Consider the following 72089-nt stretch of genomic DNA (forward strand, 5'->3'; position numbering starts at 1 on the left):
TGGGAGGTGTTTAAATAGAGTCCACCCATTTTCCCGATCTCCAGCGTCGCATGGCCTTCTGGGACATGTAGTGTTTCCGTAGTGGATGCGTAACACGGAGTCTCTTTCTCCCTGCTGCGACGACTTTGGTAATCGCTACAGTAACCCCTCTCGAGGTCGACCCGGTTTACCAGGGTTTTTCTCGTGGAATTGAGCCACCAAATCAGGACAATGAAGATTATCCGCCGGTTCCCAGGTCCGGTCCTCAGGTCCGTATCCTTTCCAATCAACCAGGTGTTGAATCCTGCCACGCACCATGCGAGAATCCAAGATAGACAAGACCTCATATTCCTCCTGCCCTTCAATCTCCATAGGTCGAGGGCGGTCCGGTAACCGAACGTCCGGAAGGCAAGGACGTAAGAGTGACACGTGAAACACAGCATGTATTGACCATGACACAGGTAGAGAGAGTTTCATGGCCACGGAATTTACCACCTCACATATACCATAGGGACCAACAAACTTAGGTTTCAATTTACTAATCCCTTTCAGATGTAGGTTACATGTGGAGAGCCAGACCTTATCCCCAACCTTATACTTAGGTTCTGGGGACCTTCTCCTGTCAGCAAACAGCTTTTGGGCTACTTGGGCTTTTTCCAAACAGTTCCGAGCATCTATCAGGATTGCCCTAAGATGAGCATGATGTTCATGAATGGTGGGGACCAAGGATTCAGCCGGCCACTCAAAGGGAAGCATGTTCGGGTGAAAACCATAAAGGCAAAAAAAAGGAGAACATCCCAAGGTGGCATGTACAGCATTGTTGTAAGCGAATTCCGCCAACCACAAAAGGGTGGTCCATTCCGTGGTGTTTTGCAATGAAAAACAGCGAAGATATTGTTCAAGCGTTTGATTCAAACGTTCCGTTTTACCATCCGTTTGCGGATGGTAGCCGGATGATAGGCGTGAGTCGATCTGTAGGATGGTACAGAGAGCTTTCCAAAAACGTGACTCGAATTGTGTCCCGCGATCCGTTATCAACACATTCGGTAATCCATGCGCTCGTACAATGTGTTGTAGAAAAACCCAAGCCAGCTCAAAAGAGGAAGGCAGACCAGGCAAAGATATAAAATGTCAAATTTTCGTAAGATGGTCAACTACCACTAGAACAACTGTTTGATTTTCGCAGGGGGGCATCTCCACAATAAAATCCATGGACAAGGTATGCCATGGTTTGGGTGGAATCGGTAACGGATGCAGCAGACCCGGTGGTTTAGCGTGACTGGATTTTCCTTGAGCACAAATCGCACAATTTTTTACGTATTCCTTCACGACAGCTCGGACACCAGGCCACCAAAACGACCTTTCCACGGTAGCGGTGGTCTTGTAAATGCCCATATGTCCACCCAATACAGAATCGTGGGCCCAGTCCAACACCTGGAGCTGTAACTCGGTCCGAGGTATGTACAATGCATGATAATGGTATGCTAGCTGGTCCATTTCGCATCGGTGTGCTGGCTCTTCTTGGACCCAGGACGGTATGTCCAGGTCGGATAGGGCAACTCTGACGTCCTCTAGGAAGTCTTCGGAAGTGATCAAGGCAATAGAGGTTTCCTTAAGAATTGAAGGGGGTTCAGAGGGAGCGATCACCTCTCCTTCCCCTAACCTGGAGAGTGCATCTGCTTTTCTGTTACGTGTTCCAGGTCTCTATTTGATCACGAAGTCGAAGTCGGAAAAGAAAAGTGTCCACCTCAGTTGACGGGGAGTCAATGCCTTTGCCGTTTTCAGAAACAACAAATTACGGTGATCCGTAATGATTTCCACTGTATGGAGTGCCCCTAGGAGATAATGTCTCCACTCCTCACACGCTCTTTTGATGGCAAGGAGTTCTTTGTCCGTGATGGTATAATTGACTTCACAGGGCGTGAGCTTCTTTGAATAATACGACACTGGATGGAGCTGCCCTGTGGAAGGGTGACGTTGTGACAATACTCCACCGAGGGCATACTGGGATGCGTCTGTTTCAAGAATGAATGGCAGCTGAGGGTCCGGGTGTCTCAGAATGGGTGCTTGGGTGAACCTCTCCTTAAGAAGTTGGAACGAACTCTCTGCCTCTCCTCCCCATGTAAAAGGAACGTTCTTTCGCAAGAGGGACGTGATAGGATGTATGATCTCGGAGAAATTTTGAACAAATCGCCGGTAATAATTGGCAAAGCCAAGAAAGCTTTGCACTGACTTGACATTCTGCGGCGTTTTCCAGGTTAGTATGGCGTCGACCTTCCTCATGTCCATCCTGAAACCTTGAGCGTCAATCACATAACCCAGAAAGGCTACCTCCTGAACATGAAAGAGACATTTCTCCAACTTGGCGTACAGTGAATTATGTTGTAGCCTTCCCAACACGGTCTTTACATGTGTGATGTGTTCCAAAAGAGATGCTGAATAAATCAGAATGTCATCAATGTACACCACACAAAAGGATTCCAAACACCCCCTTAACACCTCATCCATGAAAAACTGGAAGGCAGCCGGGGCGTTGCAGAGGCCAAAAGGCATCACCCGGTATTCGTAGAGGCCGAATTTGGTCCTGAATGCAGTTTTCCACTCGTCCCCCTTTTGTACACGAACAAGATGGTATACTCCACGGAGATCGAGTTTGGTGAAATATCGAGCTCCTTTCAATTGATCCATCAAAACGGGGATCAGGGGTAGAGGATACCGGTTCTTAATGGTCACTCTATTGATGGCTCTGTAGTCAATACAGGGTCTTAACTCTTCGCAGTATTTCTTTGGTATAAAGAACATGGGTGAAGAGGCAGGAGAGGTGGAATGTCTTATAAACCCAGTAGCCAAATTGTCCTCAATATAGGTCTTCAGATACAGGGTCTCTTTTTCCGTTAAAGCATAGACCATACTGCAAGGAATATCCGCACCCGGGACAAGATCTACACGGCAATCATATGCACGATGAGGAGGTAATTGGGTGGCCTTTTTCTTGTCGAACAAGGCATGAAACTCATGGTACTCAACCGGCAGGACCGTGGCACAGCAAAACAAGTTCACAGTACATGCACTAGCCAAATAAGTAGCGGGTGAGGGTTCAGGTATGGTGTTACAGTTCTCCTTGTTCTGACAATGCTCCTTACAATATTCGGAGGACATACTAACTGTTCGTGAGGACCAGCTCACGAAAGGATCATATAATGTGAGCCAGGGCATACCCAGGATAAGACGGAATTGCGGGGCGTCAATGAGATCGAACTGGATATATTCATGGTGATCCAACCCGAAGTCCATCAATAAAGAGAGGGTGTGGTACACTACAGGGCCCGACGAAAGGACTGTTCCGTCCACTGCCTTAACGGTCTCGGGCGTCCGCTTCTTTTCACAAGGGATACCCATCCTGAAAGCGTAGTCTTGGTCTATATAGTTCCCCGTGGCCCCTGAGTCCAACAGGGCATCGACTTGTAAAGGTTTATGGGCCGTTATCCATAGTGACACCCTCACGTTCATATGGGCGACCGCAGGATGAAGGGTGTTTGCAACAAAAGGGGAGACCATATTAGGTGGGTGTCTCGAATCAGAGGTCTCATTCTGATCCGAGACCTTCAGTTTCCCGACGGCTCACTCGAATTCATGGCAGCCTGTACTCGGGGATTTCTTCCTGGAACGTTATTCCTGGCTCTACACTCTTTGATAAAATGTCCCCCTTTGCCGCAATACAGACAAAGTTTGAGTCTCCGTCTCCTATCCTTTTCTTCCATGGTAAGAGGACCACGAATCCCTCCGATCTGCATGGGTTCAGGTCCTTCAGGAGCCTTGGTTTTATCCTCACCCCCCTGTCGGGGTCTGGCCATGGGGTAGAAAATCCGATTGTCTCCTCTGTTTCGGTCCCCTTTCCGTTCCAACAACCGGTGATCCAGTTGGTCAGTTAAGTCAATGAGTTCCTCACAGGTAGAAGGCAGTTGCACCACCTGTGCTAACACGTCCTTCAATTCCCCCCTCAGGCCCTGATAAAACAAGGAAATCCTTTTCTGAACAGGCCAGTCTGTTTCTACAATCAGGCGATTAAACGTGGTAATGTAGATCAATAAGTCTTGCGATCCTTGTCGCAGAGTCATTAACTCGCGGTCTAGAGTCATCATGTGTGATTTTCTGTCAAATAATTTCCTTAACTCACAACAGAACTCGGAAAAATTATGTAGCACAGGGTCATTCCTTTCCAATAAAGGGATGGTCCAACTGGAAGCATTCCCTCCCATATAGGACATGAGAAAGGCTGTTTTGGACGCCTCGTCCTGAAAGACCATAGGCTTACAGAGGAAGTGAAGACGGCATTGATTCAGGAATGTCTCAAATTTTTTAGGGTCTCCGTAAAACCTTTCGGGAGGGGCGAGAGGAATACCATGGTTTTGGATTATGTGTACTGTTGGATTAGCATCGGTAGAGGTGGATGGAGCCACAAATGACCCCCGTGGTTGGAAAGAAGGAGGTGGGGGCAAAGTGGCCGGTCTAATCAATGGTTTCACTACGGGATCCTTATGCGCAAGATCTGACATCTCTCTGCGCAAGTCGGATACCTCTTTATATAAGGCTTGATTCTCTGCGCGAGAGGTCTGGACTTCTTATTGCAATTCCGAAAAGCTCTCCAGTAAGGAGGTAAGAATGGTGTTAGTATCCATCGTCTAGGCTGGACGGTATTCTTGGGCTTGTCAATCTGTCGGGATTGGAAGCAGCACAAGAACACACATGCGCCACTAACCTGAATCCGATGCCCAGCAGAGACAATATGATGATAGTCCTCCCAACTCCCCTCGGCACAATACCCAATAATGGAGTTGTCAACAATATCGGAGTATGTACGGAAGGGCGCCGTGAGGTGTACTGGCACTGGGGTGTCTGATGCTCCCTTTGTACTCTGATCGGGATATACCCACGAAGGCACTGGTATCGATATACTGCAGGGGGAGGAGAAGACAGAGAGGAGAAAATAAGTACTCTAACCTGTGATTGCCTGAACTCCCTTCCCCTCTGTCGCTAGACTCACCGACTTCTCCACACCTGGTGCCGTGAATAAACAAAGATAATGTTTGTGACACGGTATGGGGAATCTTGCCAAAAGTACTGAGAAGTTAATCTCCACTTCTCTATCTTAGTACACCTCCGATGCAACTAGTAGGTTCTGTTGCACTCTTCGCACGAGACGTTAGATATACATGCCTCGTATAACCACAATGCTTCTTGTGGGGAGAATGGTTCCAGAGGATTAAGGGGTTTTATTCCGCTTCAGTTTGTTAGTAGATAGACCAAGTAACCTCAAAGTAAAACAAACAGAAAGATGTGCACTCTGCACTTGATAGACAAAAACGGTTTGACAGGGCAACAAAGGAAAACACTGGAGGCGAGCCCGCACTCCACTGGTATACTTGCAATGGTTGAGAACACTGAACAACAGCAGGATACGGCTTGTATATCACGAACCCACAGGAACTCTGACCTCGCAGGCTCTTCGTCGGCGGTGCGGGGACACAGGAACTCTGACCTCGCAGGCTCTTCGTCGGCGGTGCGGGACACAGGAACTCTGACCTCGCAGGCTCTTCGTCGGCGGTGCGGGACACAGGAACTCTGACCTTGCAGGCTCTTCGTCGGCGGTGCGGGACACAGGAACTCTGACCTCGCAGGCTCTTCGTCGGCGAATAACATTAATGCAACGAACTCCGGCGGGGACTCACCATCCAACACTATGGAGAACCAGGAAATGGATTGACAAGCACTGTACTGGTCATTGGGAGGTGTTTAAATAGAGTCCACCCATTTTCCCGATCTCCAGCGTCGCATGGCCTTCTGGGACATGTAGTGTTTCTGTAGTGGATGCGTAACACGGAGTCTCTTTCTCCCTGCTGCGACGACTTTGGTAATCGCTACAGAACGATGAGAGAAGATTTCTTTGTCCGTGATCAATGAATGAAATTTCGCGGCTTTATTTAATGCCTGTTTGATCGACGTAAATGGCAAGTTTTTATCCCAAAGCCCGGCTGTGCATGTTAACTCCAAAGCACTAAAGAGGAATTTGTTTGCCTCTGATTTTTTTTGCGTTTCTAGTTCCTGCCACAAAAATGTGTTCAGATTATTATCGATGGCTTTCTTCTTGATCTGATACCACACCTTGATACATGAGTAAAGTCGACCCAATGACTCGTTGTTTAAACCAAATTCAAGGCCCATTTGCGCAGGTGAAGCAGAGTTGGGGAGACGTAAGACCTTTTTGTAGATATTAGTGATTAAATTGTTTACAAGAACAGAATCCTTGCCATGCATAGCTACGCTGGCATAAGCTAAGGTGGGCAAGGCTTTGTTAGCAATCACAGGTAGTAATGGTTTTAACGATGGACCTTCCAATTTAGTTGCCAAGGTACAGAGTGCAAATATTAAGGCTCCTGCTCTGTGTGTCAAGTAATTTTTCTGATCTTTTAAAGAGAATTTATCATCGATATAATACCCCAGGTATTTATAATTTGCAACCCTTTCCAGCTGTTTTCCTTCTAGCTAGATATTGTAGTTTGGTGTGCGTCGATTGGTAATTAGCATTATTTTGGATTTGGATGAATTAAAAACCAGCTTGTTTTCTGACAGGAAAGCTGAAAGAACTGTTAGCAACCTAGATAAACCGACTTTTGTAAGACTCATAAGCACGATGTCATCGGCGTATGCCAAGTGTGTCAGTTGTAGGTTGCCTAATTTTGGACAATGAGAGTTACAGGAGTTTAGCTTGCCAGAAAGATCCGAAATGAATAAATTAAACAAATGAGGAGCCAGGACACAACCCTGTTTTAATCCAATTGTTGTGAACACTTTTCTTGATAAATGGGATCCAGCCCCTAGTTTAATTTGCGTCTAGGTATCTGAATAGAATAACAACAAGCCCCTTAATATACTCTCTGGTATCGCCCAAGCTCTTAATTTAGCCCACAATAAATTCCGGCCCACGCTGGCGAAGGCCGCTTGCAAGTCTATGAAACACAAGTTCAAGTCCTGTTTGGTACGCTTGCATTTATTGGCTATCAATGTGATGGCTAAGATCTTCGATGTTTTTCCGATCCCTTCTCTGAACCCAGTTTGATTGGTTGGGATCAGTTCTCTTTCTCCAGACCACTTAACAAGATCTTTTAAGAGCAGCGATGCAAAATATTTAGCTTCAACATCCTGAAGAGCTATTAATCGGTAATTAAGTGGGCTGGTTCTGTCTCCGCCTTTATATATAGGCATTATGATGGAGCCTTGCCAACTTTCCGGGACTCGGCTGTAGGTTTGCACGTCTGTGAAGAGTTTCTCGAGCAGTGTGCTCCAATATTCCGGTGCATATTTATAGGTAGCTTGCGGGATGCCATTTGGACCTGGAGCCCCATTACTTTTGCCCTTTTTGATTATTTTTATTATCTCCTCTGCGGAGTAAGAGCCGTAAGTTGCATCTGAAAGTGAGATTTTGCGCTGGCTGCTTGATGGTGTCTGACTGCAGCATTCTTCCTCGATAATCCTTTTATTTTGATGTTTCAAGATGAGTGGGTTCCCAGGGACTTTTTCTAAGCTTTCTTTAAATTTACACGAGAGAAAAGTGGCCCATTCGGATTCCTGCACATTCGAAGTTATAACATTTCGAGGTCTTATTAACTGATTTATAATCTTCCAGAATGAATTTGAATTTGGAAGTTTGGAGCTGAAGAGCAGTTTCATCCAAAAGCTCTCGTTTGTCCTCCTTTTAAACTCCCAGACCATTTTTTTGTATAAATTTCTTTTTGCGAGAAATGTATCCAGTTGACACACATCTTTGTCATTCGACTGCCACTTCTTATGTGTTCTACGCAGATCCTTCCTTAGGTCTAACAGTTCCTTTGGTAATTTGCTGTTTGGGCCAACTCTCTTGGCCATAGTAGCTTGTAATTGCATTTTTGACTTTAGTTTCTCGAGGAAGAGAGACCATGCTATTCATTGGCGCGTTACCTAAATTATGCAACGTATCATCTATTATTGTGACCCACTCCGTTTTATTAGAGTTAGACCAATTTATGCGCTTTTGATTAGTTGTGCAAGATTGTCCCTCCGGTATATGATATGTTTGGAATCTTTCCGTGCAAAAATTGAACTTAATATGTTGCATCGCATGATCGCTCAGGGGTGAGTATTCGATGTAATAACTTTTTATTAAGGGGATTAATGATAGGCTTACGATGGTGTAATCCAACGTTGATTGTGCATGCGGGCCGTAGCAAGTTTTCTTCGGTGGACGATCTCCATCTGTCCTGCCATTCAGGACGCGCATGCCTTTGTACTCTAGTTCTGTTACCAGAAGTGTGCCCAGTCGATCCTTTTGAGTCCTTACCCCTCCTTGTATCTCTTTCAGCACCTTTTTTGCTTTTTTCTGCAGATCTCTTGCCTATTTCTGCAACCCTCTTTTCTCTTTCTGCACCTCTCTTGCCTCTTTCTGCACCCCCTTTTTCTGTAACTTTCATGCTTGTTTCTGCACTTCTGTTGCTCTTTCTGCACCGTTCACACCTCTTTCAGCACCTCTGTTGGTTCTTTCTGCAATGCCCTTTCTTTTTTATGTACCCCTCCTGCCTCTTTCTGTACCTCTCTTACCCCTTTGCGCATCCCTCCTACCTTTTTCTGCAACCCTATTGCACCTCTGTTGGTTCTTTTTGCACTTCTCTTGCTTTTTTCTGCACCTCACTTGTCTCTGTACTTCTTTTGCTTCTTTCTACACCTTTGTTGCTAATTTCTGCACTTCTCTTGCATCTTTCTGCACTTCTGACATAGAGGTAGTTTTAATCCCCCTGCCCTATTATGGACTAGGGCCTTACAGGGGATGTCATGCCGATCACAGGGACACCCCAACCCATAGTGTATCCTAGTGTATGTAGGTATTTTCACTGTATTCTAAGTGTCTTTCAGGATAGCACTGGTTCCGGGCCTGGTTACTCAGAGTCAGTTACCACCAGTACCAGTCAGCAAAATGTGGGCACAGGACGACTTTGCAACAAGGCCTCTTTCTGCACCTCTGTTGGTTCTTTGTGCATATCATTTGCTTCTTTCTGCACCTTTCTTCGTCTTTCTGGACTTCTGTTGCGTATTTTCGCATTTCTTTTGCTTCTTTCTGCACCTTTCTTCCTCTTTCTGCACATGTCCTACCTCTGTAGGAATAGTTAGAAATTAGCATTTATAATACCTTTGAAATTCACTGAAAAAACCATAGGTTTCAGGGACGTTATAGTTAGTTGGACATTTCACTCGTACAAAACCAGAGAAATGTGTCCGTTATCATTAGTTGAGCTAACTATAACTCACGCCCCTGCAATGCACTGCTGATTACGTTTCATATTACATCATTAATGGCATGGTCAGTGACATCACTGATGATATCATGATGATATCTCAAATGGTATCACTTATGCCATCACTGATGACATCATCCAGTGACTGTGTGTTTCTGTAAAGTTTAAATATGTTTTATAAATATATAGGCCACGGTGTATTGAAGAATGGTTGGGTGTGTATATATAGTCAGTAGGTAGCCAGTAGGTAGTTATAATTAGGGCCAAGTTTCCATATGAAGAGCATTTTTTGTTTTGCTTATAACTTTGGCGTCGTTTGATGACTCTTCATGAAATTATCAAAACTCATTTTTTGTTCATATCAGCTCCTATGTTGAAAGTTTGGGGGTGATTGTTCAAGGGCGGCAGAGATAAAAGGGGGATCCCAAAACATGTGTTTTCCATGTTAATTTCCATAGGAAACTTTAGACAAGGCTACAGGTAGAACGGGTGAATGGAATTACCCCAAATTTGGCAGGGAGAAGGGTCGTCTAGGATATGATTAACACATGTATCCTTTAAGAAAAGAAAGAAAAAAAAGAAATTGCAAAATGTAATCATCAAACCTTTGGTACTTGTTAGAATTGGGGGTATCTAGTTGGCACAGGTAGGTACTTGTGACAAATAGGAACCCTCTCCTCTAGTCAGGATAAGGGGATTTCACTCCTAAAATAACCCCTGCTCACCCCCTTGGTAGCTTGGCACGAGCAGCAAGGCTTTATCTTAAAGGCATTGTAAGTTAAGCATTTGTGACCACATACAGTAACCCAGTGACAACACTACAAATGGACACCACACAAGGTTTTATGTCAAAAATAAGTATATTTAATATAGAGTTACCACAAGACCAATAAACAACAAAAAGAATCCACCAGAAGACACCAACTCCACCACCCTGATCGAGAACCTAGCCAACCTCGGACTCAGACAACTCGTCACAACACCCACCCCCTCCGCCGGTCACACGCTTGACCCCATCTTCTCCGCAAGCCCCCAAGTCTCCTTCAAACATACCACAGAACTCCACTGGACCGACCACCTCTGCATCCACTTCACCTTCAAGAAACCCACCATGCACCACCACACCGAACAGATGCCTCACCGATGCTGGAGCAAAGTCACCAAAGACCAGCTAACCACCACCCTCCCCCAGAGCCCACCCGCCGACCATACCGACCCTGACACCTCCGCCCGCAACCTCAGACAGTGGCTCAACGACTGCGCCAACACCCTCGCCCCAATCAAGAAACCCTCCAACAATCATACCAACAAGAAAGCCAGCTGGTTCACTGAAGACCTCCGGGCCTCCAAGCAAACCAGACGAAAGCTGGAGAAGATCTGGCTCTGTGAACGAACACCGGACAGCCACGCTGCCCACAAGAATGCCACCCGCAGACACCATCACCTCATCAGATCCGCCAAAAGGGCCTCCTTCAAAGACCGCCTAGACAATAACGCGCACAACAGCAAAGAGCTCTTCAACATCGTGAAGGAACTCTCCAACCCCAGCTCCAACACCAACGATGTTCAACCCTTGCAAGACCTGTGCGACTTGCTGGCCACCTTCTTCCACCGCAGGATCACAGACATCCACGACAGTTTCAATGCCATGACCGCCCCGACAACCACTGAGACCTCCGCCCCCACGACCACCATCAGCACCAACCGCCTGCTCTACTGGACCAACATCAATGACGATAACACCATCAAGATCATGAACACCATCCACTCCGGATCTCCGTCAGATCCATGCCCACACCACATCTTCAACAAAGCCAGCACATCCATCTCACCCCCATCTCCGGAAAGTCATCAACACCTCCTTCGAGACAGCAACCTTCCCTGAGAGCTGGAAGCATGCCGAGATCAACGCCTTACTCAAGAAACCCAAGGCGGACCCCAAGGACCTCAAGAACTTCCAGCCCATCTCCCTGCTCCCGTTCTCAGCAAAGGTCATCGAGAAGACCGTCAACAAACAACTGACCCGCTACCTCGAGGAGAACAACATCCTGGACCCTTCCCAGTCCGGGTTCCGCAGCAACCACAGCACCGAGACCGCCCTCATCGCCGCCACTGATGACATCAAGTCTCTGCTGGACAACGGAGAAACGGTGACCCTCATCCTTCAGGACCTGTCAGCCGCCTTCGACACGGTCTGTCACCACACACTACGAACACGCCTCCACAACGCTGGGATCCAAGAGAAGGCCCTGGACTGGACCACCCCCTTCCTCTCCGGCAGAACACAGAGCGTCCACCTTCCCCCCTTCCGCTCCAAAACCAACGAGATCATCTGCGGCATACCCCAGGGCTCATCCCTCAGCCCAACCCTGTTTAACATCTACATGGCACCGCTCGCCCACGTCACCCGTCGGCACAACCTCAACATCCTCTCCTACGCCGATGACACCCAGCTGATACTCTCCCTCACCCAGGACCCCACACCGGCAAAACCAACCTTCACGAAGGAATGAAGGCTGTTGCTGAATGGATGAGGAACAGCCGTCTGAAGCTGAACTCGGACAAGACGGAGGTTCTCCTCCTCGGATCCAACCCTTCGGCCTGGGACGACTCCTGGTGGCCGACCGCACTAGGAACCGCTCCAACACCCACCGACCACGCACGCAACATAGGGGTCATCCTCGACTCCACCCTCTCCATGACTAAACAGGTTAACGCCCTCTCCTCCTCCTGTTTCAACACCCTTTGCATGCTCCGTAGGATCTACAAGTGGATCCCCACTGAAACGAAAAGAACAGTCACCCAGGCCCTTGTCAGCAGCAGGTTGGACTATGGAAACGCCCTGTACGCAGGAGCCTCGGCCAAACTCCTGAGACAGCTCCAACGCATCCAGAACGCCTCTGCACGCCTGATCCTCGACATCCCTTGCCGCAGCCACATCACACCCCACCTGAGAGACTGGCACTGGCTCCCGGTCAACAAGAGGATAACCTTCAAGCTCCTCACTCACGCACACAAGGCACTCCACAACACCGGACCAATGTACCTCAACACACGACTCAGCTTCTACACCCCCACCCACCAGCTCTGCTCCACCGACCTTGCCCTCGCTACAGTCCCCCGCTTCCAAACAGCGACCTCAGGCGGCAGATCGTTCTCCCACCTCGCCGCCAAGACCTGGAACACCCTCCCCATCCACCTACGGCAGACCCAAGACCTGTTGACCTTCAGAAAACTCCTCAAGACCTGGCTTTTCGAGCAGTAGCAGCATTCCCCACCCCAGCGCCTTGAGACCCTCACGGGTGAGTAGTGCGCTTTACAAATGATATGATTGATTAATTGATTGATTACTATTAGATTTCAAGAGTTCTGGTTAAAAGGCTTAGTTCAAGGTCCTGTGTGAGTCAGTAACCCGGTCTGGCTACAGCGTTGTTGAAATAACACAAAGTCCAGCAAATCCAGCAGAACGCGTCGGTAAGGGCCCACTCAAATGTCGACAGACTCAGTCACAGTACCTTTTACTTGAGGCGAGCCGGTTCCTGTGTTTGTCGTGCAGAAAGGAAGCATTGCAGGATGCGTTGTCTCTCGATGCGGTGCAGGCAGCGGCCTGTTGACAGAGTCGGTGGATCCCAGGCGTGTGTTGCAAGGCGAGACGGTGTTTCGATGTGGTGCTTGCAGCTTGCGGTGCAGTGACAGAGCTGGAGTTCGGGAGCTGGTGTCGATCAGTCCGGACAGCGGTGCGAGTCGGGCGGTGCGTCGCAAAGCGTGCGAGGCGGTGCCCAACTCCGGTGCGTTCACAGGACTCGAAGTCAGCAGCAGTGAACACGTCGGTCAGATCAGTACGAGTCGGTGCAGCGAGGCATTGCACGTCGCAGTGTCCACCAGTCGTGGTGCAGGCAACGGCTCGGTGACGGTGTCAGGACAGAGTTGGTGAACTCAGAGCTTGCGTTGTTCGAGGCGGATGTTGCTTGATGCAGTGCCTACAGGACGCCGGGCCGGTCGTGAGTCGGTCAAAGCTCCCTGCCTCTGTAGCCACTGAAACAGCATTTCCAGCAGCAATTCACAAAGCCTGGTGAAGTCTACTGGTCCTGAGACTTCGGTCAGGGGGCAAGCTCCCTTCCGAGGAAATCTTTTCAAAGTTGAAAGTAAATTACACAAAGTTCTTTCTCCTCTCTTTGGCAGTCAGACAACCACTGCAGGCCAATTCCCCAATAGGCACTTCAGCTTGGGAATAGTCTCTCCTCGGTTTCTTCAGGTTCCACCCCTCAGCAGAGGTTTTGTCTTGTAAGTCCAGAAGTGATCTAATTTCTTAGGATCAGGGTCCCAATATTTATACCCAAACATCCTTTGTTCTCTGAGGGAAGAGGGGCTTGTGCCGAGTCCAAACCAGTTCTGAAGCACTCTGTTTACCACACTTCTCCTTTCCTTTCACAGTGCAGGGCAGGCACATCAGATGCCCCACAGGAGGTGGATCCAGCATTGGGGAAGGCAAGTACAGCCCTGGAGCACTTTGTTGACAGTCTTCCTTCTCTTCTTTCAGTGCGCAGGGTAGAGACATGAGATGCACCACAGGGGGTGGAGTCAGCACTGTGGGGGTGGGCAGAGTCCTATTCAGGTCCCAGGTGCAACTCCTCCCTCCCATCTAGATGCAGATCTCTTGATTCACCACTGGGCTGACTAATTCTGTCTCCTGGAATCCCCCAGCCCTGTCACTCAAACTCCAGACAAGGAATACACAACCTAGCAAAGGCAGGCTTAAATGGTTAGGCAAGCAAATACCTACTTTCTAAAAGTGGTATTTGCAAACACAGAATATTAAAATAATCTTCACTAAAAGATGCATTTTATTATTCTGAGTCCAGGCATACTAAACTCGAATTTCTACCATGTTCTCTAAGTCTGTTAGGATTATAAACTGTAATAATTCTAATAGCCCATTCTGGCCTATGGAGAACAGGTAGCCGTGCAATAGTGAAAAACACAAATGGCTGTAATTCACTAATAGGACATGCCACACACAATAAAGCTTGTCTTACCTCATACTAACAATGCACCCTGCCCTTTGGCCTACCATAGGAGTGACTAATATGAAGAAAGTGGGTGCACTTGCCCAGTCAGCATGACAGTACCAGACTGCACGCAGGCTCTGCAATGGCAGACCTTAGGCACGTTTTACAAGGCAGCTTCTGTGGGTGGCACAACCAGTTCTGCAAGCCCACTAGCAGCCTTTGGATTTCACACCCTGGGCACACTCAGTGCACTGTACTAGGGTCTGACAGGTAAACCAAATAGTCAATCATAGAATCACTAATTAATACATTCATTTTACAGTAGGGAGAGCATATCCACTTTAGCACTGATCAGCAGTGGTAAAATGCCCAGAGTCATAAAATAGCCAAGAACAGGTCAGCAAAAATATAGGAGGAAGGCAAAAAGCTCAGGGATGACACTGCAAAAAGGGCCAAGTCCAACAGTACTGCTTTTTTGTAACACAAAATTGACAGTTGAACAGTCAGCAATCTGTTGTACAGTAGATTCAATGTGGTGCGTGTCAGAATTGGTACTAGTTCTACGTACATTGGAACTTTGAGGAAGAATATAAATATTGTGCCTCTGAAAAGCACATTCGGTACCTTTCTAGTCAAACCATACATTATTGTCTTCAGCTGTTTCAAAAAACATTCTTTTGTATAGAGCTAAGGCATCGAGCTGAGACAAACTCCAACCGCTTCTGCTGTATTCAAACCAAAGCTCCTGCAGCAGTGAATTCTACATTACATGTTACCGTTCTATGTGACATAAACTATAGCTATTAGACATGAATGACTAAATTTTATAATGATAATAAAGGTAGGATATGATTACCACACTGTGCTAACCAGTTCCTAAACAAAGTTGTCTATATTCATTTTTCTCGTAGGTTGTGAGCAGAGGCTGAATATGAGTACGTTTGTGTGAAAGGGCTTTGTGGATAACAGGCAGGCAGAGAGACATGTGCATAAAGAATCGACGTGGTTTCTAAACTGGTGTCGGGTTTAGGCTAATTTAGCAAGTGAGTTGTGTATTTGCATGGGCCATACATCATCGATCTCTGGTTAGAGTGGAGAGGTAAGGGGCAATAATGAAGACAGAGTTCAAATGTCTGAGTATACTTAGAAAGTTATTATATCAAAGTAGTAGAATTTAAGTGTATTATAAAACATTTAAAGGAAAAAGTACAAAAAGATGGAAAAAAATCAATCCAAGAATAACTTGGGTTTCTTTTAAGTCTTGGAGATTGCAGGCCGGAAATTCTTCAGCGGCTTGAGATGCGTATTGTTCCAATAGGTCATTGTTGCCAGTGTGTGGAAAAGCGAAGGGACAGTAATGTTCCTCGAATATTGGAGTGGCAATTTGAATAGGCAGGCAATCTGCGATGATGTGAAAGGTCGCACGTTGGAGGAGATCTTTTGCGGCTGTGCAGAAGTCCCATTCTGCCACGATACCTTTTTGCATTGCATTCACCATTTCTCCACTGCCAGAACAATCACGTTCATAGTTTTCAAGATACTGCATTATCTGCTGGATATCGGGAGCGATTGTTGGGATGTTGGCAAGGCATTGATCTATTTTATGGTCGAATGGGCAAGTTTTGCAATCAAAAGATGGTTGTACCCAAATTGCATATGTGTAAATAAATGTTATGTTGTAGATGACTCCAAAAATAGATAGAGGCAGGTAGCCGAAAAGTTTTTCCATTTTTTTACAGTATTGATGTAGCTTGGCGTAGAGGCGTATTCTGTCGGACAGATTGTTACCACAGAGAGCGCAGCCATTTTTTACAAGCAAAAAAAGTAGTGGGATGGCCGCAAAGAGCGAGAATTATGGGCACTGTTCCTGTTATTCCATACATGATCGAATTAAGAAGTCTGGTATTATACCAAAAACTGTTTGAAAGAGTGTGAGAAGGCCGGAGGAGACCGTGTTAAAAAAATGTGCCAGACCTTGAGTGTTGAAAATTGTGTAACAATTCCCAAAGTGTAATGGGAGGTTCGTATTTAAAAGGGACTGTCTTTTACTTGAAGTTCATGTTATCTGCAGTACTTACCTGTCCCCAGTAGATACTGGATGTGATTTACAACTGTTATTCTTTTTGCTATACTTATTCTAAGTTATATAAGTGCTATTTCTATATCTACAAAGTGTTGATTCTGACAGTGGCCCATGTGGCCCTGTCCTGTACATAATCCCTTATGAATGTTGCCCGTGCCAGTTGGCACAATGTACATGTGTGATTTTTATCTGATGTGTTTTGACAATACAAAAGTTATTTTTAATATAACCTTGTGTGGAGTTCCTTTTGTGGTGTGCCTAGTATGTTGTTGCTGTTGTGTGCTGACGCAAATGCTTTACACATTGCCTCAGAGTTTAGCCTCACTGCTTGTGCCAAGCTACCAAGGGGGTGATCAGGGGTTATCTTGGCGTGTGACTTCCTTGCCCTGACTAGAATTGTGGTTTCTGCCTGGCTTTGGCGTCAGCCTTAGCCTACCAGAAATAGTCAGTTCTATTATGGGCACAATTCCTGTTATTCCATACATGATCGAATTAAGAAGTCTGGTATTATACCAAAAACTGTTTGAAAGAGTGTGAGAAGGCCGGAGGAGACCATGTTAAAAAAATGTGCCAGACCTTGAGTGTTGAAAATTGTGTAACAATTCCCAAAGTGTAATGGGAGGTTCGTATTTAAAAGGGACTGTCTTTTACTTGAAGTTCATGTTATCTGCAGTCGATAAATTTCTTTTGCAGAAGTGAGGGACACTTCTGTTCTGAACAAAAGCTGTTTCACTTTGGTTAGTTTAATGAAATCTGTTTTCAAAGTAAGTTTTGAAGGTCAAGTTGACGTTTGGGAGTTGTTTTGTGTGGGTAGGAATAGACATTACCGCAGGAAGTTACACAGTTTGAAACAGTAAGGCCAGACGGTATGCCAGCTCATATTCTGTAGGAGTGCATGTTTTTGAGAAGCAGATAAGTGCTGTTAGAAAGCTGTGTGAATGTTGAGCTGATTGTGGGAGCTGGCATTGTTTTAAGAAAGCACGCAAGATTGGGGGCTGTAAGCTTAGAAGCGTTGTGCAGTTGGACATTCTTGGATAGTAATGAATGAGTGCCATTGTGGTCGCGCTTTTCACCTGTGAGAAAAAAACTTCTGTATCCTCTTTAAGACAGCAATATGTAAATGGGAGAAACCACTGCTTGTGAATAAACGCTCTACCTTATATAATCACATGCAACATGAAAAACGACTTGTACACCTAGCAGACACAACAACACTACGTACTGGGGGAACCGTGGCTAGCCCTGTATACAAACCAAACATGGCATGGCACCTCTGTCACACAATGCAGAATGCGGGGAGAGATGGGAAAAAAGTATGTGCAAAGGAGAGAAGTGATTCTCTATTATAAAAGTGTACAATGCAAAGTGTTGAGGGGATTTTTCGGACAGACTTGAGTATGCCGAGCACAGACATGTACATGTAAACATACACTTATGGTCTATTGAGTGAAGTAGACAGTGGACCCATCCATGATAGTACAGTCAGTAGGGAAGATTACCAAAACATAGGGCGTACATGCCCCCTCTACCCCCCAAATCTTTAGCCTTGTGGGAGGGCTCGGCATACACAGGTCTAGGTGGTCTAGGTCTAGGTGGTACCCCCCAGCATTTGCATACACAATGCGGCAGGCACCGCACGGTGCCTGCCGCTTTGTGTATGCAAATGCATACATGCATTTTTAGCATTGTGGCGGGCGGTGCTGAGAGCACCGCCTGCCACAATTTTAAAAATGCAGGATGCGCCCGCCACTGTGGCGGGCGCATCCTAATACCCCCCACGGGACCCCTGCAAAGTCTGCTCACCATACTAATGGCCCCCTAAATATTTGAACAAACAACAAAAAATATATCCCATTATTATAACTACAATAGATAAATAAAATATAATATTTTACTTAACCAAAATAATATATTTAAAATATATAAAAAGAAAATTCCTCTAAATTTAGCAATAGACATATTTACCTCACACTTTTGTACAACACATATATTTACAAACAATATTATTTCTTTACTTAAAATAAATACGTATAATATTAAATAAAATGAGTTATCTCAAATAACAACATACAAAAACTTGAATTGGTGTTGTTCAATTAAGGACATAACTGAAAAAAATAAATGAAATGAAGACAATAATAATAAACTATACAATATAAACAATAAAATATCCTAACCAATGAAGCAAACAATATTAAAGCCACAACAATTTAAACAAAAATAGCTCAAAAACACCAAACATTTCGAAAGGAGGAAACTCTGCAAGAAGCCTGCATCATATATAAATGACACCCACTTTCCCAAGTACTTATAATTATATTTAAAATACAGGGAGAAAATATTACATTTAAAAACAATTCTTAATAAACAATTACTAACACAGTTTTAACATTTATCATTTTCTACAGATTTTTTAACCCTAAACTAAACTCCATCAGCAAGTACACATCACAAAACAATTAAGTATATTTAAAAAACTGCTTTAAATGTACTAAAACAGGAACAGTTAAAAGTCTGAATAACCTAAGTGTCATTAAATATCAAAAATATAATATATGCAGTACATAAAACCACCTTTTTTCTTCCAACAGAACAAACTCCAGTTTCAAGCGAAGTTTGCCAAAGAAAACATTTCCAGGAAGGCAAAACTTTTCTAATCAACATACAAGTAAGTTTTCAAAACATGTACGTGTATTTTTGACGGTATATTTTAATATACAACATTTATTAAAAAACAATTCCTCAATATTCAAAATTATCAATAATATGGGTTAAAAAATGATTTCAAAATATATAAGATACTATTTTTTTAATAAATACATTTACTCAAAAACCTATCAATATATTATTCGTTTTTTATATTTTTCCTATTTATAAAATAATGTATCAAAAAATTTGCAGACTTTCTTTTCTACCTAGATAGCATTTCTCAGATTTACTCTAATACTAATATAAATAATATTTACATTATTGCAACGTAACATTTAAAAACAATTTTCTCATAATTTTTTGAAAATGTTACATTTTTTAATGTTTTTTAAAAACAGATATTCAAAAATTCTCATTTCATATCACAACGCTATGTATTTGCATTTTTTTTATAATTAACAATAATTTATCAATGTTTTGAAAAAACATTTAATTGCCTTTTTTTAATGAATCTAAAAAAATAAAAAATGTAAATCCTAAAATAATTCATTGGATACTGCATCACTCCTTCCTGCAGTCGTGTAGAACAGAGAGCGGAGCGGCGAACGGAACGAGGCCGCAGAGGTCGTACTGCAGGGGCCACAGGAGCTGTGGCGAACGAGATCAGGCAGACAGGAAGTAACCAAACTAAACGGAATAGCGGAGCAACGGAGCGGCAGCGGTGCTGGGAAGATTGAGCACCGTGCCCCGCTGGGTCCCGCCAGGCGGAGAAGATTGGCAGCGTGTGCTGCGAGGCCGTAGCTGAGTGCAAGTGCCGCGGGTGAGCGCGGGCGGTAGTGGAGTGTGGTGAAGCCCGTGGGGGGAAGGCGTGGCGAAAATCTACCGCAGCCCGCAAACTGCAGGCCACCGTCAGCCGCCCGCGTTCAGACGGCCGCGAGGTTGCCCTCCGCCTTCTCCTCCACTTCTGACCTGCTAGCCCTCATTTTGGCTTCCCTAATGCCTGGTCTGCTCCAGCTTCCCCCCACCGCGAGCACCACAAGCTTATTGTTGCTCTGTCTGCGAGTCACTCCGTGTGGGTTGCTCCCTTTGCACGGCCAGCGTCCTTCCAACATCTTTCCAGCAGGAGCCACATCACTTTTCAAACAGACGGACCAGCAGAGCCACTGAGCCTCGGAAGCATTGGAGCCTGAAAAGAAAGCGGAGTGCTGTGTGATCTATCAGTTGCCCAACTGATCGAACAACTAGACCTGCAGCAGGGTAGGGTAGTTTGGCAGGGCAACAGGGACGGAGTAGGAGAGGAACAAAGGCGAGGATATCAGTGAGGTTATCGGCGGTGGCAGTGGTAGCAAGCTGGTTGTAGGCCAGTTTTTGAGCCTGGGCTTGGGTGGGCCGGTTTTCAAACTTTACAGCCCCAGCACCTCGGGGAGCTGGATACCTCCTAGCCCCCCAGCACCCTAGCCTCCCAGCCTCCTCTGCCTCCTCCTCCTCGCCTCTCCCCCCACACTCTCCCCTCCCCTGGTTCCCTGCTCCCAGCAATCACTCAACCTACCACACAGGTCACGGGTAACATGGGCTTTGGGCGTATTTTCTGGACATCTACGATCTTCCGGGAGGGCAAGCGCGGCTGCCTTTTAGTCGGCGGCCGCACCAAGTGAGAGCCCCTGGCTACATGCAGAGTCAGCCTGTTAGACCAGGTCTGACCAGAGTCTGCAGTAGCCTCGCGAGCCCTGCTTGCCAAAAAACTGATGGCCAAAACTTTATACGAGCACCTGCACTTGAAGTTGATTCAATAGCTCTCAACTACCTAAGCTACCCAAAAGTCTATACTGCTTGGAAGTCCTCAGTCTTCAGCTTTTAGCCTACAGCCCTACAGTTTACAGTTTCTCGCAATGGTTCTCAAAAACTGACAAGGTAAGGAGCAAGAACTAAGAATCACCATTAGAACTTTCCCACAACCTTGAGTCACTTCAGCTCACCGTTATACCCAGATTTGCCGCCTGCTGGCGTAGCCTTTGAGCCCCAGTCTAGCTCAGGAGCACCAACCATATCAGACAACAAGCAGGAAACAAGGGGCTAGCAAGGGATTTTCAAGAATACTGAGTGTACTCAGCCTATAACAACCGTAGTCACTTCAGTACCTGAGTCACATCAACCAACTTGCATCAAACAAAGCCTCAGACAATCACACTACAGAAGCCACTAGTTTTTGTTGTAGTTCTGTATCTAGGCAGGCCCCGTGGCTACATCAGTGAGAACCAGTGAGACCTCCCGGAACATCTAGTGCAGAGTATCATCTAACCAATTAAATAAGAAAACTTTTTAAGAAATTGTTGGTCGACGACACTCCCTCCCTTTCCCCACAGCAAGGGTTTCCTAAGCTTTTCAAACATGAGATCGGGGCGGGAGAGGAAAACACCATCAAAGTCCATAAAAAAGACCGCAAAGGTAAATGTCACCTCCAATAGTTCGGAAGCATCGACCGATCTACCGATCGACCAGGGCTTAATAGCTCCTATAAACTTACCGGTAAATCAACCATCAATAAGGGTTTACTTTAGGAACCTAGTGCCACTGGCTGCCCTGAAGAAAAACTCTAGTCCAAGGGCACTGACCCAGGCTTTTCCTTTAACAAAAGCAGTGGCAACCCCGAACCAAATCTTAATCCAGGCTTCGATCCATGCGGCAGTCAATAAAGGCAAAACTTGCCCGCAGCCATTCTCCTCATCAATTATGGAACTAAGTAATTTGAATACTTCAGCAATCCCAGTAGGCTGACGATCACCTCAAGTACCAGGACAGTCTCTTCCGGATCAACAGTTAGTTCAGACTGAGCATGCTTTAACTCAAGATCTTACCCTCAAAGATGCTAGCTTCTCAACAGCCCAGTCTGCACAGTTTTCAAGTCAGTCTTCTCCACCACCATCAAAACTCTCCATAGTATCCGACAAGCAAAAAATAAATACCAGTGTAATGACTCCTCAAGTTGTGTCCCATCACCATCCGCAACTTAAAAATCCAGAACCAAAAAGCCAATCAGAAATGACCAATCCAGCTGTTAACACGGGAAATCGAGAGGAGCTAGGAGACAATTTTATCCTTACTCCCCTAGACCTGTCGTTTTTTTCTAACGATCAACCAAAATCAGATGCCCATGAAACTTCACCAGATGTCGTTCAAATCAATCTCTGGATTCAGTTTCTACAGACATTTCAAACCTCTGCAGCCACTTTAACTTACCAATCTGATAAAATCGAAATGCAGGTGCACCTTTTGAACACGCTAGCGGTGTAAACCGCCGGTATAGATCAGAAACTAGAGGCACTAAATCTGCTCATCATAAAAGCTCAATCCCAAGCCAATTGGTTCAATCGGTATGCTGCTGCTCCCCCATTATCGATTCATTATCAACCCTTCCACAATTCCTTTCCTCTGTGATAACAGAAAACAAGAACCTACCATTGGCAGGGTCATCAGTCTCACCAACTCCGTTAAGCAACACAGTCGAGGGCCTAACTGTCACGGAAGACCAGTCCCTACCTATTCCCCCGCATTTTACGGAGTTAGAAGACAGCAAAGTAACTCCCATTACTCCAGTTGAAGAACTCAATAAACACAGGTTGTCTAAAAGGGAAAAATAAGACTACTGAAGAGGTGGAATAAACATACAATAGAAACTAAAACACAAAACTCCAGAGGCCCGGCTGATATTACTCTAGACCAAGCACAAGAGCAGCAGCTTCCTCCAGGTGCAAACTTGTACCTGAACCCTGCACCACAAGCCCTGACCCCCCAAAAAGATCCTAGGCAACAAAATACCTACCAAGAGGGAGGACCTCAAGGACAAAAACAATCACATTTGGGAAACCTAAGAAGTTGCGCGGAGGGTGGCACTTTAACAACGTAAAAATTGATTTAACACCTGACTATAAGTATCTGGGAATAGTTTTAGATTCCAGAAGCTCATTTGCTAGGCAAAAAGAAGTGCTGAGAACCAAAGCTCTGGCTTTAGAGGCTGCAGCAACAAAACTGTCAAAAAAACTATTAGGTCCCAGCTTTATCCCACTGCTAAAAGTGATAAAGGCAAAAACATCTAATTCCCTGACGTATGGCCAAGAGATCATGAAGGGAACTACAAACATTCTTCTAAATAAACTGACAACTAAAATCTTTAAACGTGCATTCCATCTTCTGAACTCAGCATCACCGGCACAAGTCCGCCTGGAATTTGGCTTACTTGATCACCATGGCGTAGAAGCTGGGGTGTTCATAAAGATTTGCAATAGACTGCGTCAAGCCCGGGAAGATTCACTGGAGGCCAGACTGTGGCAAGAAATCCAGAAAAGTAATGCCAGCCATAAATATCGGCCCCACTTGGAGCACAACTTACAATTACTTGGCATTAAGGATTTTTGGGGAACAAACCCCCGCCAGTCTGCATTAAAGCTAGCTATCAAGAAGAGTACTAGGTTGTGGTCCTTTCATTCAGACAAGGCAACGCTGTCAAAAAGGAAACACGCCTGGGCAGTAATCACTAACTTTAACCCAGGAGTAGAATCCCTTCATCTATCAAGTACCACGGCACTTTACCTGAACCGAAAGTTCCTGGCCCTGAGGTTGGGTGAATGGCCTTTTTTGAAAAATCTTCAAGAATGGCGCCGGAAAGACAGCCACACCCAATGCAGGATGTGTGGTTACCACACCAAGGGGTTGGAACACATAGTCTGCTTATGCCCAACAATGCTTACCTCTAGATGCTTATTATTGCGAGAAGAATGGATAAGACTTGGAATTCGATCTTGCCGCCAAGCCATAATAGCAGCCTTCAACCCGGATAACATAAAGCTGAATATTGGATTAACAAAATTTGTAACTAAAGCACTAAGCCAGTTGGAAGTTATCAGGGCCCCATCCCTGTCCTGTTAGAGCCAAGGGAAACTTCATTATTGGACACACCAATGCCTTGTTGGCTATTAACAAATTGTTGATTCGCACCTGGTCCGCGACACTTACAACACCGCTAAGTAGAGTTTTAAACAAAATGTTACTCCAACAATTTAAAATCAACTTATTATTTTATGAACACGATGCATGTTTTTATATTGTAAGGATTTTAATTTACCAACAATAACGTTTTGTTACACCTTCATTCAAATTACTTTAATTATTAAGAGAAATATATCCACACCCTTATCCAATATTAATCCAACATCGAAATACAAAAACTTCTCTATGTAATTTATTATATTTAATAAATACATATCTACATATAAATACAAATTTTTTTAAATAATCCCCACCCTTTCCTCTACAAACCCAACATCCCTCTAACAAAATGTATATTTTTTCAAAATGTTTTTCAAATGAGCATTAAAAAATGCACAATAATATGTTATCTTCTCACCCTCATCCCCTATAAACTCAACATCCCACTCCTATTCTTTTCTTAAAAAAACTTTAAAGTAACAATTAAAATATATACATTAATACATTATTTTTTAAATTCTTTCCATCCTTTTAACCTATAAATCCACGATCCCACTCCTAAAAATATAACAATACTAAATTTAAAAAAATTATAACAAATTAAATTACAAAAAAATTCTTGTACAAAAAAATTATAAACATATACAATAAAAAATACAATACATTACACACTGTGTATCACTAAAACAATACTACAAACATTGATATTAACCACATGAATATTGAGCACATCAATATGTAATGCAACACCAAAAACAATATTTTTGACAAAGAGCTAAAAAAAACAATATTTATACGTCATGATGTTCTTGACACAATATGTATGCTGCATGATATTTTGAATGCAATATTTAACCAAATGCCACATTGAGGGCACAGCCATAGTTGAAGTAAACCACATCCAAATTATGTTTCATTTATGCAGAGAAGAAGTCAGAGAAATCTCCACCTCTTCTTTTTCCACTATGCTGAAGAGGAATTTGTTCTTATAATGGTAGCTGAAATCAGCTCCAGGGGCTCTTAGGATCTTGAGGTTGTGCAGGAAGGAGAAGAACTGGATTAGTCTTGTCTTAAAATGAGAATGTGAGGTTTGGAAATACTTTGCCATCCCATTAGGAGGAAAAAAGTGACAACGCAATTTGTACAGTGCAACATCTGCGGTAAACAGCTCTCTTAAAACACAATCAAAAAATACTGCGATGGAACCAGTTTCATGTGGAAGCATTTAAAAATAATCCATGAGAGAACATACAGCACGATGGTTCGTGAGAAGAATCTTGGTGCTGGAGCATCTATATCATCTGCACCTTTGCCTCTGCCCTCTGCCTCAGACACTATTGCAGTTTCAGCTGTCTGTGAAAATTTGGCACATATGGTAACCCACTGCTTGAAGTCCCACATGCCAGTGTGTATGATCACTACTTTGGTGGCTCAATACTTCAATGCAATTGAAAGCCATCAGAGTTAATATATTAATTTTTTTCATCCAAATTTATGATTCATGTTTTGCACTCTTGAAGGATCGTGGTTTTAAGTAGTCACCTTGTTCTACTATTTTGTACCTTGTTATGAAAAAAAAAACATTCCAAAAAAGGCATAAAACTGGTTCAAAAACTATGAAAATAACTTTTTCTTTTAGAACCACTCCATCTACTCAAGAAAAGAGCTAAGGGACCGATTACGATTTTGGAGCGGTTTTGCCGGCTCTCTGCTGGTACAGCTGCGCCAAAGCCAGGCAAGAAACGCGTGCCTTATTACGAGTTGAACTTGTGTAGGGAGGGCGGACCTTTGCCTTTCCCATGGCGGTGCCACTGCAATAAGAATGGCAAAAATGTTTCAGCACAACATGGATGGTGATGTCAATGCCATGCTGGAACTTTGGGGGAATACAGACAGGTAGGCACATGGCAGGGGGCCCTTTGTTCCTGCACTGCCGGCCTTTTCATGGTTAGACTCCTGCCATGATATGGTGCACCGTGCAGGAACTTGTCATATGCTCAGCAGGACTAGCGCAGTCCCACTGAGCATTTTACATTGGGGCCCGGGCTGCTTGACAATGTCAGGGCGGGTGGGGGGCCGGGCTGCTGCACAATGTGTGGTGAAATGAGGAGCGCGGGGGAGGAGCGGCGGCTGAGGTAAGGCTCCGGGCAGGCGGGGGTCGGGGCAGGCGGGGGACGGGGCGGGCGGGGGCCTGGGCTGCTTGACAATGTCCGGGCGGGGGGCCGGGCTGCTGCACGATGTCGGGGCAGGCGGGGGTCGGGGAAGCCTGATTGCTCCCGGACAAGGTCGGGACGGGCTGCCAGTATTTATATATATATATATATATATATATATATATATATATATATATATATATATATATATATATATATATATATATATATATATATATATGAGAATATATGATCTTCTTATATGTATATAATATGTATATTATATGTAAGGGTCCCTGTTTTCCGTTGTTACAGCTAAATACAGACAGAAAACCATTTATTTTCCAGTCGTTATTTATTTTTAAATGTGGATAAAAACGGAAATTGGGTTGTTTTTTAGTGATTCTATATGCTGCCATCATGAATGTGTGGATTTACAGGCAAGGGGATTGAAAAAATATAGGGATTTTAGTAAAGAGCCTTAAACAGCAGTAGATTTGCACAACCTTGATACTAAAATTTACATATTCTCTTACAAGTTCATATTTTACCATTTGAGTGTGTGTATATCATTGAAGCCTGTCAGGCATTCAGGCACAAGTGCACATTAACTGGTTAAATAAATGCAGAAATATACACATTTCAGCTTAATTTTTTAACAAAACCTAAAATAAATGACAAAAATATAAATACCATAAAACCGGGAGCCCTAATTATATGTACATTGGTGTTTGAGAGGCAGTATCAGTGTTTGGCTGATGGTGGTATTGTGTCTATCAATATGTTATTGAGAATGTCAGTGAGTATGTCATTGTGTGTTTGGGTGTGTTAGTTGCTGTACTATGGTTTGCCTGGACATCGATGTGTGCCTGGGTCTGCCAGTGTATGCATTAATATGTGTCTGGGCTTCTTGTTGGATGCATTTGTGTTTGGCTGGGTGTGTCAGTGTCTGCATTCAATCAATTAATCATAGCATTTGTAAAGTGCACTACATACCCGTGAGGGTCTCAAGGCACTGGGGGGGGGGTACAGCTACTGTTCGGAGAGCCAGGTCTTGAGGAGTCTTCTGAAAGTAAGGATGTCATCGGTCTGCCGTAGGTGGATGGGGAGGGTGTTCCACGTCTTGGCGGCGAGGTGGGAGAATGATATGCCGCAGGCGGTCACTCTTTGGATGCGGGGGACCGTGGCGAGGGCGCGGTCTGTGAAGCAGAGCTAGCGGGCGGGGGTGTAGAGGCTGAGTCGAATGTTGAGGTACACTGGTCTGGTGTCATGGAGTGCCTTGTGTGCGTGGGTGAGGAGCTTGAAGGTTATCCTCTTGTTGATGGGGAGCCAGTGTAGGAATCTCAGGTCGGGTGTGATGTGGCTGTGGCGGGGGATGTCGAGGATCAGGCGTGCAGAGGCGTTCTGGATGCGTTGGAGCCATTTCAGGAGGTTAGCCGGAGCTCCTGCATAGAGTGCGTTGCCGTAGTTCAGTCTACTTCTGACAAGGGCCTGGGTGACCGTCCTTCTAGTTTCGGTGGGGACCCACTTGAAGATCCTGCGAAGCATGCGGAGGATGTTGAAGCATGAGGAGGTGACCTGCTTAGTCATGGAGATTGTGGAGTCGAGGATGACCCCTAGGTTTTTTGCGTGGTCGGTGGGTGTGAGGGGTGCTCCTAGTGTTGTCGGCCACCAGGAGTCGTCCCAGGCCGAGGGGGTGGAACCGAGGATAAGGACCTCTGTCTTGTCCGAGTTCTGCTTCAGTCGGTTGTTCCTTATCCAGTCGGCGACTGCCTTCATTCCTTCCTGCAGGTTTGTTTTGGTGGTGTGGGTGTCCATGGTGAGTGAGAGTATCAGCTGGGTGTCGTCAGCATAGGAGATGATGTTAAGGTCGTGCCGTCGGGCGATGTGGGCGAGCGGTGCCATGTAGACATTGAACAGCGCTGAGCTGAGGGATGAGCCTTGGGGTACGCCGCAGAAGATCTCGGTGGGTTCGGAGCAGAAGGGGGGAGGCGGACACTCTGGGTTCTCCCGGACAAGGAGGAGATGGGCCAGTCCAGGGCCTTCTCTTGGATTCCGGCGTCATGGGGGCGTGATCTTATTGTGCGGTGGCAGACTGTGTCGAAGGCAGCTGACAGGTCCAGGAGAATGAGGGCCGCGGTTTCTCCGTTGTCGAGCATGATCCTGATGTCGTCGGTGGCGGCGATGAGGGCTGTTTCGGTGCTGTGGTTGCTGCGGAACCCGGACTGGGATGGGTCCAAGATGTTGTTCTCTTCGAGGAAGCTAGTCAAATGTTTGTTGACGGCCTTTTCAATTATTGCGTTGGTGTATGCCTGGCTTTGTCTGTGTCTGAACTGGTATATCCCTCAGGATGACGCTGTATGCATCTGTGTATGTCCGGGAGTGATAGTGTGTGTGTTAGTGTGTGCCTCAGTATCTTATTGGATGCATTAGAGTTTGGCTGGGTGTGTCATTGTCTGCATTGCTGCATCTTTGAGTGTGTCAGTGTATGCATTGGTGTATGCCCTGATATGTCAGTGTATACATCAGCATGTGCCTAAGTATCTTATTGGATGCATTAGTGTTTGGCTGGGTGTATCAGTTTGTACATTGCTGTATGCTTGGGTGCATCAGTGTCTGCATTGGTTTGTCCTTGGGTCTGTCAGTGTATGCATTGGTATGTGTCTGGGTGTATCAATGTATGCATCAGTGTGTGCCTGGGTATCTTTTTTAATGCATTAGTGTTTGGCTGGGTATGTTATTTTCTGAATTGCTGTGTCACTGTCTGCATTGTTGTATGTGACTGGGTGTGTCATTGTATGTGTCAGAGTGTGCCTTGGTGTGTCTGAGTGGGTTATGAGTGGGTGCATGAGTGTCAATGTGGGTTCATGAGTGGGTGTATGAGTGTCTGAGTGGGTGTGTGAGTGGGTGCATAAGAGTCTGAGTGGGTCTGTGAGTGGGTGTATGACAGTCTGAATGGGTCTGTAAGCAGGTGTGTCTGTGTGCTAGTGGATCTGTGAGTGGGTGCATGTGTGATTGTGTGGGTCCATGAGTGGGGGTGTAAGAGTGAGAGTGGGCCCGAGAGTGGATGTGTGAGTACATGTGTGAGTGGGTGTGTGAGTGTTTGTTTGAGTCGGTGAGTCCCTGTGTCAGAGTGTGAGTGGGTCTGTGAGTGTCTGTGAGTGGATGTGGAAATGTCTAAGTGGGTCTGTGAGTGTGTGTCACAGAATGTAAGTGGGTCTGTGAGTGGGTATGTGAGTATGTGAATGGGACTCTGAGTGGGTGCCTGAGCATCTGGCTGGGTCTGTGGATGGTTGTGTGAGTGCCTGACTGGGTCTGCGAGTGGGTGTACCAGAGTGTAAGTAGGTCTATGTCTGGGTGTTTGAGTGTCGGAGTGGGTCTCTGAGTGGGTGCGTGTACATATGCCTGGGTCTGTGGATGGTTGTGTGAGTGCCTGACTGGTTCTACAAGTGGGTGTGCCAGAGTGTAAGTAGGTCTGTGTCTGGGTGTTTGAGTGTGGGAGTGGGTCTGTGAGTGACTGTGAGATAATCTGTGTGGGTCTCTGAGTAGCTGTCTGAGTGACTGTGAGTGGGTGCTTGTGTATCTCAGTGCCTCAGTGAGTGGCTGTATTATTTTTAAGTTACTATCGAATTCATGGATGCACCGTGCAGTTTACACGTGAGACCATGCTGAGCATCATGGTGGATCTGCGGATTCACACACGTGTGGGAAATATACATATATGGCAACTTTTTCCAACCATGAGTCCCACATATACCCCTATATTGCACACATGGGGTCAGGGTACCTGTACCCTAACCCCTTCTATTCCATTTTTTTATGAATGCTCACCACCAGCGACTGTTGCCTTGTATCTAAAATGGCATCTGCAACTTTCCTTTCCGTCTGCAGCCAGGCAATCACGGCATTGCTGCTGGCGCATACATCTGTGGAATCCCCGCGAGGGATCCACAGAGGATTTGCATCCCTAGATATCTATATATCTATATTCCTTTTTGCTTTAATAACTCCAAAACTACTGAACAGGTTTATACGTCAAATCACAAAAAGCACATTTTCTGGACCAACATCTAGCTTTCTGCCAAGTTTGGTATAATTTCATTCAGTGGTCTGGGCTGTAGTCGCATCTAAAAACCCTACCAGAAAGTGCATGAGGAAAATGCATTTTTGGCCCCCCTTTTTTGCGGTGCCCGCGTGAAAAATCACTCCAAAGCTAGCTTCCAATTCAGCTGCTGAACGGAGTGGCAAACTAGTTTTGAACATTTTGTGAGGAATCATCAAACGGTGCCAAATTTAATGGCAGAACAAAAATAGCTTTTACTATGGAAACTAGGTTCTAACCATAACTACTTACTGGCAAGGAGAGTTTTTTAGGGCAGAGTGTAGAATTAAAGGTACAAACTCTTTACCCTCTACCAATCTGTTCAATTCAGAAACTCGACTGCTGACCTCATACATATGTTTCAATATGCTACATAACGGTCACAATTTTCTACAGCAGAAGCGGGAGGATGATGCTAGGAGAGGTATCCCCCCCCCTTACACTAGCCCCTATCAGAAGCTGGACACAAAATGCCATTGACCTTAATGCCCTCTGTTTGGAATATGGCCTCAGGGCAACCAATGGCAGATCAAACTCAGATTCCACAGGAGCACATATATTTAATAGAGTGGGTCACTCCTCGCGAATTGACTTCATTTTTTTTAACTATAGTCTTTGGGCTCACTTGATAGACATGGTGGTTTTACAGTCCACTGTCAGCTACCATAACCCCCTATCTTTGTCTCTGTCCTCTTTATGGACGGATGTGACTTCAGCCCAAACCCCACATGTGTGGAAAACAACGCATGAAGTATGTCCCTCTAATTGTGGCAGGCGCCTAAAATGGAATACAATTGCTGCAAACGAGGGAAAGATCCTGGGTGTAAAAACCATAATGTCTAATACTGCGTTGCGATTAGACTCCCTTGGAGTCAGCATGCATGAGGTTCTAACTTTGTTTGCCGAAACAATAAACGCGTTAGGCGAACTGTTCATGGTTCCGTCTCAAGGCACTAGGGCCAATGCAATAGGTAGACCCATAGGTAATGTCGGTTGGTTATCCTCTGCCTGCCGTATTGCCAAAAGGGAGCTAATCAAAGCAGTGAAAGCAAAGGATGGGGGCCAGATTAGCATCGCTAGGAGTAACTATAGAAGGACTTTGTCGAAGGCAAGGGCCGAGCATGAGAACCAGTTTTGGTACGATTTGAAGGTGGCAAGCTCAAGGAAGGACTCCAAGGGTTTTTGGGACCTAATAAGAGCTAGGGACAAACCCGCGGACTCTCTCATAACTTGCAATATAACTGAGGGAGTGTGGTTTGATCATTTCTCCAAACTTTACACAATGGTCGCGGGTTCTGAGGCTACCCTGATGGAGCAGCACCCCATAGTTCGCACAGAGTTTGATGAGGAATTCCTATTCACACCTAAGGAAGTAGAAGGGGCGATTAAGTGTCTCGTCCCCAACAAGGCAGCGGGCCCTGACGGCCTTCCGGGAGACCTGCTCCGTGTTAACCCAGTTGAGTGGGGGAGACTTATTGCCTCCTTAATGAATGCTGGCTTGGCAGGTGCGTCTCTCCCGGATTCATGGAAGGCCGCAGAGGTCGTCCCGATCTTTAAGAAAGGGAGTCGGGACGACCCGGCTAATTACCGCCCTATAAGCCTCTTGGATTCCACGCAGAAGGTGGCTGGCAAAGTGGTTTTAGGAAGGGTCTTGCAGTGGGTTGAGGAGAACCATATTCTTTCAGACTTTCAGGCTGGTTTTATATCTGGTATGGGGACGATCGAGCAAGCATTTCGGCTAATGATGCTCTTCTGGAAAGTGGTTGTACTGGGCAAAGGCAGTTTGTACCTTGCATTTATAGATCTAAGGACTGCCTTTGACCTGGTCCCACGTAACCATCTCTGGAGTGTACTCGATGCATTAGGTATTCCCCCATACTTATTAAATATGCTGATAAAGTTTTATGCAGACAACTTTGCACAGATCAGGTGGGGTAATTAGGGACAAAAAACAGCCCGAATACCTGTAAATAGAGGTGTCCGCCAGGGCTGTGTGCTAGCTCCCACTCTGCTTTCATTGTATGTTAACGGAGTGGTGGGACATTTGCTGCAACATCCAGCAGACGCACCATCCCTGGCTGGCAGGAAAAATACCCACCCTCTTATTTGCAGATGATACCCTCCTGATCTCCAAATCACCAGCGGGCCTGCAAAGTCTCCTAACCAGCTTTAGGACCTTCTGTGACTCAAGGGGACTAGTTATAAACACAGGGAAGACTAAGTTCCTGGTTCTAAATCCCCTGAAGAAGTCAGTTAAACCACCTACCCTAGACTCAGTTCCACTCGAGAGGGTCAAGTAGTTCGATTACCTCGGTATTCGGCTATGCGACTCTATGAGTTGGAAATCCCATCACCAAAAGATGCTGCTGACCCACAAGAGGGTGGTGGGGGCCCTCCTTAAGGAACAACGTGCCTCTTCCCTTAAACCCATTGCACCGGTTCTCGATATCTACAGGGCATGAGGTGCCAGTGCAGCTCTTTATGGGGCAGACTATGGGGTGTACAGAACGTGGACCAGTTGGCTCGCTCTGAAAGCAAATTTCACAAGGATCTAATGGGCCTTCCTCACAGCATACCAACTCTTCCTCTTCTTTTGGATATGGGCACCCATCCCATTAGTGATCAGGCGAGGTTGCGCCCACTCCTGTTGTGGGCACGTATTTGGAGAGTCCCAGAAATGTCCAGCTACGCAGAAGGCTTAAAAGAGATCCTCCTAATGCCTGGCTGGGCTAAGATCCATTGGCTAAGGGAAGTTAAGCGCCTTCTCATAGACATGGGCCTTGAAGATGACTGGATTGCCAGAACTGCCCCGCCCAAGTCAATTCTGAAGAAGCTATTTTGGAGTTGGGTGATTGATGGCAGGAATAGTAATGCCAACTTGTGCAGGTCCACGATGGAATTTTTTTTGGTCAAGGAGGTGCACTTCTGTGAGCCGTATTTGGACACTATCAACATCACCTGGGACAGGGCTCTATATTTTAAATTTAGGGTAGGCTTACTTCCAGTGGGGAAGCTCACTGCCAGTTGGAATGTCCCGGCGCAGACAACTCCCTTTTGCCCTTGCTGCCTGATTAGAATAGAGTCAGTCCCGCATCTATTGTTCGAATGGCCGGCCTACGCAGTCCCTCGCCGTAAATGGCTGAAGCCACTATGCAGAGAACTTGGGACTAGATCCCATAAGGAGGCCTTAAGAATTTTAAAAACGGACCCACGGCCCCTGTTTGCAAGTGGACTGGCAAAATCTTTAGGCTGGGCATGGCGTATTAGATCTAACAGGCTTCTGTACCTTGTCTGATATGTATTTTAGATTGTTTTTATGCAACTTCTTATGTAATTTGCTGTATGAATTGTATGTTATTACTCACGCATTTGCTTTTATTGTTTTTTAATGCAGATGTATTGCTTTTATGATATGAACTATATCGAAATAAAGCTTATTACTACTACTACAGCAGAAGCGTATATACATTTTTGACATTTTTATCATTTTAACACATGGTTTTCCTTTTAAGAGAGTCTGAATGAAAAAGTATATGTTTTCCTGCACTTCTATATGTCCTGGATCCACATTCTAGGGTCAAGAAACCAAATATTGTTTCATGCAAACATACCAACACTCGGTCAATTCTATGGTTCCATATCGTCCAACTTTTCAGAAAGGCATCATGTGATTTATAGCCTGGTAAAGCACCATTTACTGACAGAAATCCCAAGGTACAAATGCATAGGTGGTTTACAATAATTCAGGGATAAAAGACCCATTAGGGCACATTATCCTGTTTGTATTTCTTAAAGTGCAAATGCAATAAATAATGTCAGTGTCCATGTTTTCACAATGACATCCTATGTTTTATAGCCCGGGCAAGATCTTAAAGTGCAAATGCATTCACGTTCTAAGCCATTATATGTCTGTATTTCCATTATTATAAAGTGCTAATGCTTCAGTGATCTCATTAGTTTCCCATACCAAGGTGCAAGTGCATTTAAGAATAATGTATTCACATACCAGGGGATTTTATGTAAAATATCCATAGAAATGGGAGTATTTGTACCTCTTGTGATATACATTCAGACAGTATCAAAAATCAGTATACATGATGCAATGATGATAACAGTGCTAATGTTTTAAATGTTATTATCCTTACACATTCAAGTTTTATGAAAATTCTTGCAAGTATTCCACTATCATACTTATATTGACATCAGAAATCCCATGATATATACTCACTATAAAGTGCAAATTCATTTAATAGTATACTGAATTACTTACACTGTCATCATATAGGTAAAGTGCAGATGTAAAAGGCATTAAGTACAAATGTATCAGCCATCCCTTGAGGTTCAAGTAATAAAGTGCAAATGCATTGACAATTCCCCAATTTCTATATAAAATCATCAGCTGAAGAATGTGAAAATACACATTCATGCTTCCTAGGCTAAAATTGTCTGTCACTGATGTAACCCCTTCATGTCTTTAAACCCTTAGGATAGCATTGGCTATAAAGAGTTGGCCATATATTGCATCTGAGCCATGGTCTAATTTCTAAGTCAAATATAATTGGTTTAAACCTACAATAATTCCTGTAAAGTAAACATTTGGCCAGAGTAACCCATGCATCAACTAGCCAGACTACTCTATCCTTTGACTGATCTCAATAATGCACCTCAAGTATTTCCTGTCATCACAATCTTCAAGCCTTATTCCATATGAATTTCACATTCCCTCATTTATATCTAGACATCAAATAAAATTATGTATGATAGAAGTCCCCAAAATGTGCAAAAAAGCATCATAGTGCAAAGGCAGATGATAATAGCAGTAAAGTGCAAATTCTACATTTCATCAATGAATGTAACCTGATCACAAAGATACTGGTAAAATAGAATCATTAATCTAGTCTTATTCCATACACATTTCACATTCCTTCACTGATATATCGACACCAATTAATATGGTGCACAGTAGTGGTCACCAGAATGTCCAAAAAAGCGTTGAAGTGCAAATGCAAGGGGGCGTGGCCTGCCGAGCAGCGGAATGGCTGCCCTTTAAGCGTGCTCTGCCGGTCGGAACCTAATCCTGTTAAAATCCTGCACTGGGAGAGCCCTCGCGCACCCCAAATCCTCTGTGGCTGTGGCGGTAGGGATCGAGACTGCTTGGGCTGATTCTCGGGTCCCGGAGAGCCGCGGGCCCGGCACCGAAGGCAGACGACTGCTGAGCCGAGCCTGGAGAGGGCGTGAGTGGAGCTCCCGGCCCGGCTGCCTGAACTACCTGAACCTGCGGCTTCATGGGCCTTGCTCTAATTCTGCGGGGGGGGGGGCGTGGGACCGGGCGGAACTGACGGGGTCCGGCCTCCCTCGGTGACACGCACGGAGCTTGCCCAGCGGGCCTAGGCGCCGGTCCTGGCGGCGAGAGGTGCTCGGGCTGCGGAGGTGAGGCCCGAGACTGTTGTGGACCACAATTGGTGAGTGACGGCGTGGGACCATACTGAGGGGGGCATTAAAAGATTTCCACCTGCGGCCCCCCCCAGAGATATTTTCCGGTGGTGTACGACCTGGGGAAGCGCCAAAGACCAGCTGAGGGGGCGCAAGCCGCTACCGGCGTGAAGGGACCTGGAGACCGCCATTTTGTGCGACCCCATTCGTAGCCTGGCACTGTGAGGTGGAGAGCTGGCAGCTGGGGTGGCCGAGGTGCGAAGAAGCCGCAGCGGGGATGTGCCATTGCTAAATGTGCCCGGGTCGCGTGAACGAGACCTGACCATGCTCCGGACCCAGCGGGAACATCCGCAGCCACCTACATTGTGCTGCCCCCAAGGGCGCCAAGAGCGACAGCCATTTTGTACCCCTGGGGTTGGAGGCGCTGAAACCGGTCCCTCTGGTCCAGGTATTGCTCATTGCTGTGTCGTCTGGCACATCTTCCCGACTGCACTACACAAACATACTGAAGTGAGCAAGTGGAGGATCACATAGGAAGCGCTGATACCGTCGGCCGTGCAAGGCGGGGTCTGAAGAGCAGCTCCGGGGCCCACCATTACCTGTTTGACACTGCGCAGCCAGTTGAGCACCTGCAGACTCGCCTGCTATTGGGGTGGTGAATAACGGGACGACTTCCCCGACCTGAAGTCCGGTTCTAAGGCCACTACGCGGTGCACTGATACACGCCAACCGAAAATCATGTTTGAAACCAAGCGCGCCCCTAAGCCGGGCGATGCGGACCCTGAGTCTCAGAAAGATGGGGCTGCCCAGTAGGAACCGGAGGACCAGAGTCCTGACCTCCGCACACTTATGCTGGATATGCGCTCCAGCCTACGCAATATCAACGCCAAACTCGACAATCTAACATCGCAATTGGACAACGCAAGTATCGACCCATGAAACGCGATTGGACACTCTAGAAAATCGCCACACGCAGTGCCATGAATTCCAAGTTGAGACCAAGGAGCAGCTTCTCCACATGGACAGGCTACTTGGCGTAATCTGAGCCAAGAACGAGGATTTGGAAGCTGAACAAGAGGGTATCCTCGCCGATAGCCAGTATGGATTTAGAAAGGGCCGGGGCACAATCGATCAGTGTTTAAACCTAGATCTACTGATCGGGAAATATACCGCAGCCAAAACCGGCCCACTTTACCTCTGCTTTGCAGATCTTAGTAGTGCTTTTGATATGGTTGACCACTCAATTCTATGGTCAACCTTGCTACAGTTAGGAGCACCAGAGGGAATAATTTTTTTCCTGGCTAGGCTGTGTGGGAGACTAAAAACATGTGTGTGTTTTGGCCCCAAAGGGGAATGCACCCCAAAATGTAATATTAAAAGAGGGATCAGACAGGGCTGTGTACTGGCCCCCCTCCTTTTTATTTTATTTATTAACGGAATCGACAAGGTTTTAAAAAGTGTTAAAGCTGATGCCCCACAGGTCAAAGGCTCCCCGGTACCGGTGTTATTATATGCCGATGACGCTGTCCTGCTCTCCAGAACACCAATAGGACTACAGCGCCTGATTGATCGATTTTCTACCTTTATTAAGGATAGGAAATTGATTATCAATAAAGGGAAAACCTATATAATGACATGTGGGCCTAAGAATACATTTTCAAATTGTTCCTTTTTTATTGATAAAGATAAAGTGCATCAAGTAGATACCTTCTGTTATCTAGGTGTTACCTTTTCTAAAGATGGAAAGTGGCATAATGAATTAAAAAATATCCGCATTAAAATGGCAAAAAACGCCCACGGTGTATTCAGGTTTGCAGCAAAAGTTGGGGACCGACGAACCAGGGATATGCTCAAGATTTATCAAGCAAGGTGTATCAGTATTGCTCTATATGGGGCAGGTGTCTGGGGACACAACTGTGCGTACACTTTGCAGCTGGAGGAAAATACTTTTTAAAAAAAGCTTTTGATGCTGCCATCCTCTGCTGCCACCGAGCTGATCCATCGAGAATTGGACATTAATTTTCTATTTGATCAACTATCCTTGAGGCCACTTATGATATGGCGTTCAATTTGGCTTCAAGAGGAAAAACATGTTTCTAGATCAATCATTGAGGATTGTTTCTCTTTGGACAAAATTTTAAAAATTCCCTGTTTGAAATACGTCATTAGGTGTTTTTCTGAGATTTTTAATTTGAACATCTTGGTTGACCCTAGAGAAGTTTTGTTGATACCTAAACTTGAGCTGAAAACTAAATTTTTATCCTTTGCTGCAAGAAAACGGGCAGTTGCTAGCGGATCTTTATCCACTGTTATGTTGTATAACAACTATATAATTAATGAAGGTTTTCCTATCTATTTAGTTTGGGTGACTAGACCAACACATAAGTATGTGCTGACTAGACTAAGGCTTGGTATTGCGCATCACTTAGTGGCACTGCCTACTCTTAAGAAACATCCGCAGGAGCCATGTATGTGTGATGGCGTTTCCAAACAGAGCACTTTGCACTTTCTTTTAATCTGTAAACTGTACACAAATTTTCGTATTGCATTTTTAAAACCCATGTTTGTTAAATATGGCATACGTACAGTAAATCAGGCTATGAGATTAGTTTTTAATCTACAACATGTCGATATCTGTTTTTTTACGCCCATGTTTTTAACTCAATCAATTAGGGCCAGGAAAAGTATGTGTTTTTAAATTGTTTCGTAATTAATATATTAAGTTGGTCTCCCTTATTTGTAATCTGCTGTATCTGTTATAATATGTATCTATTTTTTTGTGCTTTTATGGTCATTTTTATATGTACCGAATAAAGCTTGATGAATTGAATTGTGTGGGCTAAATCCAACTGAAGTGATGCTTTGGGGTTGCGTTGATCCACCTGGAGAGAGAGTGTCCAGTGTTCTCTTATGATTTGTAGAGCTGGCAGTGGAGGCTTGGATGGTGGAAAGGAGGTGTGGGAAGGAGAAATACACTGATAGGATTCCTTCCTTTCCTAATAGGCAAGAGAGAAAAAGGACCCGTCTCATGCAGATTCTGGGTTGGGGCCCATGGGTCACAGTTTTCTCATTTGTAGTTTTGAATCAAGGTGCCTGTGATAGTATTAGGAGCTGGAGCTAGGATGTCACACTCCTCCAAGGACAGCTGTACCGTCACCAATGTGCACAGGGCTGGTCATGTGTACCATAGAGATGCGTACGATAACAGATCTTGTTAGCAAACTAGGACACCAATGGTTTGTTCACTGTAGAATACCTCATTTCCTTCTTCCAACACTGTGCCTCTTTCCTCATTACACATCCTCTAGCAGACACGTGTTTTGCCAGGCTTCGTCGTCTTGACTTCTTCAGGGCTTAAATTGATTTAAAGTCTTACACAAGAGTTGTAGTCCTCTAAATTCTTGTTAATGATGCCCAATAAATTAACTCACCAGGCAGACACTGTGCGTGGACGGACTAGGGATTGAGTTTGCACTAACATAACTCTCGCCTCCGTAGCAGCTATAGTTATATAAATGCCACATAGGTCTGCAGTTACAAGGGAATCCATTTTTCTTCTACAAGATTGGTGCTGAAAGTGTGCGGTCGAAGATCAACCCCCAAAACTATTTGGCAGGGAGCAGGATCAACCTTAGTCAGTGAGCGCCGTTGCTGACAAGTTAATATCACCATCCATAAGCTAAAGGCTAGCAACACAGTTTTTTTCTTTTAGAAACAAATGTATTCACTCACAAATCAAATCAATTTTTTCAAATACGTGGTACATCTGAGTTGGTATGGAGAGATTCCTTTTTTACATAAACACGCACTAGAATCTGCAAGATGCTGATAGACAACCTCTGCGTGTTTCTCGGGGCAGAGCAGTCTTAGAAAGGGGTGGTTTCTTCAGAGGCAACAGCCATACTTGAGGTTTAGCGGAGTATAGGGTGATCTACAGGTGACTGGTGCAGAGTGTAACAAACAATGTGCACAAATGTAGTTCACAAGGCTAACACCTCCAGAGCCCCCATGACAGGAACATCGGATTGGAGTGGGAGCCCACATACTCTGCTTGGACAACTGAACTCCTGAGCAAGTGCGGTGGTGGATTGGTACCCCTTGACCTTGTGCAGGTGCAACCTTCACCTGAACTGTGGGGTTCGGCTGTGGGGTGAAAACCAAAAAGGACCACACAAGTGGCTATCTGTATCACATGGATGGTATCAGCTACGGTGGTGAACCCGATTAAGGCACCTTGTTGCTAACTGCCCTTGGATAACCAGTAAATAATTGTGTGGTCTATTTTCTTCAGATTCTCATTCATGCCCAGCAAGCTTTAAGCTAGTCGGACCACGATACAGCAGCACCACCTAAGAGACCATGGTCCTGGTTCGAGAGCTAAGGCTGGTTGCGAATGGACGCGAATCTTATCAACCAATGCAATTATATAGCACTGCCCATCAACCATGAGGGTATCCAGGTGCTGGGAGTGTGGGGGGAAAGGGTGCTGTTGTTGGGAGTTGTCAGTCAAGCATTCCGTCCATTTCTGAAGTTCTGCAGGGTGGGTGCTGTCTGGAGGTGGAGAGGGTGACACCTCCAGTGTAAATCACATGATGCTCTGAGATCCAATGCTGTCTCTAGGGGTATGAGGACGCAGTTCTCTCATTATCAAACGTAACTCCGTGGAAGGCTACAGAGAGTTACACAATAGCGGGCAGTACAAAAGAGTGCAAGGCCAGTCATGAATTAGACTGACAGATGTCATGAAGTGAGGGTCTGTCGGTGGACCGAAATAATCAGTCTCTAATAATTTGGGGACATCGATGTGCACTCTAAGACTACCATCAACCCAACTGAGTTTCCTGCTCACTACAGAGCCTCACTTCACGTTTCCAATTGTACCATATTCCAGATGGGCATTTGATCTACAATCTCCACGTATTTATTTATTTATTTATTTAATGGTTTTATAAAGCGCGTAGTAACTCGATGAGCATCCCAGCGCTGGCCTGTTTCTCCTGGGGCTTCAGCCGCCTGACTGGGGTTTATGGTTGCGGGAAAAGGAGGGTCTTTAAGGATTTCCTGAACTGGAGATGGTTTGATTCTGTCCTCAGACTACGTGGTAAGCAGTTCCAGTGTTTGGCCGTGTGGACTGAAAAACGACGGCCACCGGTTTTGGCTTTTTTGACTCTGGGTACTGAGATGAGATTTTCCCCGTTGGACCGGAGGTCTCTTTTCGCTTTGTAGGGGATTAGGAGTTCTTTAAGAAGGGGGGGACCGTTATTATTGAGGGTCTTATGGGCCAGGCAGAGGGCCTTGAAGATAATTCTTTCTCTGACTGGCAGCCAATGCAGAGACCTGAGGGCTGGCTTAGCAGAGGATCTTGTAGGAGTGCCCGTGAGTAGGCGGGCAGCGGCGTTTTGAACTTTCTGCAGCGCGTTCAGGGTAGCTTCAGGAGCTCCCAGATAGATGGCGTTGCAGTAGTCTAATCTCGCCAGGATAAGGCCCTGTATAAGGAGCTTCCTTGCAGTGGCCGGGAGTAGAGGGAAGATCTTCCTGCAGGCTCGGAGGAGACCGAAGCATGTCCCTGCTGTCTTTTTTGCCTGGGTTTTGAAGCTCGTGTCCTTGTCAATCCAAACACCCAGGCTTTTGACCTCGTCCTTAGGTGCGGGGGGGGCGCCCAGACAGCTGGGCCAGAGATGAGGTGGGAGGACGGGGCCCGTGTTACCTAACAGTAGTATCTCGGTCTTTGATCCGTTCAATTTTAACGAAGAAAGATTCATCCATCGGTGGACTTCCGAGAGGCAGCTGTGGAGGTCAGAGGGGGCATGATGGGGGTGGGTGAGGGTGACAACCAACTGGGTGTCGTCTGCGTAGTTGATTAAGGACACGCCGAACGGGGTGATCCTCTTCTCTAGTTGAGCCATGTATACGTTGAATAACGTAGGGCTCAAGGATGAGCCCTGCGGTACTCCACATCGAAGGGGGAGGATGGGTGAGTGGCTGTCGTTCTCCCAAACCTGGAAGGATCGTCCCGCTAAGAAGGATTTTAGCCACTTCAAGGCCACACCCTTTAATCCAATTTCTCTCAGTCTTTGGACTAGGGTGGGATGGTCTACAGTGTCGAAGGCCGCACTGAGGTCCAGGAGGATCACTGCCACTGATCCTCCCGTATCCAGAATGCTTCTGGCCTTCTCTACCGCCGCCAGGAGGGCGATGTCAGTGCCCTGACCTGGACGGAACCCTGTCTGAGAGACCCCCAGCAGGTTGTTGTTTTCTAGGAAGTGTGACAGTTGTTTGTTCACCAACTTCTCTGCGATCTTACTGTTTCCTGGGAGAAGGGAAATGGGCCTGTAGTTGGAGAGGTCCTTCGGGTCTAAGGAGGGTTTTTTTAGGAGGCCTTTGACAGCTGCCGCTTTCCAGCCAGGGGGGACCATGCCTTCCAAGAGGGAGGAGTTAATTAGAGCCGTAAGGGGGGGGATGATGGCACTGGACACTTTTTTCAAGAAGCGGAGGGGTGCGGGGTCGAGGGGGGAGCCGCTTTTAATTGAGGCCAACGTTGTTTCTACCTCCTCCATTGTCACTGGGCCGAAAGCGTTCAGAGAGGGTTGAAGGTTATCGGCCGGAATGAGGGGATTGGTGGTAGTGAAGGTGAGATTCCGATCCGTATGGGCCGGTTCAGGAGGGGGTATGTCCAGAAGGATTTTTGGGATCTTCTCATCGAAGAATGTGGCTAGGTTACTGCATTTATTTTCTGCTTCCTTGGGATCGAGGACTTTGAGTGGGGGGTCTGGGGCCTGAAGGAGTTCTTTGAGAACAGAATAAGTTTCGTGGGCCGAACAGGCAGCATTTTTAATTCTGCTCTCATAGAAGGAAATTTTAGTGGTGCGTAGCTCCTTTTTATAGGATTTTATGGAGGTGCGGAATGTTTCTTTATTTTCCTCTGTTTTACTTTTTCTCCACAGATGTTCGTTCCTTTTGCACATCTTGCGCAGAATGTTGAGTTCCGGGGTGTACCAAGGTGAGGGGTTAACTCTCTTGGTATGTTTTAGCGAGTGGGTTTTTGGCAGGATGGAGTCTAGGGATTGAGTGATCCAGGTGTTAAACTCTATGTCCCCAGTTATGGGGTCTGAGAGGGGGAGGAGAGCAAGTTCCCTTAGTTTGGCTGCCCAAGTGTCCGGTTCTAGTTTCTGCCATCGCCTGGTGTGAATTTTAACTTTGGGGGGTTGAGGGGACGGAGTATCGATGTCCCACACAAAGGGGACTAGAAAGTGATCCGTCCAGGGGAGGGCGATGTGGTCAAGGGTTGTTAAGCCAGGAACGTTTGAAAAGATGGGGTCAAGCAATTGCCTTTTTTCGTGGGTGGCCTGTGGGTTTTTTAGGTCGAGGCCCATAGAAGTGAGGTCTTGAAGTAATTCATTGGCATGCTTGTTGCCTGGGTCCAGGAAGTGTGTGTTAAGGTCTCCCAATAGTATGTAATTGGTGGAAGATGAACACTTAATGGAGGTCTGATCAATGATGTTATTTGGAAAGTCTCCAAGGCCGCCCGGTGGGCGATATACCAGCAATCCTGATAGAGAGGTGACTGGGGAGATTTGTATAATGAAGTGACAACTTTCGTGCCCTTTGATGTTGCCGTCCGAGGTTCTACAGGAAAGGCCGTCTTTAAGGATTATGGCTAGTCCACCTCCTCTACCTTCTGGTCTATTCTGTGAGCACATAGAGTACCCAGGGGGAAGTGCCAGGACGATGTCGGGGCCACTGCTAGGGGTGAGCCAGGTCTCTGTCAGAAACAAGATATCTAGCACGTGGTTTGTGATAAGCATATTGACTTCGTGTGAGTGCTTTACGAGCGACCTGCAGTTGAGTAGGCCTAAGTGCAGGCCATTGTACGCCGGGGTTGGCTCTCCAGGAGTGCAGGAGTCGCATCCGGCGAGCTGGATGTTACTCGTCGGGGTGTTTAAGGCTAGTAGCTCCTCACGGGAGTAGGGTCGTGCGTGCTTGGATACAGAGGGCAGAGTGGCCGGGCCAGGGGCCGGCTGGGCCCGGACGGGCCCAGACGGGCTTGCCTTTGGCGCGCCTTCGGCGCGCTGACGGCGCGCCCGCTGCGCCCGTCCGCTGCGCTCCCTATGCTGACACATGATTTATGGAGGAGATTCTGAGCGTTAAGGGGGTGGGCGTGGTCACCAGGAGTGGGCGTGTCCCGTGTCTCCTCGCGGTGAGTGATGGCGCCTTCCAAGCGGTTCCTGCCCTTTGCAGCGTTCAAAGATCGGCTGTTTGGGGGTTTGCAGGTAAGCGCTACCAAAGTGGATGCCTGGTAATTTTAAAATACACAAAATACAGTTTCTTTTTTAAAATTGCGGTTTTAGAGCAAACAAGACTCCCGGCTTCCGCCTCAGGAGGATTACAGTACAATGCTGCGCTCGCAGTCAGGGCACGCTAATGTACTGAAAGGGGGTGGGCGTGGTCACCAGGAGTGGGCGTGTCCCGTGTCTCCTCGCGGTGAGTGATGGCGCCTTCCAAGCAGTTCCTGCCCTTTGCAGCGTTCAAAGATCGGCTGTTTGGGGGTTTACAGGTAAGCGCTAGCAAAGTGGATGCCTGGTAATTTTAAAATACACAAAATACAGTTTCTTTTTTAAAATTGCGGTTTTAGAGCAAACAAGACTCCCGGCTTCCGCCTCAGGAGGATTACAGTACAATGCTGCGCTCGCAGTCAGGGCACGCTAATGTACTGAAAGGGGGTGGGCGTGGTCACCAGGAGTGGGCGTGTCCCGTGTCTCCTCGCGGTGAGTGATGGCGCCTTCCAAGCGGTTCCTGCCCTTTGCAGCGTTCAAAGATCGGCTGTTTGGGGGTTTGCAGGTAAGCGCTAGCAAAGTGGATGCCTGGTAATTTTAAAATACACAAAATACAGTTTCTTTTTTAAAATTGCGGTTTTAGAGCAAACAAGACTCCCGGCTTCCGCCTCAGGAGGATTACAGTACAATGCTGCGCTCGCAGTCAGGGCACGCTAATGTACTGAAAGGGGGTGGGCGTGGTCACCAGGAGTGGGCGTGTCCCGTGTCTCCTCGCGGTGAGTGATGGCGCCTTCCAAGCGGTTCCTGCCCTTTGCAGCGTTCAAAGATCGGCTGTTTGGGGGTTTGCAGGTAAGCGCTAGCAAAGTGGATGCCTGGTAATTTTAAAATACACAAAATACAGTTTCTTTTTTAAAATTGCGGTTTTAGAGCAAACAAGACTCCCGGCTTCCGCCTCAGGAGGATTACAGTACAATGCTGCGCTCGCAGTCAGGGCACGCTAATGTACTGAAAGGGGGTGGGCGTGGTCACCAGGAGTGGGCGTGTCCCGTGTCTCCTCGCGGTGAGTGATGGCGCCTTCCAAGCGGTTCCTGCTCTTTGCAGCGTTCAAAGATCGGCTGTTTGGGGGTTTGCAGGTAAGCGCTAGCAAAGTGGATGCCTGGTAATTTTAAAATACACAAAATACAGTTTCTTTTTTAAAATTGCGGTTTTAGAGCAAACAAGACTCCCGGCTTCCGCCTCAGGAGGATTACAGTACAATCCAGTCACACTGCCCATTGTACAGCCGCTGTCCGCACACAAAGGGACTACAGCTGGACACTGCGTGCCAGGGGGTTGAAAGGAGGAACAGATGTGCGAGTGGATGGGGTTTCTGCATAGAAGCATGTTAGTGGCCGCAGGCACGGCTGCCGGGGGCTTGGACAGGCTACTGGGGCACCAAGTATTGCTGAGACACCGTGTCTCGCGTCCACAGTTGATTACAGAATAAGCAAGGGCTCCAATTGCCAGCCCTGCACAAGACGAACCCCGTGGCAGGTAGGTGCGAACGGCTGGCTACCATCTGATGCAGGCACGGCCCGCCCGCACCAATCAGAGGCACGCTGGTGCAAAAGGCTCAGGCTACAAACTCCATCCCCTTGTCCCTCTCAGTCTCAGTTTGCAGACAGCCGCAGACAGAAATCGCCATATTGGTTTGACTTTGTACACACAGCCAAATGCCCGGCTTCGACTACTTATCAATGATATTTTTGAGCCTTTAACACATCCCTGGAAGTTTTCCACCCCATACTGCACCAGTGGGGTAACTACGGGCTCTTTCCCCGTGCTGGATGGAACCATCTTTTCTACAGACAGGAGGAGTCCTCGGAGATAACCACATGGATGGAAGTTGGGGACTGCCAAAGCCCCGCCCTCCCCTGTGTCACATCTGTTTTCCAGACTGGTAGCAAATGCAAGGGTGAAGACGCAAAATCGCAGTCCCTGACCTAGAGACTCCTATCTCTCTGCCAGTAGCAGAATACACCTCCTTTTAATAGCAACGGATGCCACTGGAGGCGCTTGCAAAAGTGTGGCTACGCAACAGACCTCCCCAAACCCGATATTTGAGCATTTCACTATTTAAGACTTGCAGCTAAATAATAATAATAATCCACATTTGTATAGCGCACAATCACCCGTTAGGGTCTCTAGGCGCTGGGGGGCCGTCGGGAAGATTAAGCAAGCTATTGCCCAGAGTCGCATGGTGCTGGGCTAACCTGCCGCCGGAGCCGGGGATCGAACCCTGATCCCCAGATTCCAGCGTCAGTCGCCCTAAATAAAATGTAGCCCTCAACACAGACCTACTTCATTCCATAAAAAATACCTCAGCAAAATAAACGCTAGTGAGTGAGATCTTGGTACGATGTGTAAGTTGCTGTCATAAATCCAGACAGAACCGTCTCAGCCTTTCACCCGGATATGGTCCGTTGATAAAATCTGTGCCAAACTCGTTAACAAGCAATATCCTGGAAAATGCGCGCTGGACATTGCCGGATGGCGTGACCTAATTTAGTGATGGGGAAGACGTTGCTATCAACCATCGGAAATAAAAAAAAAATGCTACTTACTGTGGCGGGAGCCCCTCTTTATTCTACACAAAGAGAGTTCCTGCTTCCTCTTGGAAAAATAGTCCCATTCGGAGGCAGAAAGGAACTGGATGTGATAATCACAAGATGTGGTCTAACTTTAAATGTATGGAGCCTGAGTTCGAATCACAGCTACTCCTACCCGATCAAAGTCTGATCTTGGGAAAATCAATATACATTCCCACATCTGTACTGAACTATCGGATGCGCTTTTGCCATAATGAGCTGTACAGACCAAATGTATCTTCTATTTAAGCCACCCCAAACATTCACCGGTACTGACAGGGGGAGAGGACATACGGCTGTGCAGTTGTCTAAATTACATATCGCGGGATCAAAGGGTCAGTCACCGATGCAGCCAATTCACACAGCCATCAGCCTGCCAGCATTCAAGGTTCGTGGGTGGAGGGGGCGGGGGTATGCAGATCCAGAACGTATTAAGCAGCAGAGACTAAAGCCATTTGTGTTCCGGATCTGTGAGGATGTAGGTTGTAGCTTTGTGTTCGTGCACACCACAAATCCCTTAAACTCATCGATACTGTGCTGCGCAATAAGCATTTTACACCAAAGCATGTAAGTATTGGTTTTCAAGAAGCGCATCTATGGTAGTGAGAGCTGGCACTATTTGTAGACCATGCTAGATGGCACGGAAGAAGCTGGCAAGGGCAGCCAGATGGGCAGTGCTGTCGAGCCCCAAGCTCCTTGAGGCGCCCTATAGACCTAGGTAGGCACAATAAAGCCACCACCCCCAATCACAAGCCCCAATCACTCTAAATGATGAAAAGAGGGTGTGCGGTATTAGATAGGAAGGGAGCGGATTGACTCCCGCCCTCCTAGAAAAATGTTTTCAAGTGGGGGCAGCGCTGTTAAATTTATTGGGCCCAAAATAACACAAAAAATACTGCAGAGACTAAACAAAATCTGACAAATGCACATGTAATGCTTAGAGTAAGGCCTTTCTGAGAGGGGGAGGGGTAGTAACAATCCCAAACTCCTAGCGGTCATGAAAGGCAGCAAGCATTTGCAATGCAATAGGACTCGCATTTACGCAAGACCTAGTGCATTGGAAACGTGACGGGCGGGCGGGCAAAAAGGCATGAATGTCGGGCCGGCAGCAGAAGTCACGGACTGTGGGAAGGGAGGAGGCAACAGGGGAAGAAAGTAGTGTCAAAAGTAAAGGTCCAGTAGCCATGGAAGGATACAAATGACGACACGATCGTCATAAGGAGGGACTAACTAGCCTAAAGCCAATTGCAAGGCAGCATTTAGAACCTAAGCCAATCAAAAAGATGGACGGAGAGTGAGTGGAGCTTCCACAAAGCTTCCCTGCTATACTGTATATTGCATGCCTCACAAAGCGAGCAGCGCATGCGCTGCAATGCTAGGTTTGACCTAAAAAGTAGGACATTCCATTAAATTTTACATGTCATGGTAGTGAAATGTACTTTTTACTACTGATGCCTATGTCTCCTATTGAATAACGTTGGGATACCTTATTACATTTAGGAAGTGCTAACGTTTGATTGGGAACAGATATGAATATCAAGTTTGGACTATAATTAGTTGTATTTAAAATCATCTTTAATGGTAAAGTCAGATTTTAAGTCACAATTCTAAAAATGACACTTTTAAAAACAGTTAACATGTTCTTTTCCCACCGATTTATTGCCTGCTGCCTGTGTCCTGGGCCACATGACTGGGTGAATAGCTGGGCAGTTGGGGGCTGTGTATTTCTCCTAGACTGTGAGACAAAAGGGGGACTAGCTGTTGGCAAGATGGGCCATTATGACTGAGTTGGGTGGTGTAGAGATGTTCCCTGTTCCACTTAAATATTAAAGGAATGCCTCCAGCATGTACACAAAGGAACTTGACACCAGTATTTTATTACTCAAGACTACTTGGAGCCTTTGTAGGGGAAGGGAATAACTTTCCAGAACCAGGTGTGGGGACAGGGCCAGAATGGGAACCCAAAGCAGCCCTGGCAAACTTTGTTAGACCATCCCAATACAGTGCATAGCGAGTGATGGCAGCAAGCGAGCATAACCACTACAAAGGGGTTTGAGGATGATTCTCCCCCCAAAGAAAATTTTGGAAAGAATGGTGCATCCCACAATACATTTTTCATTATATATTTATTTGTATATATTTTTAAAGCCTAGTAAATGATGACCTTACAGTGCACCAGGATACAACAATCTTTATTGTGGCTCTTTAATGATTCCCTCACTATCACCATTCAGTAGTGCCTCTCATCTCTCCAAAGCCACTCTCTTTAATACATTTGATTTGTTTTATAGCGCATCTCTTACCAGTGTAAGGTGTCGGAGCATTTTACATCACCCACACATACAGAGACAATGAATCATACATGTATAACTTAGTATATAATTATACTAGGGAGGACAAGGAGATTTCTGGTGCCGTAAACACTCCCCTCCGATATGGCACTGTGTAAATAGGGATATAATGTTCCACACTGACTCAACAGACTCACAATAGGGGTCTGGGTGTTGTCATTGGGACGATGTGCTCTTGGGAGCAAGTGCCCTCACCCACCAGAAGGGGGCATGCTTCATCATTGCCCTTGCTTCTCATTGGCCTGATGCTACAATGTGAGAAGCAATCCTGGCACCCCACCAAAAAGATGACCAACCTAAATTGACATGGATCACTACATTTACCCCACATCCAAACTTGTAAAGAAAGCTATCAACAAAAGACAGTCAATTCTAAATAGTGATTACATCACAATTGGGTTCAATTGTACCCTCAATGTCTTTGACCTCATGATATACACTAGATTGCTACGTATGGGAATCCTTCAGAGCATCACTACTACCTGGGGTTTAGCCCCAGTGACGGGACATTATCCCTGCGGACACTGCAGTGTATGCCACATGACTTACAGTATCAAAGAGAATGATATGGGCTTGAGAAACAAATGGAAATTAATACAACACACCAACTTTCAAACTAAGAACTACATTGCCCACATCTCATGTCCATGCGCCCTAAGGTACAAAGGAATGACCACCAGAGTTATTAGAACAAGAATAAATGAACATCTCAGCAACATCAGGTGCAGTTGCCTCACTACAAAACTGAGTACTCACTTCATTGGGGTCCACCACACTTTGAGGACCTAAGATGGATCATATTAGAGATGTTAAAAGGGGAGATAATCCCCACAAGGCTGTTGGAGAAAAAACAACAGTGGGTTGTTAAGATGTATACCACTAGACTTAACAATGAGATCCCATTGCTGAAATAAAAATCTAGTTGGTCCTAGACTTTATTCTAGCAATATAGATACTAAATGTTTTCAAGATTTATTTACAATTTTATGCATGCATCCAGTCAGAAAAGAAGTATCAAATACAAAAAGATTTTACTGTATTTGCACCCGGCATAGAAGACATAGACACCTATTGATTTTCCAAGAACTTTCTGTATATTTTACATATACAGAATTCAAAAACCGGTAGGAACACTACCATACTTGATAAGAGTTGGAAGGTTTCTCCAAAGGAAGGGCCATGCAAAACGTGGTGCTCATGTGTGTAAGTAAACAAGGTGAGAAAAAAGGGGGAAGTTGAAATAAAGATAATTCAAAACACGGAAGTTGAATCACTTCCGACAATATAACTGGTCATAAATGACAACACCAGTTACATAGAGCCTGTCCACCATTGATCATTTTTCATGTAAACATTTCCGATAATTGTCAACAGCAGAGAAATATAATCTGTAATTAGGGTGGGATAAAGATGACACGTGATACAGCCCCATTCGGGGGTAAATGTCGACGTTTCGACTCGACTAAAAAGAGGGTATCTTAGTCCTCAGCTGGCGGGTCTTCCTCAGGACAGGGGAAAGGGAGACAACCTATTTACAGGTGCCATTAGATGTATACTCAAACACAGTTCCTGGGGATGGGATGTCAGCACTTCAGTTGTGGTCTGAATATCAAAATAGAAATAAAGCCACTTCGTAATTAATCCAAGCGGCAAGTCCAAGTATGATAGTGTTCCTACCGGTTTTTGAACTATGTATATGAAATATAAACAGAAAAGTTCTTACAAAAAACAATATGTGCCTATGTCTTCTATGCCGAGTGCACATACAGTAAAAAAAATCGTATTTGATACTTCTTTGCTGAATGGATGCATGTATAAAATTGTAAATACATCTTAAGACATTTTAGTATCTATAGATTGCTAGAATAAAGTCCAGGACCAACTGTTTTCAGTACCAATTAATATCCAGATCCGTTGACAACTATTGGGTTGCTGGTGAATGCGCTATTTCCCTTGGGAGTAACGTCTCCTCAATGCACTCAATGTGAAATTTCACTGAAATCTTCAATAAAGGTTCATATCTTTGTTTTTGAAAGATTTTATCTTTATTTCATATCGATGTTTCATTCTTCATATTATTGACTTCATAATATGTATTCACAGTTTATGCCCAATGCATTTTGGGCTTCTACCCTTCATCAGGGGACTTGATATCTGTCTCGTTAAAGTTAACCGATCCGAATGTAACTCGTTCCAATGTGATATCCGAGCGGTTAACGAAGCCTTCCTCCCATTCTGCTTTCCATGTAATATTATGAAGTCAATAATATGAAGAATGAAACATAGATATGAAATAAAGATAAATCTTTCAAAAACAAAGATATGGACCTTTATTGAAGATTCCAGTGAAATTTCACATTGAGTGCATTGAGGAGACGTTACTACCAAGGGAAATAGCGCATTCACCAGTTATTTACACCCGCAGACCAGGCGGGTTCACCTCGATAGCACCACAGAAAATCAAGACAAGTATTCACAAGATTAACACATCTGAGTGCGATTACCACACTCTGTTTATTGGATTTCAAACAATGGGTTGCCCCATTATGTTATAATGAAATAAAAATCTAAGCACAGAGAGAACAACTTTACACGTAGGCCTGACACCTTCCAGGGTTTGGCAATATACTCTCCCTTCCCAGCGGGTTACTTAACAGCCTGTTTGTTTTTTTGTTTTCATTTTTGACTAGTCTCTTCCACTCCATATCATCCAGAACACATACACTGAGCAGTGAAAGAGCTTTTTGACCATAGACAGAATGTATTACAAAAAATTAGCACCTCTGTGGATGCATCGGGAGGTTGCTGAGCAACGCTTCAATCAGTTGGCTTGTTCTCTATCTCAATGACACTTCAGGAGATTTGAGAACACCAGCAAAGATGTGCATTCCTGCACTGCTTGACTGGGTTGCTGAGCAATGACCAGCGTAACATTTACATCCTTGTGCATTCCACAAGAACTTTTCACTTCTGGTTCACTTCTGGGGCCATTACCTGATGAAGGATCCTTTCCCCCCCTCCCTGGGGCCTTTATATAGCACTCCGCTTTATCTCCCCATGATCTTCGGATGTAAGGACATGGGTAGGTTAGTATACTAATGACTCGCTAAACTCAAGGAAGTGTCAGCAGTTATCTGGCTCCCGAGTGTTTTTTTGATCCTTCATTACTATTTTATTTAACTGTTTGTTACACTGCAGTAGCCACTAAGTACGTATACCTATATCTGTGATGCCTACAAAGTGTGAGTTACATCCTTGTTACCCAAGGGGACATTACCTACAAATTAGAGGGTGAGGCAGCCATTAATCTCAAATTCATGTCGGTGACCGCCACTGAGAAACCCATATGTGTTATTCACACTACACGCATGTTTATATTTGTGAATTAGTTTGAAGTGGGTTTACACTTCTCATGTTTGAGTCTCGTTCTACTGGCACCATTGGGGAAGCAGGACTGCCCAACTAGAAGTTGGTGGTCCTGCTGCCCTGATTTCGATGCGACCGCTGTGCATATTTTCCATTGTGGTGTGTACAGCGTGCTGAAGCACACGCCCCGATAGAAACTAAACACATTGAGAACATCCCTGCACTATGTAGCCAACACCATGCAGTGCCTTCCACATGGTGCAGGGATGTTTAGGGAGGCACCATAGGTGCCCCCCCAGACCCCATAGTGGAGGACCAGGGGGAAGGGGGCCCTGCTGGGGACACCAAAGTCACTTTCTGCCTTCCTTTTCATGCCGGGTGAACCACCATGAAAGGGCAGGCAGAAAGGGGCATTGTAATCCCTACAGCGGTGCCTGAGCAGGCACCGCCCTCATTGTAGGTCTTACTCACCCTTCGATGCACTGATGGCCGCTTGAGCCCATTGGAAGCACAGCGGACTGTCCCTCCGTCAGATGCATCCGCCCGCTATATACTCCCTGCTCTTTGGATCCTCCTCCACTGGGAACGGGGCCCTAGAGGCCGGACTTTGGGAACGTGTCTTTTTCAGCAAGGCTAACCTGTATCCAGTCCGCCCACCATCGCAGTTGGCCTGAACTTGTGACTGTACCCTGGTCCACCTGTACCAGAAGACTGCGAGTGGCACTTTCTGTTTTTAGACAATACATTTGCCTACCTCTTTGAAACTGAATATCTCTTGTTCAACTAACTATGTTTTTCTCATTCTGATATCATTTTATTTATTCTATTTTTCTCTGTTTTTCTAAATTGGTGTAGGAATGTTATTGTTTTGTTTTTTTCACTTTTTTACTGTTTGAGTGATGCATAAATACTTAACCACGTGCTCCTAAATTAAGTCTGACTGCTTTTGTGCTAAGGTACTGTAGGGTTAAGCACAGGTTAATTTTTTGACTTCTGTGTTTCACCCTGACAGGAATTGTGGTTGTTGCTTGAGGAGGGTTTTCACCCTTCACCCTTCTCAAAAACCCAATTTCTTACTAACTGTATTTATCCATTAATTTTGATCCAAAAGATAATTATCAGCATTGGATGAACCTAAAACATAAAAACATTATTTGAAGATAGCTAATACATTCATAATACTAATAATATATATTAATTATGTTAGTATACATTTTTTATTTACAAGTTAGGATTTCAAGCATATACGTATATAATATGTGTAGTTACAAAAACCCCGAATACTTTTAATGGCTCAACTACTGTCTGGCATTAATGTAAATAGGCATTTGTAAGTAGGTAATTTATCACAGTAATGTATTTAATCATATTTATTGAATTTGTATAGTGCAAACTTGACCTGCAGGTATCAGAGTGCTTTACAGAGTTGGCCAAGCAGCAGTTACGCGAGTTACATATGGAGTAAATACAAATACATGGAGTACATACAAATACATAGTAACAGTAAATGAGAGAGGTATATGATAGACTTTAGGATATGGACTATATAGTTTTGAGGTAGTAACGGTAGGGTGCTGCGAAGGTGTGGAGAGTAGAGGTACTGTTTTGCTCTGGGGTAGTAGGTAGTGATACTTAGATTTATTTGGAGAGTGTGGGGTAGGAGCATCAGGGTAGTCAGATGGCTTAAGGGGGAGGTTGTAGGTATTTATTGAGAAAAAGTTTAAATTTCTTCCTGAAGTGAAGGAATAATTGATTGTCAAGTAAATCCTGAAGCAGAGAGTTCCAGATTGTGGGAACATTCCCAGAGAAGGAGCGGGTGCAAGATTTTTCTTTCTTATACTTGGGTGGAATCAAGAGTAGGCAGTTTGAGCCCAGGAGAGATATATTTGGCTGGCTTGTGATAGTTTGTATGTGAGGTAGATTGTTTTTTCTTAGTCAAGAGCGTTGTGAATTATGCATGCAGTCAGTAGTCTGGCTGCTGCACAGAGTGTTGCTTTCAAAGGGGCTAAGTGTGTTATTGGGGCACCATTGTTCGTTACATTACCGAAGTCCAGCTTGGAGAGGACTAAAGATTGCACTACAGTCTTTAGGTCTTCGATGGGGAGGAAGGGTTTGACTTTTTTAAGGTGTTTCAGCATGTAGAAGACACTTTTAGGTGAGGCATCGATATGCTCTTTCATGTTCAGGTTTGTGGCAAGTGTAATCCCCAGAAATTTCAGAGAGTTGGTTGTGAATAGTTTTCGGTATAATGCAGGGAGATTTTTTAACCAGATAGGTACTGGAAAAGACCTTTCTTTCTGTATGATGGATGCATGGTTATAGCCCTACATAGAAGATGTATAGGTCATTGATAAATAATGTGACATGCTTATGCTGATCACACCAAAACACATGGCAATCAGTGGTAATTTATTCTAGTACTACTATCCCATCATGCTATACCCTTTGTTTTGGTGGTGGCCAGTAGGTAGTTATAGGCCCTGGTTTCCAGAGGAAAAACATTTTTGGTTTGCCAATAACTTTGGCACAGTTTAATGAATCCTGATGAAATGTTTAAACCAGCTTGCGGCTCACTTCAGCTTTTGTGTTGAAAGTTTTGGGATGAACAGTGAAGCAGAGGCCGCGAAAAAGATGTTCTCCATGCAATATCCCTTAGGGATTTTGAACATGACTACAGCCCGAACCGCTGAATAGCATTACACAACATTTGACAGAAAGCTAGCTCTTTTGCAGAAAGCATTTTTTTTGTGTAAATCCATTCAGTAGTTTTAGAGATATTAACTGAATTCCAAATGTGTATATGTAGGGTCGTGGACCCTCCGTGGATCCACCCGCAGTGAATTTGCAGATCCATGCACCAAAGCAAGATCCTGATTGGCCGTAGCTTGACAAAATACTTTCGGACCATTTTATACCTTAGGAAACGGTCTCCGGGACTGAAAAGTTGCTTGTATAGTAATTGAATGGGTCAGGTGAGAGCTTTCCTGACCCCTTGAATATGCTTTAAATGAGGTGAAAGAAATTTAATTTTAATGGGCAGTAAAGTGCCAGAAAATGTGTTTTTTGGCATGTCCCCCCATGCATATCTGCAACAGATATACAGATCTTTCATGAATAAAAAAATATCTCACCCACTATGTCATCCATACAGACACTCTAACACCCACTCTCACACCCATGTAGATGCTCACACACCCACTCTGACACTCCTACAGATATTCTCAAATCGACTCACATAACCTTACAGACAGTCTCACTCCCACTCTTGCAATCATATAGACTGTCGCATAACCCCGTCACACACACAGATGCTCTCACACCCTCTCAGACACCCATACAGACAATCTCACACTCACTCACATACCCATACAGACACTCTGACACCCACACTGACATACATACAGACACTCTGACACCCCCTTACATACCCATACAGACACTCTCATTACACAAACACTCACTCTCACATCCACTCTTATACCCATAGAGACACTCTCACAGCCACTGTGACACCCATTTAGACACTCTCACAACCACTCTGACATCCATACAGACACTGACTGTCACACCCCCTCTGACATCAATGCTCCCGCCCTCTCACATACAATTAGAGACAATCTTACACACTTTCTTACACACATACATATCCTCTCATACCCAGGAACACATACATACACTCTCACATCCACTCAGACACCCATACAGACACTCTCACACCCACTCATATACCCATACATACACTCTCACACCTAATCTGATATCCATACAGACACTTTCCCACTCATTCACATACAGATACAGGCACTCTAATACCCACTTATACACACAAACACTCTCACACCTACTCTGACACTCACACCCGCTGTGACCCCCATACAGACACTCTCACACTCACTCTGACACCCATACAGACGCTGTCACACACCGTCTGACACCTATACAGACGCTCTCACACCCACTCACATACCCATAAAGACACTCTCACAAACTTCTCTGGCATGCACACAGACACTCTCACACCCACTCAGATACCCAAATAGATACTCTCACACTCACCCTTACACCCACACAGACCCTCTCACACCCAGTCACACACATAGACACTCTGACACCCACTCTGACATCCATGCAGACTCTCTGACAAACACACACATATCCATACAGACACTCTCAAACCCACTCATACCTATACAGACCCTCCCACATTCAGTTACATGCACAAACACTCTCAGACCCATTCTGACTCCCATAGAGAGACCCCCACACTCACGCTGACATCCATACAGACACTCTGACATCCAATCATGTACACAGACAGAACCTTTCACACCCACTTACATATCATACAGATACTCTCATACCCACTCACTGACCCATATACACCACACCCACAATAACACTCACACACTCACTCAGAGACCCTTACAGCCACTCACACACCCACTCTCAAAGGTGACAAATTATAGTTAGGAAATAAAATTAAAAAACATAGATATTCACTGAAACACCAAAGGTTACGGGGACATCACAGTTAGGGAATAGAGTTTAAAAAAACTTGGAAATTCACTACAAAAACCAAATGTTACAGGGACGTTATAGTTTGGCTCAGATTTCACAAGCACAAAATCATAAAAATTCAGCAGTTATAGTTACCTGAGGTAACTAATAATTACTCCTCCGCAATCCACTGCTTATGAACTCACATAATACATCACTCTTGACATGGTCAGTGACATCACTGATGACATCCCAAATGACATCACTGATGATATCATCCTTGTGAAAGAATGGCAGACCTCCTTTTGGCGTAATATAACCTTTGATACACACCTTCAGAAATAGAAAGTAACAATAAAAAATAAAAATGGAGATACCAATACCACTTACCAACAACCAATTCAGTAATTCCGCCATCTACATACCCATGCACTCATTCACCAACAGTCCTATATAGTCACTTATACATGTACTCACTCATCATATGTACTCATATACTTATAAATACTGTTACACACCGACAGTCATCCATACAGTTACTCACACACATACTCACACATGCAAATAAACTATCAAACATCCATTTGTTTGCACATACAGCTATATATATTTTTTTATAAGTCACGAGGTCCTATACACCTCTAATCTTAAAAATTGTGCGTGCATACATTTCTGTGTCGTATTTCTGTACTAAGGATTGACTAACCTTTTTTAACTCACATTCACTTCACGACTACACATTCACTCGCGATTACCCTTCCCCTCTTACACGCATGCAAAATATGGCAGGAACAAAAGATCTCCGGTAAAGAGCCCCTTCGCGGGTGCCCGTCAGACATTGCAACACCAGTCTGACGAGGAGCAGAACCCATATGATGAAGCATGACACCTAGCTTGCTGGGTGTGTGAGGGTTTTAGTTCCAAAAAGGGATATTCCCCGCCCTTTTACCTGTTTTCCCTTCTACGCTAGACTCACACTCCTACTCACATTGGGGAACTTTGTACCCTTCTTGTGCTACTGTTCTCCCGGACATATACACTAGACCCCGTTAAATATAGTCCGTCCATGGTTCCTCCTTTTGTTGAGTATTTCTGTACTACGCCACATGCTTAGGCCTCTATTATTATTAATTGTGCGTCCAGGATACTATTTTCTTTTCTGCGTCACGAGGCCGTCCCAGGCCTCTATTAACTTATTGATCTTCCTTTGTTTGCTGGAACAGCAACAGTCTTAACTACGGAATATTAAGAACCCATATTAAAATTCACTTTTGATAGTAGTTACGCAACTCAGTTTGCGATGACTAATCAAAATGTCCTTTTGTTTCCTTCACCAAACATCCTTCAGAAGCAACCATGGCCTATCGAGCAACAGCAATGGAATTCTCTGCAACTTATTGAATATACTTTGACGTATAGAGGCAGAGTTCAAGTCGAATGGTGAACTCTGGTGGCCGCACTCTTTATACAAGGTAAGCACAGCACCCTAGATCTACAAAGCCTTCATAGCAATGCATTGGAAATAATTCGGCATAATGGGTGTCAGTAACGCAGTAGGCACTTCCATATAGACACCACTTGAACGCGGCACTATAACAACTGAAATGTACCAGGTACAATGCACTCGTAAAACTGTACTGTTAGCTTTATTTATGAAACGAGAGAGGGCCATATCATCAAACCTTGGCAACAAAATTATCGCCACTTTATCGGTAGCAAACTGCCGCTAAAGAGGCCATAATAGGTTTGATAATATGCTCAATGGAATTCCAATCGAAGCTCATGTTAGATGTGAAGGACATCTGACATGAGCTTCGATTGGAATTCCATAGAGCATATTATCAAACCCATTATCGCCACTTTAGCGACAATTTCCTGCTGATAAAGTGGCAATAATTTTGTCACCCAGGCTTGATATTATCGCCCAGAATGCGTAGTGTACAGCAGCTTCTCTGTAAAATCTATAATTACCTCCGAGCAGTGACAACAGATAGGTTACAACAGTCTGACAAACAGATCCACAACCTTATTAAGCAACTTTTGAGTCACTTTTAACATGGGTAAATTGATGCAAGGAGCTAGTAAATCTACGTCTGGTTCAACAAAAAATCTCAACTCCAGACTCTGCGACACAGTTTTAATGTTGTTTTCTCTCTCTCTCACTCTCTATGACATCATTTCTCTTTCTCTCTTAAACTTAGACACTGCTGTCTGCTTGGACGTTTAGAAGATTAGCCCAACTTAAGTTGTGAACTCCACTCCCTAATGTGTTTGGGCGCAACGTTTACACAACGGTAAGCATGGAGGCCTACATCTACAAATCCCTCATAGGAATGCATTAGAAATAATTCGGCATAACTGGCGTCAGTAACACAGTAGGCACTTCCATATGGACACCACTTGAACGCGACACTATAACAAATAAAATGTACCAGGTACACTGCACTCGTAAAACTATAGTGTTAGCTTTATTTGTGAAACAAGAGAGGGCCATATTATCAACCCTTGGCGACAAAATTATTGCCACTTTATCGGCAGCAAACTGCCGCTAAAGAGACCCTAATAGGTTTGATAATATGCTCTATGGTATTCCAATCGAAAATCATGTTACATGTGAAGGACATCTGACATGACCTTCGATTGAAATTCCAAAGAGCATATTATCAAACTCATTATCGCCACTTTAGCGACACTTTCCTGCCGATAAAGTGGTGATAATTTTGTCACCCAGGCTTGATATTATGGTCCAGAGTGCGTAGTGTACAGCAGCTTCTCTGTAAAATCTATAATTACCTCCGAGCAGTGACAACAGATAGGTTACAACAGTCTGACAAACAGATCATCAACCTTATTACGCTACTTTTGAGTCACTTTTAACATGGGTAAAGTGATGCAAGGAGCTAATAAATCTACGTCTGGTTCAACAAAAAATCTCAACTCCAGACTCTGCGACATAGTTTTAATGTTTTCTCTCTCTCTCACTCTCTGTGACATCATTTCTCTATCTCTCTTAAACTTAGACACTGATGTCTACTTGGACGTGTAGAAAATCAGCCCACCTGAAGTTGTGCATCCAAGTGCCTGCAGTGTTTGGCCGCAAGGTTTATACAACGGTAAGCACAGAGGCCTAGATCTACAAATCCTTTATAGGAATGCATTAGAAATAAGTCGCCATAACGGGCGTCAGTAACGCAATAGGCACTTCCATATAGACACCACTTGAACGCGGCACTATAACAGAACAGGAATATACGAGTCACACTGCACATGTAAAACTGTAGAGTTACCACAACGTCTAATGCTTCAGCTCATTTACTCACATCTACATAATTCTAAACTCTAATTTTCTTTTTTCTTTTGCAGATTACCAATCGGGCACCTTTTGGAATCCATTTCACAATTTCTTTATAACATTGTTTAAGTCATTTTGCCAGTTCTAATATAGTTATAATTGAGTATCGTTTATATTTATTGTTTAATAAAAGTTAATTACAAAAAACTACATACTTGTTTTATTTTGTGGGGGAGGGGTATGACGGTCCACAATAAAAATAATGTTGAAATACTATAGTAAGATATTCAAGACTAGGATTGAAAACTACTGAGTTCTAACTAACTGCTTTAATAAATACAATGGTGAGAAACTACTAAAATGGCGGTGGACGGAGTACGTAATCAACGTTTGGCGCCTCGGCACTACCTTTCAAATAAATATATAAAAAATATCACTATTAATACTGTACAAAAGTACAGCACCGGATGAATCACACGAACCGGGAAAAGAAATTGACAGATTTACTAACTGATATAAAGAAAGGTTTGCTTGTTGAACTTGAAGAAAAAGAAAACGTGAACTTCGAAACGACGCTGAGCATGCGAAGAGAGTACAACGGCTACACCAAAAAAAGGGAAGCTTTACATACAAAAGGCGATACATTATCGTCGCTTTTATCGGCAGGAAACTGCCGATAAAGCGGTGATAATGGACTTGATAATATGCCCTTGTGAATAACCATAGCAGCCCAGGTTAACACCAGAACCTGGGATGCTATGGGAAGTTACAAGGGCCTATTATCAAGCATATTATCGCCGCTTTATCTGCAGTTTCCTGCCGATAAAAGCGACGATAATGTATCTCCTTTTGTTGATAATATGGCCCATTGCTCTTTTTTGACCAATAAACTAAGGTGCATTTCATTAAGGACCGGTGTTAAAATTATCGCCATTTTATTGCGAGGAAACTGCCGATACAACGACGATAATGAGCTTGATAATACAGCCTTCTTATTTCCCATAGTAGCCCATGTTAACACCAGAACATAGCCTTCTATGGAAATTTACAAGGACGTATTATCAAGCCCACCCTCCCAACATTAACAAAAAAACATAGCCCTTGTAAATTCCCATAGCAGCCCAGATTCTGATCTTAACCTAGGCTGCTATGGTTATTCACAATTACATATTATCAAGCCCATCATCGCTTTATCGGCAGTTTCCTGCCAATAAAAGCGACGATAATGTATCACCTTTTGTTGATAATATGGCCCATTGCTCTTTTTTTGACCAGTAAACTTAGGTTCATATTATCAATGACCGGTGTTAAAATTATCGCCGTTTTATTGGCAAGAAACTGCCGATAAAACGGCGATAATGAGCTTTATATTACGGCCTTGTTATTTCCCATAGAACCCCATGTTAGCACCAGAACATAGGCTTCTATGGGAATTTACAAGGACGTATTATCAAGCCCACCCTCCCAACATTAATAAAAAACTCCAGACAATGCAGATACCCGGAGCTAGAAGGTCATTTTACATATCACTGCCCCAGAAAGGTGGCGTTCCCCGCGACGTGTACGGGGAGAGAGAGAGAGCTCAAAACATATATTTTTTTTAAAAAGACCAGAGGGCTGCAGCTGACCGAGAGTGCAGGGAGTAGGACCGTAACCCCCCCCCGCATAGTTCAAAATAAAACCAGAGGAGTGCCAATCCCCAGTGCTCGGGGCACCTTACAAGCCCCCATTGTGCAGAAAAATTGCCCCCATAATTCCCCCCCCCCCTCGGGACCTAATGAATAAAACAGACTTCTACTTTTTTTTCACCTTTTCCACCGCTACTTTTTTTTCACCTTTCCCACCACGTACAAGTACTGCACGAGTGACCCCCTGACCAAGACTATAGGCTCGGAATGTTTCTACCCTGCCCCCTTTTGCTTATTTCTCAACTTTGTTTTACTGTTTTCTTGTGACTCTGCTCTCCCGACAAACAACATGGCTGCCAACACTTCCTGGTTTGGAGTATTGACAGCCAATCAGCATGCAGCTCCTGCTCGTTATTGCAGGTATTTCCATACGCGTACACCACGATTTTTCTTTAAAAAACATAATATAAAAAATAGAGCCTAAACATCCATGTACGACCCCCTGACCAAGCCTAAAGGGTCAGAATATCTCTACCCTACCCCCTTCCCTTATTTGTCAACTTTGCTTTACTGTTTTCTTGTGACTCGGTTCTAGTGAGGCACATGATGGCCGCCAACACTTCCTGGTTTCGAGTGTTGACAGACAGTTCACAGCCAATTAGCATGCAGCTCGCGCTCGTAATTGAACAGATTTCAGTACGCGTACTGAACTCCGACTCTAGATATCGCTCTGATTTTACTTGCAATTTTCTGAGAGACTACTGAAAGGATTTACACCATTTAACAAAAAGCACAATCTACGAACAAAACTCTACCTCTCTGCCAAATTTCGTGTAATTCCGTTCAGCCGTTCGGCTGTAGCCCTGGCTAAGTGTCCCTATGGAAAATTGCATGGGGAAAACACGTTTTGTGACCCCCTTTTTTTTCGGCCCCCACTTGACGAATGACCCTCAAACTTTCAGGGAAGGAGCGGAACCGAGCAGGCCATGTTCTTGGAGAAATTCAGAAAAGATTTATCCACCGGCGCCAAAGTTATTCCAAATAGAATGTTGTGGATTTCCTATGGAAACTAGGTCCTAACTATAACTACCTACTGGCGACCGCCAGTAGTTAATATATATATATATATATATATTTAAACATTATACAGACAGATAGTTAGATAGATAGACAGATAGATAGATAGATAGATAGATAGATAGATAGATAGATAGATAGATAGATAGATAGATAGATAGATAGATAGATAGATAGATAGATAGATAGATAGATAGATAGATAGATAGATAGATATGTAAACATGTAATAAGGGGAGTGCTTACACAAAGGGGTTCTAAGTGATAATAAATTAACAACGAGAGGGGAGCTACAGTTGTATATGATATCACTCCGAATTCAAAGATGGAAAACATCCCCAATAAGGATTTTTTTCCCAACTGTAATTTAATATTATGTATTGCCACAAAGTAATTGGTCCCTGCTTTAAATTTCAGAAGAGTAATGGTAGAGGCGTACATAACATGGCCACTCCAGTCCTCCCTCTCCAAATATTTGTGAAACATTTGACCTCCTGCCATCCACCACCACACTTTGGGGTCGATTAGGATCGCGGACGGACTTGAGTCCGTCCGCGACCCCTGAGGAGGAGGGAACGTCCGCATGGGCTGCGGCGTTCCCTCCGATCAAATTAGGATGTGACCGCCAGTGTGGCGGTCACATCCTCCATCTCTAACATTGCGGCGGGTGCAGCTTCAAGCTGCATCCGCCGCAATGTAAAAAATCCATGCACAGCATTTGCGTGCACAAAGCGGCAGGCACCGCGCGGTGCCTGCTGCATTGTGCACGCAAATGCAGGGGGGTACCATAGGTACCCCCCATGTGCACCCCCCACCCCACCTTCACCCAGGGGGCCCGCAACGGGCCCCCGAAGTGAAGGTCCGTATGCTTTTCCACGGCGGTAAAGTCGCCGCGGAAAAGCATATATTTTCAGACATCCTAATATGCCTGGCGGTGTCTGATAGACACCGCCAGACATGTTAGTGCTTTTCCGCCGCGGTCGCCTTCCGACCGCGGCGGAAAAGCGGCGGACAGATTATCAGACCCACCAGCCATCCTAATTTGGCGGTGGGTCTTTGGAGTCTCCGCCGCGGTTTTTCCGCATCCTCCAGGCCGGCGGACACTTCCGCCGGCCCGGAGGATGCGGAAAAACCGCCATCCTAATCGACCCCTAAGTTCCTACTCCTCCCAAAGCTGTGCTAGAGCTAGCAAAGCATTAATTTGCACTCAGAGAGCCTAGTTGGAGCAGTCTAGACTTCCTTTATAATGTTGTAACATATGGAATCTGGGTTAGTTTCTCATTGTTAATATCTCATAACAGCGAATACCAAAGATTTGGAACTGTCCGAAACCATCTTCAGGAAAAAACTTAAAACTCTTTTGTTCAGTAGGTAGGCGTCTCTGGAGGGTGGTTGGACTGTAGCTCTCACTTATCATAGCGCGGGGACACGCCGGTGGGCGTATTTTCCAGGCGCTTTATAAATGTCCAAAATAAATAAATAAAATAAATAAATGTATTCATAATAGAGGCTTTCAATGTAAGTCGTATGTAACAGTAATATGTATCATATGTTCTATATTTATTGCATAGTCATAGAGAGTCTTAGAGAGTTGGCTAAAAAATGGTCATAGATTGTAGTTAAATGTCAGATACTCATTCCTTTCAACAGTATTCAATGTGGGTGATATTTGAAAATGTATTTATGAATAAATTGTTATACCTTTTGTTTTTCTGCGTTAAAATATGTGTGAATGTGTGACAATTTGGACAATGAAAAAAATAAAATCATTTTAATCCTAAGCGAACTGTTTTATATTTGGTAAGATTACATAGGTTGCCATATACATATCTTGATGTTGATGGCGATAAAATAAAAAATCATTATATAATATATTTAAAATCAATACATAGTAAGTAATGTCTGACCTAACAACATACCCTCTGTCATTGTGGAATATATTTCCTGCCCTGGACGTATTTTAGATAACATAATAGCATATGGTATTATTTTGCTGTTAAGCATTCATTGGGAAAAATACAGAATCACATCTGTGGAAGTATGATGAGCTCACATCTCTTGTCTTGGCTAAATAACGATCCTTGTATTGTTGCTATGAAAAACATGCCTAATGCATATGCATCTGTGGTAGTAAAGATGTTTGAATTATACAGTTATCTTACCCTGAGATGTGATGGTGTCCTCAAGGTAGGAGGTGTTGGGGCCCTCAACTCCACCAACCATTTCATAGCCAATGACTGCTTCCATCTGCTCCTCCATGGGAATCAACCCAAGTTGGATAGCTGGCCCTCCGCAAATTCTGATCGCAACCCTCCGGTCCCCAGCCAGCTTTTTCCTTGTTCTAGGCTTGTAGCTTTGCTACTTTTTCTTACACTCTCCTACTGTACTGTGTATTGGTGTTACTGCATTGATTTTGCCAAGGATTCCTCTCTATAAAGCAGCCTTTTAAGCCAGTGGAAGTGTTGAGTATAGACATGTTTATCTTGTCTTGTCAACTCATTCATCTAAATGTTAACCTCCTCCTGGGTAAAGGCCAGCTTTCTCTTTCTCCTACTTTCAAGAGAACTCCCTCCTCCTTGCTGTGTGGCCTCCTGGATTGTCTGCTCACCCTGGTTTCTGATCTTCAAGCAATCCAGACATTTTAACCACTATTTTCACCACTTTTTTAAAGTGTAGTAAGACGGAGTGATGCTTTGTGCAACTCAATTATGTTTTGCATCATGCCACAACACAGGCCATGCCTACCAGAACAGCTGCATCATATCCACCAACCTTCCAGGAACCTCCATTTTGCTGGTCTCTAACTAGCACAAACCCCACCCATACATGAAAGCTGAGCAGGAGTCCCTGTGTTCTCGTGAATTGCCCTTAAATCTGGAAGAACCTCCCACAACACATCAAAGACTCCTCTTTTCTTCTTGACTTTTGCAAAAAGCTAAAGACCAGGCTTTTTGAGGATGCCCCCCTGGGCTAACCCTTTGCTTATGCTACAAAGCACTTGGCCCTGCTCGACAACGGAGAAACAGCGGCCCTCATCCTCCTGGACCTCTCCGCGGCGTTCGACACTGTCTGCCACCGCACCCTTGTGCAGCGCCTCAGCAACGTCGGAATCCAGGAGAAGGCACTAGAATGGATCATCTCCTTCCTCGCCGGTAGGACACAGAGAGTCCGCCTACCCTCGTTCAGATCAGAAGCCTCCGAAATCATCTGCGGCGTCCCTCAGGCTCCTCGCTCAGCCCCACCCTCTTCAATGTCTACATGAGCCCCCTTGCGGCCATCGCACGCCAACACAACCTCAACATCATCTCCTACGCCGATGACACTCAGCTGATCCTCTCCTTCACCAACGACCCCGCCACCGCCAGAGCCAACCTACACGAAGGGATGAAAGACGTAGCCATGTGGATGATGACCAGCCGCCTGAAACTGAACTCAGACAAGACGGAAGTTCTCATCCTGGGCTCCTCTCCTTCCGCTTGGGATGACTCCTGGTGGCCGCCCGCCCTGGGCAGCGCACCCAAACCAACAGACCACGCACGCAACTTGGGCTTCATCTTGGACTCCTCCCTCTCCATGACCAGACAAGTCAACGCTGTCTCCTCGTCGTGCTTCAACATCCTGCGCATGCTGCGTAAGATCTTCCGGTGGATCCCCACCGAGACCAGGAAGACGGTCACCCAGGCCCTCGTCACCAGCCGACTGGACTACGGCAACGCCCTCTACACCGGAACCACCGCCAAGCTCCAGAAGAGACTCCAGCGGATCCAGAACGCCTCGGCAAGACTCATCCTCGACATCCCCCGACACAGCCTCATCTCCGGACACCTGAGAGACCTGCACTGGCTCCTGGTCATCAAGAGAATCACCTTCCGTCTCCTCACCCACGCACACAAAGCCCTACACAACCAAGGCCCAAGATACCTCAACAGCCGCCTCAACTTCTACACTCCCACCCGCCAGCTTCGATCGACCAGCCACGCCCTCGCCGCCGTCCCCCGCATCCGAAGAGCCACCACAGGAGGAAGGTCCTTCTCCTACCTGGCCGCCAAGACCTGGAACTCCCTCCCGACTCACCACCACCTGACCCAAGACCACCTCGTCTTCAGAAAGCAGCTCAAGACCTGGCTGTTCGAGCAGTAGCGGACCCCCCCTCCCCAAGCACCTTGAGACCCTCTGGGTGAGTAGTGCGCTATATAAATGTTGTGATTGATTGATTGATTGGCTAACCTCACTGGTGATTAGCCTGCTTTAGAAACAACTACACCATGCCGCTTTGTGCAACATCACAAGCATTGCACTCATATCACAATGCAGCATAAACATGGCACAGCCCATGGAAAAGAAATGTGCACAACGCAATGCTATCCTTTTTTCACATAATGCAGCACAGAATCAGTTTTGATAAAATTACCCATATATTTGCTATGTACTTTTTCAATTAGCACTGATCAAGGTTCCATAAAGGTCCTGAGCTGATATACAGTGCCTGTCCTTAACCAGCGTCTCCAGTGCCTCTCCCTAAACCCATTTTTCCCATGGTTCCTATTTGAGATATTTTCATTTGTTAAATCCACTGGAATGGGTGAGCTAATCCAGACATATAGCAAAGATTCTAACTATGCTTGAAGATTTTGCACACGTGTACTAATGTTTTCCATGTCAACTATATTAAAAGAAAATCTGGATTATATGCCCAGCGCAAAAGTATTTGCTGTGTGATAAAGCATATTATGTTTGAGCCACCAGGTTGCCAGGAATACACGTAATTGTGTTGTTATGTCCAGGTTTTCCCTACAACACACTGACTAATAATCTGTTTGCCTGGCATGCAGCATTAATCCCAGATTTAGAGACTTTTTTATAAGGCCCCATGCGCCGCCGGAATGTTACTTTTTGTGATGTTCTGTGGCCGAGGAGCCTGCTCTATATTTGCGAGGCAGCACTGAGCTTCTCTTTTTTTGGCTTAATGCTGCCTCGTAAATATTGTTCCCTTTAATGTGGTTTCCTGCATAAGAAGGGTGTGCAATGGGTGCTGTTGTGGGTGTTCCCAGGACCATCCATGGCTTTTTGACACTGCCACAGATTTATGAGAAATTGTAAATCTGAGGCAGCTCCAAAATCTTACACCTCCACAGAGGGAGGTCTGACGGGGAGAAATGTCTTTATTTCTCCTTGTGTTTCTTTTTTCTGTTTGTGCTGCATTCTTAAACTCTTAAAACTCTTAAAACTCTTTTGTTCAGTAGGTAGGCGTCTCTGGAGGGTGGTTGGACTGTAGCTCTCACTTATCATAGCGCGGGGACACGCCGGTGGGCGTATTTTCCAGGCGCTTTATAAATGTCCAAAATAAATAAATAAAATAAATAAATGTTTCATAATAGAGGCTTTCAATGTAAGTCGTATGTAACAGTAATATGTATCATATGTTCTATATTTATTGCATAGTCATAGAGAGTCTTAGAGAGTTGGCTAAAAAATGGTCATAGATTGTAGTTAAATGTCAGATACTCATTCCTTTCAACAGTATTCAATGTGGGTGATATTTGAATGCATTCTGCAGCACACATAGGAGGAGGAAAAGCCTTCTTGTGATTGTTTTTGTGCTGGAAGGTTTCCCTTCCTACACAAAAAAATAATCACCCCAGCGCAGGCACCCTTGCACCAGCACAGGGGAAAAGGACAGGAATACGCCCTATCTAATAGACACAGCACATTTCTGCCCTTTCTTTTACCGTAGGGCAGCGCAGCACAAAGGCCTGCAGCGATGCCCTACGGTAAAACCTCATCAATGAGGCCCATAGTATTTGCGGTTCAGACAAACTAAAAGCTGTTGTTAAGAGGGTGTGCAAAGTGCAATCAAGCACTATTTGTTCAGAACTTGTAATCAGCGCTTCTGCTAAAACGGGTGTACAGAACATTTGCATCCATTTTAGCAGCTTCATCGTGGATTAAAGTCACCCGGAAAATGTATTTTATGCTTTCAGTTTCAGCCATTCTTATGTTCCCAACACTTTTTGCCCAACCAGTTTTTAGAAAGGAATAGCACAATCATCTCGTCATGCGTTGTGCAAGTGTATAATCTGGGCCTTTCAGTGGCTCAGTGCAGAATTCCCTAGTGACTGTGACAAATGGATTTGATCCTTTACAGAAATTGATGACCTCTCCACAGCACCCGAAATAGCAGTTGTTACATTTCCTTCAGTCACGTTAGACAGGGTTTGATAGATATGCATGCTGCCAGCTTCTTCAATGCTTGCACCATCAGTCTCCAAACCTGAAGTGTCAGATCAATGAAACCCTGGTCTAATGGAGACCTGAAGGTTACAACGCTTGAAAGATGAGTTTTCATTATTGCACTTTGTTTTTTAAAAGGTACCGAGCAGTCAGAGTAATATCAATCACGTGATTACAAAAAATCAATTAAACAATTGATTAAAGCCCCTGTTAAACTGTTACATAATGACTTCCCTCATTTATATTTGTGAGGACATATTTGATGCCAGATCTCCTGAGTGCGTTGGCCTGCTTGAGGACTCACTACCTTTTTGTAGCTGAGTGCCTGCATGTTGTGGAGGAGGACTATGGCAGGCTTAAAACGATGCCTGTCAGGATATACGTTGAAATCTCCGTTGACCAACATGTGTTGACTCTAGCCTGCAGGTGAAGAATAGATTCAAGAAACACTTACATGAAGGAGAGGTTGTTTCCCGGAGAGCAGTAAACAATTGCTGTAATGAAGGCGCAGCTATGCATTTGAAGAATACGTTTTTGATGTTATGAACTTCACTCAGGCCAGATGTGCAGGCTACTGCGACGCTCGCCCTTACCCCTCTCTTGGCCACTCTGTTCTTCAGATTGATTTTACAGCGGAAATGGAAAAGGCCACTGAGGGTTTCTGTTGAGCTGTTTCCTGCCAAAGTTAAACTAAGGACTTACTATGCCCTTGTGTTGCCATTGTGTCACACAAGATGATGTAATGCAAGGACCTATGTGATGTTAACTTAGCCATGCAAAGCCTCTTTGCATGGCTCTGCATGGCTCTGCATGGCTTAGTAAATCCAGAGTAACTCAAGGCAGCGCAAATCATTGGAAAGGTGGTCTATGAGTGGAGTGTGGGCGCTCCCTCGCATCCACCCAACGATTTTGGGGGCATTCCCAGATTTACCAAGGGTAGTAAGCCTGGCAATGTGGCAAAATGCTACTCCATCCCAACAAAGTCATAACGAAGAGAAATAGGGTTATTTCTCCTTGTTTTCCTCTTTCTTTGCTTGCTTGAATTATAAAGCACACAAAGAAAGAGGAAAATGCCTTTAAGGATGGTTTCTATGCAGGAAAACGTCCCATTCTGCGCAAAAAATAGCCACGCCTGTAACACAGTCACCCTTGAAACATAGCTCTGAGAGAGCAGGAATGCAACAAATCTTAGTAAATATGGCGCATTCCTGCTCTCTCCGTTTGATGCAGCGCTGCAAGTTGTCTGTGCAACTGATATGGGGATTCAGGCCAGAGGTCGTGGATATCATGTGAATGTGTCACAGCTGAATTGGTTTTGCTTAAGCCACGTTTCACATCATGGCTCAGGGTTTTGGGAGGGTAACATTGAATTGAATCTTTAGGACTAATGGCTGCAGTAACTGGGCAATGAAAGGGGCAAGATGAGGGCAGTGGAGTCTGTGGTTGGTGAGGGGGCCATCACAAAAAGTGTGCACTGATGTACGTATAAGTGCTTAGGAATTGGTTAAATGCAAAAAAGAAGTCCTAATTACAGTCGAGTAACATTAAGTCTGCCGTGCTGACCGGTAATGATGCTATATGGTCAATGGTAGGTGTAGGGGGATAAAGTGGGTGCTGTGGGTGTGCGGAAGATAGGGTTGGTGTGATCAGCAATGCTTAGGTTTTTTTTAAAGGCCAGCAGTCTACTATCATTACCTGAAATGTGATTGTTTCACTCGATGACCATCTCAAATTTCTGAATCCTTACATGCTCAAAGTTCAGACTAGAATTTGGAAAGAAAAAAAGTTGAGTCTTGATTTGTGTTTTCACACATTTGTAGATGTCAGCTCTGAAGGTTTCTAAGTTTTCTAAACTGAAGAATAAGGTGGTCGGATGAATGGATGCATAGTGCCCACACCGCCAGCGCTCGCTCCGCACTGCGCACATTAACACTTATATACCAAGGAAACTCATGAGACATATTTGTGGGAAGGCAGTGCTGCAGTTTTATTACGTACAACAGGTAGCTGATAAGGTGGGTCATCTTACAGGCGATCCAATGCGGCAGCCCCTCGCTGACCCGCATGCCTAAGGAGCCATCTTGCACGGCGAGACGATGCTCTGACGGTGCATTAAATTACCATTTTATTTCGTTATACTCCCGCCCCCCTTGTCAGGGCGGAGCGATGAGGCACACCCCCGGTCGGTTCAGGCCCCCCGACCACCCGAAGGACTAACGGGGCGCCGACGCTGTTTCCTGGAACCCCCTCGGCACCAGGTTCTTGGCTCAGGCACCCTTACTGTGCCAGGCAGAGGTATTTAGACTGTATCCTTCTGCCGCAGAGGTATCCCTACTGTCCATCTGCTTCCAGATCGCCCTGTGACTCCGCCTGCAACACAAAACATGACCATTAAAAGATTCACAACTTTCGCTTGCGGCTCTGCAGCTGGGTCAGGGTTCAGGGTGGGATCAGCGCAGAGCCTAGGGAACCAGGCCCGGGAAGGAGAGGCCGAGCAAAGTTGCTGGGCCCGCTTTATACACAAGGGAACGCCCCCATCCCCAGGAGAGCCCTCCCTATTGGCAGCTGGCGGGGAGGGCGCCTCAGGGGGGTGACGCGCTACGGGCTCCGCTCGCCCGTCGTGTGGGACTAAGGCGCTGTCCCACCCATGCTCCCCTGCGTGTCACGCGGTCAGCGGCATAGTGCCCACACCGCCAGCGCTCGCTCTGCACTGCGCACATTAACACTTATATACCAAGGAAACTCATGAGACATATTTGTGGGAAGGCAGTGCTACAGTTTTATTACGTACAACAGGTAGCTGATAAGGTGGGTCATCTTATAGGCGATCCAATGCGGCAGCCCCTCGCTGACCCGCATGCCTAAGGAGCCATCTTGCACGGCGAGACGATGCTCTGACGGTGCATTAAATTACCATTTTATTTCGTTATACTCCCGCCCCCCCTGTCAGGGCGGAGCGATGAGGCACACCCCCGGTCGGTTCAGGCCCCCCGACCGCCCGAAGGATTAACCGGGCGCCGACGCTGTTTCCTGG

This window comes from Lissotriton helveticus, chromosome 1_1 (assembly GCF_964261635.1).
Source record: "Lissotriton helveticus chromosome 1_1, aLisHel1.1, whole genome shotgun sequence".
In the NCBI taxonomy this organism is placed as follows: domain Eukaryota; kingdom Metazoa; phylum Chordata; class Amphibia; order Caudata; family Salamandridae; genus Lissotriton; species Lissotriton helveticus.